Raw genomic sequence first — 72,089 nt, forward strand, 5'->3', positions numbered from 1 at the left:
CTAGGGAGGTCACCTTCCCTATCACATCTATTGGCTCACTGTGTGGATTTTTTGGAGATTTGGGAACCAAATCATTTTATTAGTCAGCATTAGGTAGATAGACATCCCTACCTAACAGAAAGATAGTCATTATGAATGCAAAGATCATTATGAATGCACAGACTACCTCTATAATGTGTACATAATGAGAACAACGTATCTGCATGGGGCTGCATAAATGCTGTGAGATTGCATGGTGACAGAGACCCAGATGCATTAAGCTCCTGACTTGTTTTGTATTTGATCTGAAGTCTAGAGCAGCTTCCTCAGGACTAACACAGTGCAAAAATTGGGGCTGATGAATGTGTTTGTGGGAAACTTTTTTCCACCAGACGACATTTGTCTTTTGATCTCCCTATATTAAAAGCCTACAGCTGAAGCTGTTACACCTGGGAAATCTCTTCCAAAGTTATACAGACTGAATAGGTAACTCACCTGAGTTCTGATTAACCAGCTGCACTGTAAACACAAGAGGTGGCTGTTGTGTGAATACAAAGATTGGATTTGTTGAATATGACAGATATTCTGCTGGAAAGCAGAAAAGGGAGGCCTAGCACTGTGCCTGGTTCTCTTTTCTATGCCTGCTGCTGGCTCTGCAGTTGAAAGCAGTCTCAGTATTGTTGTGTAACTGCAGTGTGCAGCAATTTGCTTTCAGTACTGTGTGCCAGCAAAGAAATGATCATGATAATGGTGATCCTCTTAGTACTTAGGAGCATTACACTGAAACCAGACACCACAGTAAATATTTCCACCTTGTTTGATTACGCTTTAGTTGAGGGAAAGGTGCTGCAGAAACAAAGTGGTTGCACACAGGTACCTTAAACTGAAGCAGGAAGAGATGTTCAAACCTGAAGTGTTAACTGCCCGTGCTGTCATTAGAGTCCTGAGCTGATCTGCACAGATCAGAAATTATGATGAAACTGTGCATGACAGATGAGCATCCCTAACTACTATGAGCACTTGAGGATGAAGGGTTCCTTATAGCACTCTTAAGGCTTCTAGTAATTAATCTACGTCATCTACAACAACATCAAAAAAACACTTTACATAGCTTTGTCAACTAGTCTATGTTAAATTATTTCAAGTCTCTCATTTTTTTTTTTAATTACATAAATGACCACAAAGTGTGCTGGGTGTATTTGATGTGAACTGCACACTTAAGCACAAGCAGCAATTCATACTCTATTTGCCCTGCTAATGATGGGCAGTGTGTAAGCAACTAAGTGCTTGTAACCTTTCAACTCCTTGTCACTTCACTGGCTGAAATCTTGACCACGTGCAGAAAGATTCTGCAAACAGAAGAAATAAAGGTGAAGAACATTTACTGGCTGATACACAACTCGCTGGGACTAATGAGCAACTTGGCTGAAACTAATATGCTTACCAGCCTAATGCTGCATTTTTGCTCATCAGGTAGATAGAGAAGAATCAATCTTTGGTGCTTCACAGCATGGGTTAATGTTGCTCAATTGCTGTCTTCCATTTCTCTGCTGGAAAGAGAGAAAGCTTGACAAATAGCTATCATCTCCACCCATTGTTCCCCGCACCAGCAGCAGAGAAGTAGCCATCTGATGGACCTTCCTGTTTATTTCTGAAGCCTTCCACAGAGTCTGCAAATGCTATGGTTTAACAAGCACATGCTATGGTTTAGAACACAGACAGCATTCAGTACAGCTGGGGATATAAACCCCAGTATTTTCAGCCTCCATTTAAAAACTTGACTGTCAAATATCCATTAGGTTCAGAGGGATGAAGCAAAATGGAGTGAATAATGCCTAACTATTGAATGCAGACAAAGGTTATCTATTAACAAACCTTGAACTTGCAAATATTAAATACTCTTCATTCCATTGTATAGAAATGATTTACCATCCTGGATTTGGTGACTGAATCACGTTTTTGAAGAAAAGGTGAAACGATCCAGTCATTATTTGAGTAAAACAATCTATTCAATATGTGCTTAAAGCATAGTGAAACCACATTCTTGAGAGCTGAGCTACCTAAGAAGACTTCAGGGCATATTTCCTTGCACTAAGAACTTTTTGTTTCTTTTATAAATTCTCCATCAACACAAAAAACATGCTTTTTCTTGAAGAAGAAATAATTACGTAGGCGAAGCAGGAGAAGACTTTTAAAAACAATCTATTACCTTTACTATTAAAAACAGTCTACCGCCTAAGTGACCTTGAATGCATCTACTAAAAGCGCTAATGTGGAAAGACCATAATTATAGAAGAGTTAGAAAATAAAAGAAAAAGATAGTTCTTAGAGAGAAAAGTGAGTTCCTCAAGATTTTTTTAAACGATTTGCTAAAACACATGGAACTGCTGACCCATACAGAATCTACCATCTCTCTGAAATATTTCAGGTGAATTCTTGGTTATTTGTGATTCACTGAGCAAACAGACACGAGTTGACAGCTACTGTGGGGGAAAATGAAAGATGTAAGAAGAATGCAAAGACCTTGTAAGAATAATATCAACCATCCTCATACAGCTTACAAAAGGATTGCTATTGAACTGTGACATTGTCTTCTTTATGAACAAGCTGTCCTTTAAATCATTTCAATATACTAACCATTGATGCGTCTATACCATCATTTAAAAGTGAGCAATCAGTCATTTTTCTGAGCCTTTCTGAAATTAACTATTTTTCTATCAATGATTTGAGTAGGTAAGGAAAACTAGGTTGAGGGGAGGTGGGATTATTTGTTTGGCTTGTATGGCAAAGGATTCTAAAAAGTGAAAGAATAATGGAAATAATATCGTATGTTGTGCTGTTCTATTATCAGCCAAAGCATTTTTACAATTGTATAGAAACAAGAAGATTGCTGAATCAGTCCTTCCTTGGAAGACAAGAGATTAATTGAAAATTACCACACTCACTGGAATTGGTTTTTATAATCTAACTGGCTTTGGCTATTCTTCCTTTCTAAAGGAGAGAAAAATATATCAAGATTCTGAGGGCTCAGGCCAGATACAACTGAGTCAACTTTTGATCTTGGACCTCTCAGTGACATTTGAGTTGCCTTGAACAGGTTTCAAAGCTGAGGAACATGAAAGAGACAGAGTTGGATATAACCCCAAACATTCTGCATTCGTTGGAGAGCATGTGTAATGATGACAGGCTGTCCACTAGTGGCTAATTCTCGGCATAGCCTGAGACACTAAGCATTACCTGAATTTGAATTTGTATGTATAGATAATAACATTTCTAGTAAGGGAAAACTGACACTTGCTCAAGAGATATAGGAACAAATATGACCAGAAATTCCTTTTCATCATTCTGATAGAGCTCTGCACTTCTCTTTATGCTTGCTTATCAGGAGAAAAAAATCCAGCTGAACTTATAAAGAAAAAAATGACAATGCCAGGTTCAAATATGGACTCAGCACCTAACAGGATCCTAACTTTTTTTTTTTCTGGAAACAAGATTTTTTTGAACACTGTGATTCTTTCAAAATCAGTCTGCCTAAATCTACTTGGAATCCAGGCTCTGGACATACTCCTGGGCTTTGCACCACAACAGGTTTGGGTTTTCTGGTTTCCCAATTAAATTTTTGATTATCTAAAAACAAAACCAAACAAAAAAGCAAAACTGAAGGCCTTCAGACTCTTGTCTCATGATTTCTGCATTCATAGCAGTGTAAAGAACAGCACTTAAACTGCTAATAAAGAACTTCTAAAAGTTCATTTCGACTTGGACAGATGCCTTCAGGCAAAATTAGGCGGATTTGTGCATAATTTAGCATACTAAGTTGCTTTATAAAGTATGTATGTTGTAATTTGTGAAAGGAGATTTTCAAAGTGCTGTAAAAAGAAAGAAAAAAATACTTTAATGCTGGATCAGAAAGAAAACAGGCTGTAATAGGAACTTATCAAGGCATCTGCCACTAAAAAAAATATCACAGTCAAATACAGAGGGCAGGCAAGCATCAAGGAGAGAAGACTGGTGTTGTAAAAATCTGTTTATTCTAGCAGCATTATTCTAGCAGCATCTGCAGAAGCTATGGCATGAATGTTACACTGTCTCTGAGGCTTTGACAAAGGCTCAGATGAAGAAAGGAAAATAATTTTTTGGCACGAGAACTAAAAATTGCTTCAAATCTTCAAATTGCAAGCTCATGCCAGAGAAGAAGTACTGACTCAGCCCATAGCTGGACAGTTTAATTACTATTAAGTGAAGTCCCTGAGCAACTACGTCTCTCATGGATAGTTTCTTGTTGAATTCCTGCATAGCTTGCTCTGATATTTGTGATAGTGTGTGGAGTACCTAGAGTCCAACTCTGTAAGTGAATGGCCTTATCTTGTGTCTATCAGCAAGGTTCTTCTGCAATTGTTGCAGATATGCTGACTGCACTAACCTTCTCTACTGTAATTCAAGGCTTGCCTGTACTCACTGAAACGCTTTTGCTTTTTTTTCTGCAATGATTTGCACTATGCAACAGGAAACTACTCTGGCATACACCTATATACAAAGGCTCACACAGTGTGAGTAATTGTAGTGTTTTTGCAATTCTCATAATATAGTTTAAAATAATTTCATTTCTCATTTGAGCTTCTTACCCTTTCCTTAAGCCTAGATTTACAGAGCATTTTAAGCAATGGCTGTATCAGATTCTGTTTCATTTAACCTCCCAGATCTTCTCTCTGTCAATTAGATCAACACTTTCTGTTCAGTGTTTCAGGGAGGGAGTCTCTTTCTCCAGCTCACTGTCACTTGCTCTTAGGAGGTAGATAGTCCATATGGCTCCAATTGAGCCAAATAACCAGAAGGCTTCCTTATTTTAGAGTCATAAACAGCTTGTTGTCTGACATTAGCAAGGACATGTTTTTGATCATTTGTGCTGTTAACAACAGGTAACTCAGCAGAAAAGAGGAGGGCATGAAAGACAGAAAGCAGCATGCACAGCCAGAGGGAAGACCAGATTCTGCCCTCTGTAACAGTAAAATCAAAGAATATTTAGCAGTAGCGTATAAAGAATAAAATTTAATCAAAATATAGCGAACAGAATGCAACTAGAAATAATAACCATGAAGCCCAATCCCTCTCAACTTCCCCCTATGCCTGATTTTTCCTGTTTTTGTCTCCTACATTATAAACTCCTTAGAATAATGACTGTTTTCAGTACGCATGTCTTCTGTAATGGTGAATCAATTAATAACTGGCTAATTGCAATTATGCTGGTTGACAGTTATGGAAACTCAGCAGTGTGTTTTATCAAAGCAATCCTTCAGCTGTTTTATCACCCAATTATTACAACGGGAGAGAGTTGACAATAGCAGAGATGCTAAAGGAGATTGAGTCCCTCTAACAAAGAGCCATAGATAACTAATCAAACTTACTGAGAACAACAATTTCAGTGATATTTTCAACACAGTTTTTGCTTTCTGAACATATATCTTCCCAAACAGGAGCTGTTAGAGAGCAAACTATTTTTAAAGTTCTGACTATAAAAAAAATCAAAATCCACAGAAGCAGACCCATTTTCACCGAAGTACTTTTAGCGTGTGCTCAGGTTTAAACCAGAGAATTCCCTTCGTAAGCTTCACTGAGACTGTTCACATCTTTGAACCTGAACAATCGCTGTTTTTAGTGTGTTTCACGTCAGGAGAATTATTTCACTAGCATTTTCCCTACAAGAAACATCTATGTAAGAGACAAAGGAAAGAGGAGTATCTGGAATTTATGCTATAGGTGGAAATATCTTTGCACTTATGGTACATTTAAGTGGTGGGCAGACAAAAGTTGTGAGATTTGCTTTTATATTGTTCTGCTGGTGAAGGAAGCATATAATTTAATGTAATCCATACTTGACCAATCAAAACCAAGAATAAACCATGTTGTTGACAAGGAAAGAGTTGCTTTCTGAAAGAACTATGATTCAGAAGAACACTTAACCTTGTGCTTAAATTTAAGCACAACCCTAGAGTTAAGCATTTATGCAAATTCTCTGCTGAATCAGGGGCTGTATATGTAATCCATGGACATATTTATGAAGTACAGCGATGCCTGGGCAGAAGAAACAAAGCCTCATTTTCTTGATGTAGGTCTTTTAGAGAGATCCTGCTAGCCTCACACAATAACTTTTTTTTTGCATAGGCATCTCAGGATGTTTTGCATCATGACGCCATTAGGATTTCTACAGAGCTTAAATATCCTGTGTTGTAAGTAGTTAGTAGGGCAATAGCCTTTTCACACATAAGCTTGCAAAACTTCAGTTTCAAAACTGGCACTCAGTGTTTCTCCTACCTGGTACAAAATGCTGAAATTATGCATTTAAAGTTCTACAACATGCTTAACTCAGTCTCTTCCTTAACGTTGTGAGATGCAAAGGATACATAAGATACATGCAAAGGATGCAGAAAATCACAGAGCTTGAAGACATTTACCGTCTGTTCAGATGCTGGATGTCAGGTTAACTCCAATTGTGAATTTGCCTAATTGTTTATAGCTGTCATGGAACTGAATCTATTCTAAAGTCAGTGAACGGAAAAGAAGGGGAAAGGGGAAAGAGAAAACAGAAAAGGTAAGAAGAGGTACTATGATTTTATTTCTGAATTTCACTTACAATTTTTCAAGCTCTTTCTGTCACAGAAAAAAATATTTCCACCATTTTCTGATTCTGGAAATCAGCTCTTGTTATGAAAAAATGCTGAAAGGATAACAAAATCAACAGCCCTAGCAAATTCTTGTGCCACAGGAACTACAAACCATTCTAATTCCGAATTAATCTTTGTCTATTACATGAATATGAATTGCATTTTTTTGCACTCAGACACAATGACAATTTTCTGATCTAAAAATCTGAGGTGTATTTTCCTTGAGGAGTATAGACCAATTACTATTTAAATTATTTCTATGAGTTTGTTTTTGTGTTTAAGAAATAATGCCCTTACATTACCTTCACCTCACACTTTCCAGGCAGTTAAAAAACTCTGATAGAAGAGATTCTGTTTCATCTTATTTTTTTCTGCATGTGAGGAGGATGTTTTCCCTTTTCTATGAGAAATACTGCAGAAGAAAAACTGCCTAACTAAAGAGATGCATCTATTACAGAAGTAAACTTCTGTCACCTCATTCGTAGGAGAATGCCAATTTAAGACTGAAATAAATGTCACACATCAGCTTATAAATCTGAAACATATTTCCGTAACTATCCTCAAAAGCAGGTTTTCCTTCTTTATCATGCAGAAAAGGCATTCACTATACAATTTTTCACAGCATGGGCACCAGGATAATATTACGCTCTTACAGATGAAGGAAAATGGGCTGCAGGGTCCATACGGCCTCATACCATTCTCCCAAGTTTGCTGGAGGCAACAACAATCTGTTATGAACTCTGGGCTAGCCATGACCTATATGGGATGGCTTCCAATGCTGAAAACCCCAGAGGTGGGTTTGCTGTATGGGCTGATGCAGGAACAGTTTAGGAGAAAGATAAAGTCATTCAGGCAAAACAGCTCGCTTTGAAGTCAGGTTTTCATCATGGAATCATAGAATGACTTGAGTTAGAAGGGACCCCCAAGGATCATCAAATTCCAATTTTATGCTCTGTAGATTTTTTTTTCTCTAAACTGAAAATAAACAATCAGGATGTGATCAATCCAATTACAAACCATGCACTGGATGTATTTCCTTCAGCAGACTATCCTTCCTTTCATTGTACTACCACAACTCTTCAAACGAAACGAATGAGCAAGAACACTTGCTGTTGGTTTTGAGAGTCCTACAATATCCAAGGCAAAGACACTCAGAAAGGCTGTCAAAAAATGCTCAGAGTTGGCCAAAGATTTCTTTTATATTACTACTACTGGATCATTGCTCCTAGAAATTTAAACAAAACATAATTACATAAAAAAAGGGATTATCACTGATACACTAGCAAAGTTGGTAGGAAAGTACACTGAGGATTGGATGCTTGCTGATTTCAGCCTCACCTAAAAACTCTTAGAATGGAAAGCACTAGAAAACTAGAGTAGTGGAAAACATTTTTGTTACTGGAATGAGCTGCAGTATTCAGACTCATTTGAAGGGCAGTTTAATTTCAGTTGTTTTTCTACAGGTTCCTTTCAGGTGCTGGAAGAGCTGGCTGAATGTTATTTACTGAATAATTCATTGAGTGTCATTTTTGAAACACAACATGCTTTTCCTATTAGAACTGCAACTAATAGAACTGACCTAATATTTTCACGGATTTGATTAAATTATCTCACAAATTTTCACCAAAGGTTTTGAATAAAATATTCACACTCTAGCAGGTTAAGATTCCATCCCCAGCTGTCTCCACTGTGCAAATACAGAGTGAGGAAGCTAGAACTGTGGATACTGACCACTCCCTTCCCTTAGCATTGGGAAGATTCCAGACCCGAGTTTCCAGAGATCTCAGAGATCTCGCTTTGCAGTACTTGACTTACAAGCAGTTGGAGTTATTTTCAAAATGGGAAGCAGTGAGCTGTCCTCACTGTTTCACCCTCAGAGAGACAGGTTGCTTCTCTGGGCATACTAATATTGAAGTCAGATAAACTTCTTCACTTCTGGGAGTGTTGGTTCTAAATTCATTTTACCCTAATATGGTGAAAAGAACATGTCTCATTTAAGTGGCTGAAGCCTTGGGAGAGAAAACCTGTTTCTGTCACCCTTCTCCTTGCTGGTTGCTTAGTCACAGCATGGTCACGGAGGGGATGCTGCTTAAAGGAGCAAGGGCTCTCCCGCACATCCTGGCTCTGCTGCAGTCAACTGTAGCACTAAATTTTTAAGGCTGCTCAGAATTTCAACAGCAGTGCCTGACAAGCTGTTCAATTACTTGCTCTGAAGTACTGCAGGGGAGCAATGTGCTGCTAAGACAAGCTACTTCCCTCTTCCTATCGACAAGGCTACAAATCCCCATATTTATGATGAAACATTGATCTTCTGGCGGTTTAGAAATTTTCCTGCAACTCCAATGCAAAGTTGAAGAAAGGGAAGAGGCCCTTGCTATAATTAATTTAGTTACGACCTAAGGCTCTGCTGTGAGAGCTTAAAGGAGCTGGGCAGATGTTGGCACAGGTTCATAGAATCATAAAATCATTTGGAAGGGACCTTTAAAGGCCATCTAGTCCAACTACCCTGCAGTAAACAAGGACACCTACATCTCGTTCAGGTTGCTCAAAATCCTGTCCAGCCTGACTGTGAGAGTCTCCAGGGATGGGGCTTCCAACATCTCTGTGGGCAACCTGTGCCAGTGCCTCACCACTTTTATTGTAAAATCTCATCTTTTAGTTTGAAACCATTTCCCCTTGTCCTGTCACCACAGACCCTGCTAAAGACTCTGTCCCCTTCCTACTTATAGCCCCTCCTTAGAAACTGAAAGGTTGCTTTCATGTCTCTGTGGATCCTCCTCCATGTTGAACAGCTCCAACTCTCTCAGCCTGTCCTTGCAGGGAAGGCGTTCCATCCTGGGATCATTTCTGTGGCCCTTCACCTACCCATGCAGGGGAAACAGCAGATGAGAGACTATTGTTCTTTTCCTAGCACGATGCAGCTGAATCTCTGAGTAGTTTTACACTGATTTGCAGCATAAAGACTCTGACCCTGGCTTATTGAAAATTATTCATTTTTTAATATTTTTTATATTTTATTTTTTCATACACTCCATTAAGATTTCTAAAAGCTGTTTTCCAAAAGTAACAATTTATTAACATTCATGGTCATGTTCTCCCATAACTGTAGAGAACCATGTGCAATGATAGAAAACAAATGTTGTAAGAAATCACGGGAAAAGGATTTTCACCATTAAGATTTGTGAGGGAAATTAATGGGAGAAAAATGATGACTAGCAAGAACACTCTTTTCTTGACTAAGAGATGTCAGAGGTGAGAGCTTCTCAAAAGATACAAGTTAAAAATAACTCAGCATCTGATAGGATTAACAAGGAAGGAAATATATTTCTTTATGCACTATTGATCTGCAAGAGGCATCAATGAAGAACTTTCTGCAGAACGCAGAACATAACCAAGAAGAAAATTAGAGTTACCTTTTGTAAGAAAAATATTGGTGTGACATTTAGAAATACCTCTGAAGAATTTTTAAACTACTTTGGAACTTAACATTTCTTTATGTTTTTGCTATTTGTTATGGAATGCACAAACAAACCCCAGTTTTTCTCTTGTGACTCAGACTTGAGAGTTTTTATCGTGGAAAAAAAAAAAGTGTTGCTTGTTATCTACCATTTGCTTCAGTACTCAGAATGATGTTGAGAAAAAGAGTTGCGTGTAATTATAACCACTTCAGTGTGAGTGAAATTCAGAAGGTCAGAATCATTACTGTAAAAGAATTTGACCCACTGTTGCTACAGTGCCTTTTAATTATAGACCATACAAATACAATCAGTCTGAATTAGCTAAAGTTATGTTTTTACAGCCAAAACCTTATATTCTGCATTTTGTCTTCTCCACAGTTACTTCAATCTTCCTTATATGTTTTCTGCCCAGATTTCCCCTTTCCCTTTTGAGCTCAGCCACCAGCACCTGCTTATTCTTAATTCTCTCGTACTGAGAAAAAAAAAAAAAAAAAAAAAAAGAACTGTTAAGAGGAGAAAGCAGTTCATTCACCCTTGCTTTATGGAGACAACCACAACATCTACAGCAATACATAAGTGCAAGACAGAAGAGTTTAAATATGGTAGACAGTCAGATGAATAGGAGGAACAAAATGGCTGCCACTGAGGCAGGCACAGTGATTCAGTACATCACACATTAAAATTAATTCTGTAACAAAGATACAAGCAGGCTCCAAAGTGACCTGAGACACACTTCCTTGCTCTGTTATTCTCTCTTCTTTAATAATCGAAGAGGAGCAAACCTCACCCTCAGAAATCACTCCGGCTAATCTTTCTTTTTTTAAAACAATTTTGCTTATTTCTTATTAAATGATTCTTTGACTTCCTTTTGATTTCAAATAATTCTTGTATTACACACCCTGCAGCAACTTAATCCTGTTATCATTAAATGGATAAGTTTTGTGGGTATCTCACCTTATATCAAGTGATTCAGGGAAGTGGCAATAAACATTTAATTCAGAATGAAAGAGAAATGCATTTCCCTGGTCTGTCCCTTCTTATTTGCCAAATGAAGAGCCAAAAGAAGCTAGTCTAGGTGCTTCTTGCTAAATTTGAGAAAAACATTCCATAACTTTCCATTCTGACAAATCCTGTATCTGGTTCTGAATGGACATTTTTGCCCCCACAGTAAATGTTCCAATTTGAAAGGAAAATGTATTCAGTCTGAGCAGCTGGGGCATTCTGTGTTCCACATATCACAACAAGGGTTTTGAAGAGAAAAACTACACTCTCAAAGATAAAATGGAAGACTTTCCATTTGACTCAACGAAGAACTCATGCAGTTTCAGAACTAAATAATATCATAAATAAGTGAAGTGCTAAGCATATAACAGCCCGTGCATTTAAGGTTAAATACGCAGTGTGAAACTGCATTTGAAACTCTCATCTTTGAAAACAGTATCTCCATATTTCCTGAACTAAAGCTAACTGACCAGACTCATGGGTCTCACCACAACTACCAGCACCCAACAAGCAGCTAATTTTGGTATTGGCCCTGCTCTCATTCTGCCATGTTAAGAGCTGTGGAAAAGGACAGGAAACAAGATAGCACTCACAGTGGGCAAACTCGAACTGATACTTAATAGAGTTTCTGTGCTATTTGTGTTTCTACCATGCCATTTATTTTTCTAAAGCCTCGGGATGTGTTTTCCCATAAGTAAATATTTTTGCCTTGAAATCTTTCTATTTCATCATTGACTTGCCTCTTCTGCCTTTATAGCTGTATTGAGGCTGTATAAATATTTGTGGGAAGTAAGAGCTTACTTTCCTCAAATGTCTCTCAGAAATGTGGTATTTGAGGAGGGATTAGTGAAAAATCTTTTGCATAAATCACTTCTGATTTTTTAAAGGCCTTCACATTGTGCTGCAGTGAGCTACTGAAGTTGTGCAACTCTCTGATAAGAAAAAGACTTCAGCTTAAAAAATAGCCTTGAAGGCATGAAGTCTAGAGGATGCTTGCATTTCCACAAGACAAAATCATCTCAAGCTTTAACAATAAATAAACAGTGCCTTAAAGACACTGGGCTGAAGTTACCCACCACAGAATTAATGGCCTGCTTGGGATGAGGACTTCAAGACTAAGATGACAGTAATAAAACCCATTTGAAACACAAATATTATGCAGAAGACCTCAAAGAACTCAGGAGCTGGATACTTTTATAAATAAACAATGCTACAAAGAGGAGTGGGAGAAGGACTGTGTTCCCAATCTCTAGACAAATGAGAGCATACTGTTTTTGGAGGATAAAAGTGTTTTTAATATTGTGCAGTAGGGTGAAACTGAGGGTTATACGTCTTTTTATTTCGCTTAGAGATCCTGCTTATGCAGATAAATTTGGAATTATTTCCTCTGATGCAGAAATACAAGGGTAATAACTCAAATAGCATACTTGAGTTGGTGGGAGGCAGAACCAGGAGTAGATCTCCTGTGGGATGGGAGCAATCCAGCTCCAGCTGTGCAGAAATTTGCATCTTGTACAAACCTCACTTCTGTTTCCAAAACAAAGACCAATAACTCACAAGCACAATTTTTCCCACCTTTCTTAGATTCATATACAAGGACAGGAAGAATCACTACATGAGGTACATTTCCACCCTTCATTGACTAGTGGGATACTGTGCCATCAGTGTAAATTAGATTGTATATCTACAGATATTCAGAGCAAGACAGCAAACTCTTCTGTTGCCCACTACACCCTGATCAAAGCTGCATTTATTTGATGAGCTTATATTAATGTGAGAATGGAGAAGCAATTAAGAGAGCAAATCTTTACTGAGGAACTGTCTTGGTAGAAGACATAGAAAACACAATAGCAGAGAGTCCCTTGCAACTGACATCTTTCTCCACTGCCCTCAAAATAAACATCTCCATGTATGAATAAGTTAATAAACACCCCCTAAAGGCTGCAGCCATAAAACACTAGTCCTCCTGTGCTTACTCGCTCTTGGGTACTAATTTGTGCAAGTCACAGCACTCCTCTGTTCCCCTGACTGATGACAAAGAAATCAGGAAGCAGGGCAGTGGCTCTTCCAGTTTCATATTCTGTGTCATTTGTGTAACAGTGGCATTTAGAATTTAGAAAATTCCATATATAGTTTTTTTCCAAAAGAGATTTCTTCCCATAAATGTTTCTGTCGGCAGTTTGTTCACTCTCTTATCGGTGAGATGATAAAGGTCTTAAATTGTTTACATGGAAGATTAGGAAAAATTTACTCTGGACTTGAATTCATGAGAATTTGCATGTTTTTCTTTTGTCCAAATCCATTTGCCAAAAGCAACATTTAGATGGTTACAAACAGTTCATAAAAATTACAGAAGCCTTAGGCACAGTTACCGGGCAGTATATTTTTGCTCTGGAGAAACTTCAGACAAAAGACATGACAAACTGCATTTTTTGCTGGCAGGATCCCATCCAGGCAGACTCCAACTAACAAACCAGCATTTTTAAAAACATGACATTGACTCAGCTTTGTTCCACCATAAAGAGATATCTGTGGGCAAACACTATGAACCACTTAGAAGGACTGTCTCTACTTCAGGTCAGAACTCAGTTCGATCCAAATGCTGAACTAAGACTGTGAGGAGATCTATGGCTAGTGCTGCTCACAACTGACAATCATAAAGCAAAGTCTTACCCCTGAACATGTTTGCTGCAAGGCTGGTAAGATCGACAAAGATTCCTTCTTCTGTGATGAGCACTGCATCAGTCCCCATCTCTCATGTTGTAATCTGATGGTGATGCTGTTGTTTTTACACAATGGTAAACTTCCAAACCATTGTGGCTGATCCCACATGCTGCTCTGACAAGTTTCCTCTTAGAATATTAAATTAGCTTGAGCACTGTAGTGCTTTGAAAGTCAGTTATTCAAAATCTGGCAGCAGATAAGGAGAATCAAGTGATTTTCCTAATGCATTTAAAATTAAAGTCATAAAGAAAAATCTCTTTTATGAAGTGCTTGAAGGGTGCTTTTTTTTCCCCAATGCCAGTTCCTTTAAAAATGTACGTGCTGACTGTATAGCAATATATTTTCATAAGGAAGACCTGTCATATGCTATTAGGTAAATTTGTTTTTGTAGCTGAGGAATCGAGGTGGTCATATTATTTGTTTCAAGTAAATTATGCAATGAATCTCTTTTTTTATGACTACTTTATTTCTGACTGGGACCTGTCATTATTTGACTGCTTCTGCAGAAGGCAAATATTTTCCATCATTTTTCACCACTGCCCTCCCCACTCCTTCTTCATCAGCTGTCAAACAAATTAACTGGCATATTGTATTAAGCTATTTACTTCTCTTAAATAATTTTAAGAAATTCATCTCTTCAAAGGAGAGCTGCTCAGAAATTCCCGGAAATACTTTTGCTTTACAAACCAATTATCTTTTGGGTAGAGTTTTCTGCCTGGTTGTAGCGTAGATCACATATATTTTTAATGGAAGTCATGCTCAGGTAGATATTAGGACACAGAGTTAGACTGGAGAAAGGATCTGGACAATTAAGATGGCTTTCACCCCCCACTAATGGCAGCAGTTTTGTAGTTGGGCATTGTGACTAAGCCAGTCACACGGACTTCCTTTGTAGTGGCGCTTCCCACAACAACATGTCTAAGAAAAGATAGTTAACCTCAGATGTTTCTCTGTCCACTGTGAATAAGCTCCATCTCAGCCAAAACAAGTTGCAAGGGATATCATCTCCAGTCTTGAACTTTCAGATTATCTGCGCTCACAGTAACACATGCACGTGTTAAGGGAGATGCAACAAGGAGATGGAATGTCTGTACCAAGCAACTTCTCTCTACAGAACACTTTACGCTGTTGCTGCCCAGTTCCTGACTCCTAGAACAACTTGATAAGGAGGCAATGTCCATCTTGTCTAGGAATCGTGTGTTCACAGGGGTCTAATATGGTTAGATCATGTATTTCAATCTCCTGGTATTAAGAATCCCTTCACTTGTTCTCATCTTTTTTTGAGCCTCATCAGTGAGCCCAAGAACTTGTACTGAATTACACTACATTTGAAAGTGTTTCTGGTTTTGCTCTGATACCTTGAGTTTCAGAGCCCCTCTTTCCCCTTAGTTTCTTCCTTATGAAACTTATATATTGCAGTCAAACACCACTCCCCCTCCTCCTTCCCCTAAATCTTCTTTAGCATAACAAAGTGATTTGGAATTTTAAATGTCCAAATTTATATTTGGTGGTAAAGGTTCAGGGAGCAGATAATAAAATGCAGAGTAAGTATGTATATTAATCTGTTAATATACATCTGTAAGTATGTATATTAACTGTTGTTTACTGAAGACAACAGGATTATTTCATTCCTGGCTGCACTGGTCCTTCAGCTTATGCTTCTCAAATTACTAGCCCTGAAAACTACACAGATGCAGACGGGTTTTACGCATTACAGACACATGTCAAAGGAATAGCCTAGAGCAAGCCTAGTTGCCAAGAACAAACAGCAACCAGAAGGTCTTCCTGGCCTGTAGCAGTTAGCACATGGATTCATTTGCAGTTCTGCATCCTGAGCTACAAGCTATCCTACCAAAAAAATAAATGGATCTTAATTTTACATCATGTCTACACAGTGGTATGGTAGAGATACCTGAGCTTTGAGCACAACACCACGTCTATACAGTGTATCGTCATGCAGAAATGCTTGGGCCAGTTCCATGAGGGAGCACAGTGAACACGCAAGGCACAGAGCTAGGTCTCATCAAAGTCTGTCACTACTTACTACTACTCTCTACTGCTCCTGCTTCCTGAGCTGGTGATTCAGCATTCACTCCACAGCTGTTGCATCACACTATTCTGCATGACATCAGTACTGACGTTCCCTCTTTGTATCGGGGAAAGTACCACAGCTGCATCTTCTAACTGTTCCTGATCAGTGTGCCAACTTTGGAAAGTGAAACAGTGCCTGCTGCACTCTTCACCCTCCCTGAATTATTCCTGCTACAGGAAAAATGAAACTACATGTCAGACAACAATACTACTCTGCCCACCCAGGAAACAGTCTCTCAGCTAGAGGACTTCTCCATGCCCCTTCTCGCTTGCACTTCCACCAACTATATTTGCACAGATAGCTATTTTGTTTACTTCATTTCTTCTTCTTATCTCACAGACCACAGCCATGTGCTCCTCCATGTCCTTAAAGAGCAGTTTGTATTGACACAGCCCTGGATTACTCGCTCCCTTCACCTACTTTTTCCCTGCTTACTCTTTCCTAGGCAGAGATTAGAGTTAGCTTAGAATGGATGATCACGACAGTCCTCTCTAGCACTAAAATCAGGTGTAGAAGAACAAGAAAATTTAAAAGTTTTCTATGCAAGAGATGCTTATTCTTAGGAGGTTATCTCTTTCTGTTTCACACACGTGCTCCAGATGCTTACTGGATACAAGCTTTCTGTCTAAAAAAGGACAAGGGAACATACTGTAATTGGCAGCTACTGGCCATAACTATACTTCTGTCCCATCCTGCTGTTCTGCTGTGTTTCTTTGCTGAGGAATGTCACATCTTTGAATTGTATGTAGACACAGTTCTGCTCCCCCTTTCTGAGCAATGCTATCTCACTGACTGTATGCAGGTAAATATCCTGGCAGCTTTGTAGGTTAGCCAAAGCATCAAGAGACTACCCTGACCATTTTTATTTTTGCTTGCAGAGTCCAAATGATTTTTTAATGTTCTCCCTATAAAAAAGCACTCAGTGAGTCTTTCTTGAGTATTACATTTTGTAGCTTCCTTGCCACAAGTTTAAAGTTATTTTCTATGTGCTTCAGCTGAACATAAAAAGTCTTAAAAAGCCAAGGACAGGAGATGCCACAGGAGTGTGCAATGACCAGGTTTTCCAGGAGAGTGCATGGGCCAGGAATGACCTCAACTACAAACCTGAGTTCCCAGAATAGATTTAGTGGTTATCAATGGGTAAGCAAGGAAAACTATCCCAGTCTTGCTGCATGCAGATCTTCAAGCTCTTGGAGCTCTCAAAACTGCAAGTCTAACAAACTGAATGCCTAAATGCATGTCTGATAGACACTGAGAAAACCACCAAACAGATAATTCGGGTATCTTGGATTTTGTTTTTAGATCAATGCATCCATTCCAACAGAAACGTTGTTGAACAGTACTGCCTCTATATGCCAAATTATAATACTTTTAACCCTTCCAGAATAGCACATCTGAAAATTGGATTAGATCCATGTGCCCAAATGTACCAAGTGCTTTTTTTTTTTTTCACACTCCTCATTCATGCACTGAGTTAATTCTGTTCCTTGGTTCTAATACTAATTGTTTTACATTCAACTTCCCTTTCTACTGAAGATTTCCATTAACTCCTGTCTTGAGTTAATGTACTTGTACTTGTACTGGTTCTTGCTTGAGATAGGTGTTACTAAACAAGTAGTGCCTTTAAAGTGAATGTTGCACAGAAATCTTGTTTTTCAAAAGAGCCAAGAAATTACTGTTTTCCAGGCTTGCACTAGTGCTGCTATTTCTCCAGTCTGTTTGCCAAGAGAGAACACTGCTCTTATTTGCATTTCCTTTGTGAAAAGTGATCACATCAGCCAGGGTATTTTTTAAGCCCATCCTCTCCTAAAATGCAACAGTATTCAGTGCTGCTTATGTTCTTACCTTGATCTCTGATGTTCCCAAGTGCAGGAATATAAATTCTTATACAAGAGGATATCTGACAGAAGAAAGCCCTTTAATCTAGCAGATGAAATTCTAACAAGAATCAGTGGGTGGAGGCTGAAGCAAAAAACTAGACAATATGAAAATTAAAAGCACAGGTTGCTGCCTTTTTAATTTTTTAAGAGGAAAATTAATCATTTTAACATCTCATGGTGCTGGTGGTGGTGATGGTGAATTCAAACCTAGGCAAAAAAGAAGCAAGGGTGGGTATAGAGGACAGGGGTCTCAAACCACTTTATCTTATGCATGCAATCCAAGAGCCTAAATGAAGTGATCAAGCTCTCTAGGTCCTTCTAAAGGCCGTGGATAGATTGATTCAAGACAAGGGAGATTCAAAGCTGAAGTCTTTTGCTGAACAAAAATTAACCTGCTTTTTTGCATACAGCCACTCTCCTTGTCCATCCCCACTGTCACAGCACTGTCTCATAGCTGATGGTGAGCCAAAGCTGGTCCTCCAGTGAAAAAACCACTGTTTTACAAGCATAAAAAAGGAAGGAGAAGAGAGGTGAAATGATATTTCTTGTTATTGGTTTTGTTTTAGAGTATGACACTAAAAGGAAGATTGAATTTTCAACATTATAAATAAATAATGCTTGAAAAATACTTTCCGGAAGAGTGAGGAAAGGTCAAATCATAATCTAAATTTCTTGTAACCCCATGTGAGAGAGTAGATGTAGGAGAGAAACTTAACTGGTGTAAAATAATTTTGATCTCTTGCCTGAAAGGAGCTTTGCTGCTACAGCATAGTTGAAGATAGGCCTAGAATTTTTGTGGTACATTTGTGATTCATCTGGAATTTTTATGTTCCATTTCTGCTCTCTTTGTGTCTTAACATCACACTGCTTATCTCTGGAAGAAATGAGTCTTCCTTAAACAACATCACATTGCTGGGGATTGTGTTAGCCAAACTGTGCCAAGTCTTGGTGGCTTGGGCAGAGTCTTACAAAGCAAACCACAATTCCAAGCTTTGTCTCCATCTGTCACTGGTGAGAAGTTTGACTTCTCTGGTTCTGCCTGGTCTCTGAAGGCCCAGGAACTGCTCCAGCGATGATATTGTACACAACAGACCTGCGCTGTGTCTGGAGTAATTTGTTCTTGGCTGACTGGAGGCCAGTAAGAATACAACCTCCTTCAGAGTTTGGAAAGACGATGTCTTAATAAATAAATAAATAAATAAATAAATAAATAAATAAATCTAAACAAATAAGAAACACATATGAAAAATAAAAATGAGGAGAGAGAGAAGAGGAGGACCACATAGAAAGACAAGTATTCTGATAATAAAGGGAGGATGAGGCTGGCAGGCAAACTTAGTGGCAGTGAAACAACAGATGGGCTATAATTTTAGTGACTTGTCCCACAGATGGTTTAGCAGATGGATTCTGCTGGGTTCATACAACTTAGGTGGAGATCTCAGCTGCTAATCATGACAGGCAGAGCAGCTTCAGCAGAGACAGGACCGCTACTTTGCTTTGCTTCATGCATGCACTGTTTTGATACAAACTGGCAGTGCAAGGACAATGACAAGTGCCACTCTAATAGGCAGCTTTTGCACTCTTTACATGCCACTTACATTCAGATTTGCATTGTCTGTTTCAGGAAAGGTTTGCTACAAATGGATTTGCCTTCTTATTTCTTCCAGTTACCAGCAAATACTACTCTATGGAAAACTAAGATGTCTGCAAATTGTTAAGGGCTCATAAATTGTACTGTAGATTTTGGACAATGATACAAGTCTCAATGTTATTAAGTGAGAAACATTACCAGGAGTTTAGCATTATGGAAAGAATATCAGATATAAACTGAAGAAAAAATGCTATTGATGAGGTTAAGACCCAGATATGCCTGGAAATAGCTGATTTACTTTGTCATCGCACATTCTCCAAGTCAGCAGGAGAAGTTATGTTAGATTTTGTTTTGGTAAAAAACCGAAGTTATTGTAAAAGCACAGGTCAAAGAAGATAACCTGAATCTAGTGATCATGAGTTGATTTTCTTTAAACAGAAGGATAAACAACAATCGTCCCAGGATAACAGTTTGCAATTTCAAGAGGGCAAGCTTTGATAAAGGGAGAGGCCTGACCTCAATGGCATGCACAACTTCAGAATAAATATTAGCAGAAGAAAACATTAACTACATGGTGATAAATGGAAAACACATTGAAATGTAACACAAGATTTTCAGAGAAATTGTATCAAATCTACCTCATGAATATCGTTCTCTTTGCACAAAAAATAAGATAATGTAATTGATTGAAGCTTCTGTGAAGTATTTCATAGGTGCCATGTGAGAGAATCTTACTTAAGCTGAAATAGATGGGGATTAATATATGAGGAATAAGGTAAGACAGTGTAAAACATAGTACAGCTATATATTGCATTGAAAGAAGAAGGACCGGGCTGAAGGGAAGTTTCTAATAAGGATCTTTAGGGACACATTTTAGGACAAATTTCTATTAATGATTGCCTTAAAAAGTAATGAAATGTTAGCTACAAATCTCACAGGCTTTGTAAGTGTAGAGGAAGAGTGAGATAACAAGACAGATGGACTGGATAACCTTGAGAACAAACAGTGGAAATGCAATCAAATTAAATAGTGCAAAAGAACTGACATAGAAATAGCATGGTCATACGCCAAACATTAGCATTTCTGAATGACAGACAAACAGCCAAAGGGATACTGCTGAGAAAAAGGGAAATGTGACCCTAGGATGTATTTTCAGTTGAGAATCCAAAAGAGATGTGCCCCTGGAATACTGCACAATTCATTTCTATTCATAGAACTTGCTGTGGGATAAGAGTGAGATTCTACACTGACCAAAGAAAAGCAAAGCTTTCCATGTGAGAGAGGCTGAAAAGATCTGTTTAGTTCAGCAAGACAAAGGATGTGAAGAGAAATGACTGTTGTCCTTCAGGGTGAGGAACAGTTACCAGAGAAGAAAAAGGGCTGGTTGTACTAAGGCCAACATAGGCAGGAGAAAAGCTGGTGCATGTTAACTGTGAAAGTGAAGAAATTAGAAAGGAGCACCCTTTTATCAGAGTGGGAGTCAGCGTTGAGAATGAGAAACATGGGAGCAACTGCTCAACTGAGCAGTAAGATAGAGAAAGGTACATCTAAGAACTGCCTTGGGTGATGTAGTGGTCTACAATAACAAGCAGGCTTGTTATTGGCTCTGTTTTATAATGCTGTACTCTCCCTCATAAGCCAGTGAATTTTCTTCCTGTGGTGCTTTCACACTGATATGTAGTTAAGTTCCCACACACACTTCCCTTACTGCCCGTCCTCAGAAGCACAGGGAAAAGAAATGATAAAAAAAACCTTGTAGGTTGAGATATGGACACTCACCAGTTACTGTCATGGGCAAAAAGAACTCAGTCTAAGGAAGATTAGTATAATTTATGGCCAACTGCTACGAGTAGCAGTGGGTACCTTTTGGCTTCACTCTGACACGGGACAATGCTGGGCTCTCCTCACAGAGCCCACTCTGCGGCATCTGCTGCCTTGCCACACAGACCCAACACAGCGCACGAAGCTGGGAGGGGACACTATCAGTACAAGTGACCCAAAGGGACCAAAATATTGTGCCACACCATATGATGTCATATACGCAACAATAAAACTGCAGGGAGTTGGCCAAGATCCAGGGGCTGCCACTGCTCAGAGACTGCCGGGGTATCAGTTGGCTGCTAGCATGCAATTGCACTGTGCATCATTTAACTATTTTTACTTCAATGATTTCTTTTCTCCTTAAACCAGTGAGTTCTTGCACTTTCTTCTTCTTGGATTCTTTCCCCTGTTCTGCTGTGGGAGAGTGAGAGAATGGCTGTGTGGCATTTAGCTGCCTGCCAGATGAAACTGCAACCTGCGGTTATTCAAAAAGAACCCAAAACAAAGACGGGAAAGTTCTGAAAGTGACTTTCCAGTTAAAGGACACGTTGATACCATTTTCCCAGAGGGAGAGGAGTGCAGCCACAGAGCTAGTGAGTAAAAGCCAAGCAGAGCACCTTCTCAGGAGTGAAGGAAGTGGCAGTCCAGGGGACATATTCCTTCATCAAAACATAACTTAAAAAAACTCTGCAATCTTGGCCCTATGAAGTGAATCTCATTCTATTCTATAGCTCAGATGCTTCTTTTTGATTCATTCAAGAGCTGATCTGTCACTTACTACCTTCACTCTCTCTCCAAACCACTGCTATTCTGGGGCAGAATTGAAATAGTTCCCATGTACATGCATCTCATCAACCAGACACACTTATTTCAGAGATGCCATGCATCTCCCTGAAAAACAGTGTGGAACAGACATTCATTCCTTGTTCCTAACACAACCTTCAGGTCAGCAGTAAATCAAAACACCATATTATATACTGTACAAGCTACACATTGGCCTAAGGCTACAGGATTTCTAGGCACCCACCGCCCTTGAAAGCAATGACTAAAGAGAAAGATTTTTCATGAAAATGCAAAAAAGGCCCTGCTTTAAGAGATGTACTATGAAATGTTCATGCAAGTGCTTGCAGACTGGCTGCAATAAATCAGAAAAAAAATAAAATATTTAATACTTTCTGAATCACCAAACACAAAAATAAGATCCTTATGTCATGATAGGACATAAAATCTACACAGGTATTCCTTTTTTCTGTTTGCTTAGATCTCATCTCCAATTAACACTGATCCTTCCATAGTTGTTCTTACCTAACAGTAGTTTATATTACATTTTTGTTAACGCTCAATTAAATTGGACTTATTACTAGGCTGTATTTCTATTTCAGGATTGTCTATTTTTAGCTTCTATTTGCTGTTATAGCTAGAAAATAACAGAAGTTTGAGAGTTACTTGATTTTTCCACCAAATGCAACAGCTATCATCGTCACTGTCATACTGATGCTGTATTCATAGTCTATGAAAATGACACACAAGTATCAGAAGGTACATGAATATGTACCTATATTTTATATAAAATAAATATTTTAACACACCTGTATCGTATGAAAGCAGCAGAACAGTTAGATGCCATCAGATATCCTCAGCCACTATGGCCTGCATCTGATTATTTGTACAAAACTAATTTGTATCTGAGCTAAAGCATTCAGAAATTTGTGATCATTTTCAGTTTTTGAAAATGTATATATGGCTACATGGAAATTTTCAAACTTGAGGTCACTTCATGGTTGAAAGCTCTTTTTTATCTTAAAGGTGGGTATTGTCTGTCACTTCATCAGAATCCAGATTTTCACCCAGAAGGTCACATGCTGCATAAAGGTACACTTCAAAATCCTCCTGTCATTTGAGGGTGGCAGAAGGACATTCTCAAAAACAGGATTTATCTAATTCCAAAGTGAAGAGTACTATCATGAATTTAAGAGGTTTTAAAATCCCTTTTCACTCCCCAAACATTTACTGGAGTTGGAGAAATCCTGCTAGGTTGAGGAGGCCATGGTTACACACGGTTACTGGATACATTCTTCTTTAGCAGGCTACTCTAAGGAGATAGAAAAGAGCTATGGCGTGTTTAGGCACTCAGAGGTAAGTATTTAAGGCTGTTGGCCACTTAAGCATGCAGACTGAGTCCTAATGGAGATTTTAGAGTATGCTGTGAGTCAAAATGTCATTGAAGAACTGTATCTATGAAAATCTCGTTAGGTTTTTATCTGCATCTTTAGGTACTCAAAGACCTCTAAAATTCCAGCTCCCTCTGCCCCCCCCAGCCCCCCATTGGAATGCTCCACTGTCCCATAGAAGAATACTACTATAGATGAAAAGGCTGTTTTTTGAGATTTTTTTTTTATTATTATAACTGTGCTTTCCCTGTTCCTCTCTTCTCTATGCACTACACATAAAACAGTAATCAACAGTTGCATAGCAGCCCTTTATCAATTCAGAAGGGACTGAGAAAGCATTAAGGATCATCTGCTTTAACTTGTGTGCTTAAACTTTCTGTCCCTCTTTAGAAAATCTTGCAAACAGAGACAATATTTAATCACTTTTCTATTTTGGGAATGCACTTAATCAGAATATTTTAGCTAATTTCTACCAGGAGAAAAATGGTAACTGAATCACCTACATTACTGACTTATTTAATGAACATGAACCACTGTCTATTACTCCCACCCTGAGAAAGCAGAAAGGTTTTATGACTCCACAGATTCCTGAAAAAGTAGCCCTGCTGAGTTTTAAATCCTTGTTGTGTATTGTGGCTGTCAAAGATGCTGCTTTGTCAACTACTGAAGCTTCCTGGTCTCCTGAAGAGCACACAGGGAGGATAGGTTTTAAAAGTACCTGAAATAAGCAGTACCCACAGGCAATTAAAACATTCCCCCACACCTTTCTTAAGTTTTTCATCATCCCTCCCAGGAATTGCAAAAAACATCTTCATCTTCACTCTTTTAAGAGAGTAAAACATCACCTGTGGCTGTAGATGCTCTCCAAGTGCTTCTCTGGTTACCAGGAAGAAATAGTTTTTGGTGGATTTCCCTGACTTGTGATAACACATCCTTGGCTTGAGTTTGTTATAAAAAATGCAAACAGTTTTGCTAATTCTGTACAGGACATTTCAAGGAAAATAGGGAAAAAACAGTTTTAAATGCCTCTGAAACAATGTAGAATTTAAAGTAAACTGCAGAAAACAGTAGAATAGCACAGTTATCCTGCGGCTTATTGGTGCGTTTGTGCTCATGAAGGATGTACAACCAGCGATGCCTTGCAGGCATTTGGCACACAGCCCGCCTGGGGCAGACGACTGACAAAAAAGCCAGGCTGCAAAAGTCAGTCCCTGCAGCCCTTGTACAGTGCTGTACTTAGTCACCCACTCATTTTGCCAGTGTTTGAGGCACATCTGAGAAAAGGAATCACATCCTGTTCTCTTTCCTCTTTTTTTTTTTTTAACCTGAGACCTTTTCAGAAGGAGACGAAAAAGACTCTGAAAGGGACACCCAGATATCAAGTCTTTCAGCAAAAAAGCCCCTTCACATTGTATAGCATATTCTCCAGCCATGGCTCCTCATGACTCTCTCAAGTGTCAAAAGTCATCTTCTTTTTTCCTCCTAGTTTCAACAAGGACACTTCAGCTTGTTTTCTTAGAGCTCAGTTCCTCACTCTGCAATTAGCAATGAGAGCACTTTCTTTCTGTTAATCTCATACATTTTCCTCAAGCAGATGTCAACTTCAAGGCTGAACCTGCTTCACTTTTATACAATGGGGTATTGAATGCCTTACAATGTTGCATTGTAGAGATGATTTTCCATTAAAAAGATGTTCTATAGTACAGTTCAACACTTAAAAGTTCGGATATCCCTGAATTAACAATTATTTTTGATATCTTAATTTGCCTAGTTTTATGACAATACTTACTAGCATAATGGTATAACATTTGGCTCCCCTTAAATCTCTGTTTCACTAGATGGATAGTTCTTAATTATTTCATTGTTTCCTTTCATTTCAGGTATGGCCTGATTTACTGCACACCAGTTCTTATTTACTGCACACTCCAAATCTTCATCTTGGGACAGAATTACTAATTCTGCAGTGTTTGACATCCCTATTCAATTGGATGGGTGCACACAATGAATATTCATTAACCCACCTTTAGAGCACACTTGTGATGGGAGGCAGTTTCACTGCTCACAATCACCTCAATCACATGATTGGCAACACAGGATTTTTGTTTGCCAATTAGGGAGTGCTGCCAAGCACATAAACTCGGACTTGATTTTTCCAAGCAATTCTTACAGGTTGCTTTCTTTTCTCCTCAACCATGTAATAGCTTGGTAGACCAAACTACAAGCTTTTCTTAGAAGATGCATTTAAAAATAAATGTGTTATAATGAATGAATTATGATTTTTCTCAGGTCCACAATAACAACAATAATAATCTTTTTTAAAAAATGAGCAACTCAGCAACTATATGTCTGGTACCGTTCCATTACACAGGAGCTGGAGGGTAGCAAAACTCCATAGGAGAAAATACTAACAGAGGTGGTGGGAGAAGGACTACAGTGACTTTTTACAAAGGCATCTTTGAGGTGGAAAAGTGTCAGCCTAAACTGACAGCTTTGCTTTTCAAGGACTGTCTTTAAATTAGTTGCCAATATCATTCAAGACCCTTTTTCTTTCTTTTCTCTATGGCCAGTTTCCCTCATTGTTTGGCTCTCCTTTCACAAAATTTTGTTAATTTGCCATGCTTCTCCAGGCCAACTGGTGCCCTCCCTTAGTTTTTGGTAGTTTACACCTAGCAGATGGAGGAGAATCCCAATGGATTAACTGGAAAATTACAGTTAATCTGTCAAAGGCATCATAAATCTCCCAGTGGTGTTTTCTATTTCTCCTTTTTAGTCCCTCATCTCCTGTATGTGCACCTGCCAGATTATCCATCCTTTAACACATACTGTAAATTCTTCAGGTGAAATAAATCAGTAGTCCATCTGACTCCCAGATTACCATGCAATCTAAGAAAAAAAATCCCATTTTCCATTTACCACTGTTATGCCTTCAGCCATTAGTCTTGAGGCAGGGGACTCCTTCATATGGCACTGGAGTTAGAAGGCATGCTGAATCCCAAATGCATATGGATGTGTTTCCCAGTGGTAAGAAAACTGCTGGACCCTGACTGCTTTGCTGAGTTTTGTCTGTGCAAGTTTGTCTGTGCAATCTCCTTCACTTTGGCTTTTTACATGCATTAAGAGAAAACTACCTGTATCCCCAACTCCAGAAACAGCTGCTAGGCAAACAATACAGCAGAAGTTTTCAATAGACACTTATTCAGGGTGACTGAACGGATGGATGAAAGGAGACAATTTTGAGGATAATGACAGAAGAACAATGAAGCTCAGAAATTTGAGCAGAGGAGGTTAAGGGCAAAAGACCTGGCAAAATGCAGATTTCATATACGAAGAATTGGTAGGTATGGTATCTCAGGAAAGAAAGAAAACATAAGTGAGCAAGCTGCTGTATTAAAAGGCTCAAAGGTAAATTCCTCAGCACACAGGAAAGAGAAATGTTAATGAACAACTATTATGACCGCAATGAAAATCATAAATGACTTGGAAATTATAGAGGAAGGATATGGAAAGCAGGGATGGTACACATCTGAGGCTGGTACGAAGGAATGACAAGCTCACAGATAAAACTGGTACCATGCAAAATAAGTTTCCAGTATCCTTAAGCATGCAGCTCAGCAGGATATTAGTTGTCTAACTGCAACTAGCATATCTAGAGGGCAAAGATCTGTTACTTGGTGGTAAGTAAGACTCAAAGGAGCAGGCCTGCTCAGGTCTATTTCCGGATAGCATTTCAGCAGGCCTGAAACTTCAGCCTCTCAGCAAGACTTCTGCCACAGCAAATATATGGTCAAAATAGTTACACTCCTTCCAGATTCAAGGCTCTAGAATGGCAGTACTACTAAATGCAAAGTTATAAGTAAATGATACGTATTGCTCAGCTTTACAGTATTTTGGGCTATGGTCAGAAAACAGGATATTGAATCAGACTCACAACAGAAAAGGAATAGGACACACTTGGGTGAAGTGCGCATACCCAAGTGCAGGACAGAGAGAAATTAAGCCTTCAGAGGTTTCTTCTATCCTACCTATTTATGCTGTTTGTCCTTTCTCTTTTTCTTCTCCCCATGTGGCAAAACAATACAAGCAATATTTTCTTCTGCTTTATGTTAGCTGGGCTACGTGTTTCACTATTAATAATATGAAGTTTACCTTACATGATCTGAAATTTATTGTTGTGGGCTTTTTTACTGTTGTTCAGTTTTGAATTTTGACCTCTTGGTTCTCCCAAAGCTACTTTTCCCCAGTACATCACATCATAACCATGTCTTTCTCAAAGCTGTCAGCAGCACTACCCACAGCTAAGCTGAGTTAGAAAAATGAATCCACTGTGCAAGCTACCAGAAGCAGATTTGCTGATCTTGTAGTTTCCAGTTGAAAACAGTCACAACACAGGCTACAAATGTTTCAGAAACTTGCCCAAACTACATACAAGTTATCCAGATAAAGCAGTCTCTTCTTTCCCTGTTGGACACCTGCAAAACTCTCACAAGACAGTGCCTCACAAGAAAGTACATCACAATTTCTTTATCCTACCTAAGTATTACAATCAATCAACTTTTTTTTCAGTTCACCTGGGAGTATTGCTACAGAAATCGAATTTGAGATGTAAATTATGTAGTAATGGCTTCCATAGCTTTATTCCTATCAACATATGTTGGATGCTTTCCATGCAGCCATTTATCATGATGTCCATTCAGAAGGTCTATTGCCTGCTTCAGATAAAAAAGCCTTCTAATTTTTTCCCTTGTGTTTGAGCACTGGATGAGGCTAACTTGACTAATGTAACTTTTGTTAACATTTTCTGATTAGAGCTATAACTGCTGTGTTGAGCAATATGCTCTAGTCTTTCACACTTATTTCTATATAGAGGTTTTGGCTTGCTTTCCCTTCATTCTGTCAAATGTCCAGCTGTGTAGTGATGGCTGACTAGATCGCATGTGTCTAATAGGGATTGTCTCTGCTCCAATTTCACTAATGTTACAGCTAGGAATCTTGACTTTACGGATAGAAACTTTCGTGCCATTTTAAAGCTAGTTTTGGTTCCTGCTATGGTGCAGCAGAGCACTCTCTTATCTCTCTAAAAATGATGTTATGTACACCGTTTGCCATTTTGATCTCTTCAAGATGACTAACAAAAATGGAAAAAAAAAACCAGGCTGGAGTCTTTTTGCTTTTTTCCTTCTTCACTCATGATAGATAAAGTACTGAAAACTGTTTTCATTTTTACAGATTTTTCTAGCAACTTAGGCTATATGTACTCTACACCGTACACTAACTGGGATGTACATGAAATAATTTCAGAATAACTTTATAAGGAGAAAGCAGCTACAAGGAAGCTATTTTAATCAGACTTATTTGAGTTCTATTTGTCAATATTCTTTCCTTCATAGTCTAGATAGTATTTTGGACAAAGGCTCTGTATGTTGAAGGCTAAAGACATTTGACCTTTTCAGACAAAAGACTTCATGTTAATTGTTTTGAGGGTCTTCTTTCAACTTAATTCAGAAACACTGCGGAACATACACATTTCCTTTAGTGATAAAAGAACAGCCAAATTAAGAGGAATTACTCATAAAACATTATCATTATTAATCATCATCAAAATATGAGTAAAAGAATCAGACTGTCTGCTTAGTTGTGTAAAATTGAGGCTACAAAATTGCAGATAAGGTGCACTGAAACCATCACGACAATTATGCATTCATGACTTTTGGAAAACATTGGTGTAGTATCACAGAATCACAGAATTGTAGAGGTTGGAAGGGACCTCCAGAGATCATCGAGTCCAACCCCCCTGCCAGTAGTACTCAAGTAACTTTACATAATTAATGAAAAGTAATAATATGTTCATTCTTCTAAAATAAAAATGCAAGCTATTAATCAAGATTTCTCAAAACAACTGATTTCTCAAACAACTTTCTGTTCAGTTCTGATCCTGGAAATGCAATATACCAAACCAACCCTTCTCCCACCCACATCACAAGATTTCAGCCTATTAGGACTGGACAGGACCTCAGAAGGAATACCAGGTAGGAGCAGCTGTGCCAGAAGATCTACAAGCCTTTCTTTCTCAACAATACTGAACTTCATTATTAACAGCAGCATTAAGATGATGCTCTCCAGTGATCTCAATTTAAGGGTCAATAATAGTGGTCCTATTAGATGCTAAGGCAATATATCAACACCACACCAGTTTTGTGTCTGCACTATTTTCGAGGACCACATTCACTTTTTCCCCTCTTGTTAAGCTGTTTTATCTAAACAACTGACAGCCCAGTTTAGTGCCACCACTCCAAGACAATACCTTATCTCCTCCAGTTTTTCTGGATGCCCGTAAGAAAGAGATAGAAGCTGGTATTAATTCCAAAATAATGGGATTTCATGAATATAGGCTCCCTACAATAGAGCACAAAGATCAGCCTAAAAACTGCTATATCTAACCATTCACCAATGAATAAAATGTTTTAAACTGCCTACACGACATAGGCCCTTGCATCCTCTTCACAAACTGGAGACATTCCAGTACTTTTGAAACGCGATCACCACTTAACTGATGCATACAAATATACTCCCACAGATATAAACTACAAAACCACATACTCCTTCAGGTTTAGCCAGAGCACAGTTATTCCCATACTTCCCAAAATGTTGATCAAAAAGAGAAAAAAAATATATGCTACAGCTGTGATATTGGTTCGCACTAAGTGAACACTTCTTGCATTTGAACCCAGTAATCTGGAGTGAGAGTAGTTGAATGCATCAGGAAAAAAACAAAAAACAAAAAACAAAAAACAAACAAAATGAAACAAAACAAAAAATCTAAAGCATATTAGTTTCTGCAAATATTAACTGCACATAAGCTCAGTGAAATTAATTCCCATCTCTGTGTGTTTCAGATGCCCTCTGTCCCCCTACAAATTGGCTTGCAGACTACTGTCTCTGCAGAGATGAATAACTACTTGTAGCAAATGACTTTACTTGTGGCACCATGAAGCTATTTTTGAGTTAGTCTCCATTTTTTAATGGCAATGAGTAGATGTTGTTGACTTTAGGCACTGAACTAAATAATTTAACCATAATAGCACCACTAAACTTAGAATAATTATGTCATGTTAAAAATGCAGGGTAATAGTCTGCTGTCAGTATATCGTAATTCAGGCTGTAATGACTCCTCTGCCCTGCACATAGGAAAAGCAAAATAAAAATAAACCAGAATTAATTTATAAACTCTTTGTAGCACCAAGGGCGCATCACTAACAGCTCTGACTCTATTTCTTCCCAAAATGAGTTCTAAATGAGGACCTGCTATAGGACTAGAGACATTGCTACTGCAGCAAAGCAACAGTGGAGAGCAACTGGTTTCACCAACACGGATTTCAGGTGAACACAGGCATCCACAGATATCCCATGACAAGGAATAACTAGTTTAGTAGCTTTCTCTCCAAGGTTCAATCCCTTTGCCTGATTCTTAGAATTTGAGGAACTCAGTCTCACCATTCTCTGACTGAGAGCCCACTGACACGCAAAACATTAACTGGGTGAGAGAGTGAAGCTATGCATCCTGAACACCTTCTTCTCCTCTCACCCCTCAATATCTGTAGTCCAAATATTTACGAAAACAAGCACCTTCCTGATGCCCATAGGTTAAGCTCTACAAAAGATCTACGTCTACAAAATTCTGTATAAGCACTGAATAGGTACTACAGTGATTCTGACAGCCTTTCCACTGGGCAACATGTGTATCTTCATCTACTCTAAAGAGCATGGTATTTGAGGAACCTGGAAAATTTACAGATCTGGAAGAAGGCAATCCCAACAAACTTGTGAGTGGCTTTGTTAGGAGACTCTTAGCACCTAGTAGATTCAGGCTTCTGTGAAGGAAACACTAGTGAAAACAACGAAAGATGGAGATCAAGAATCAATAGAAAGTTTTAGAGATGTGTAGACACACTGCTGAAGTGTTAGACTCATGAATGAAGAAGGATACATTTTTCATTGCTTCAAGGCAGCATGTTCCTTGAAATCAATGATCTGCATAAGACTCTGAGTGATTTAGCTAAGAATTTGAGTACCCTGCCAGTGATCTTTTTCTACAGCAGTAAGAATAAATGTTCCATGGCCTCTGGATCCAGATGAGATGATTGTGAGGAAGTAGAAGGAATACAGATGGGCTCCAGTGAGAGACTCTTTCCTCTTCCCTCCTGCCTGTCTCTAAGACATGTCCTTATTACAAAACATTTGAGCCCACTTCTATACAGCAGAGGACTGTTCTGAGTTCATGGGTATCTATCCTGGAAAGTAACTTGGGAATCACAGGGAATTTTGAAGGGAGCAAAAAAATGGATTACAAATAGAGAAATACACATTTGCTTTTCAGCATTTCTGAGTGGAAGCTTTCTCTCTGCTTCAGATACACCCCAACAAGCAAGATACTTGCCACATACTTGTTCAGTACTGAATAGAATTGAAGTCCTGACTTTCGTCCCTTGCATTGCTAACAGATTGAAAAGATCCCCAACTCTCACAGCTACATGGCTGGCTGTTCTTAGTGTAAGTAATATTGTTTCATGATGTTATATATCAGCACACAGGCTAACCTCGATAAAATGGCTTGATGGATTCCAATAGGTTTGCTCTGTAATTCTTTTGTGGTGTGGCTTGTTAGGACTTTTTAATATAGCAACAGTACATGAGTTGCCACAACTGGCCAAAATGTATCTGGCAACACAGCAGTGCCTAACACTGAAACATATTATCAATGCAGACAGCATGTTTCCTGGGATTAAACCGTATACTTTCCCTCCCCCTTAAATGAAGCATAATCCAGAAGGCATAATTGACTAGATGTGGAGTAAACTTGAAGCTAAGCAGGTCATAAATCAATAAATAACTCAGCCTGCAGCCTCATGGTTTATTGATTCACAAGCTGTTTATCCCCCACCTCCCACCATACACTCTACATCAAATGCAATTACTGCTTAATTATCCTTTTTGTGCATGTACAAAGACTTAAATACTTCATCAGACCGAGCAGACACCAGTTGTGAAGCTACAATAATAGCTGGAGAACTTTGCTGCTTTTTATTCACTTTTAAAGCGTATTAAATTCATTTGAGCCTTATTCAACCCTCGTCCAACGTACTTGCACACAGCTATTGTCATTGCTCTGACTATTTAGGACATGATAACTGACCTGGGCATAACAGACTGTGCTCAATATTAGGCATTTTCTCACCAGGGGAATGAAACTGCTCTGAGCAAACTGCAGGCTGAAACAAAACTGGTCATGCCTCTGAAGTCAGCCTGGGTACAGTTTTCAGAAAGGGCTCTCAGTAAAGGAAATGCACTGTGTGCTACATATGAGTACTTAGTTTAGAGCCATTTAGGCAAGTAAAAAGGACCTTCTTTGATATGTGCTTTGGATTTATGGTCTCAAACCTCAAGAACTTTTGGGATCTGAGGAGCTGAATATCTCCATATAATGAGAGAAGATGCATTCATAAAAACATGCTGACTGGTTCTACCAATTGTGAATACAAGCTGTTTTTATGGCCTACTATGGGAGATTGATTTATGAACAAAGTTGGTCAGAACAAAGCCTGTTTTAGCTGCAAAATTTGTGGTGTTATTCTCTTTTGTTCTAATTAATACATTGTGAAGATTAATTTTATGACTAACATGGCACCATATAATTGACAAGCAGTAAAACATTTTTTCTTCTTTTCCCCTGGAAAAGATAAAGAAGTCATTACTCAAAGGAAATGCTTTCACGTGACAGCAATTACAGAAACTTGCACTTCACTGGGTCAGAAATGCAGGCACTGTGAACATGCTTGTAGTTTCCAGGTCAGGCTGTTTTCTGGAGAGGTGGTTTCAGTTGAATTTGACACGTGAGCATAACTTAAAATTTCAGCTTGCAAGTGTTCACCTTAGACTCAAAACCAAAACATGCTGTGCAGTATGAGCTACCTGCTTTCATGTTGCTGAGTTTTCAGTAGGACGGCACCTTTCAGAGTCAAAGGAATTACATATTTAAAACATTTGACTAATTTAACAGCCTCAGATTCTGTCTGAGATCTGTGTTGCTACATTATTTACCCAAGTCCATTATAAAAAAAAAAAACAAAAACAACACAAAAAAACCCCAACAATAACAACAAAAGCAACACTAAGCAAGAGCTGGGAAGCAAGCACTCTTCCTGTATGTTTACTGTCAAAGGGTGATGTTTTCACGTGCTCCAGGAAAAGATCTCCAAAGAGAACTCATTTTCAAAATATTTTAAAACTTCCCAAACTTTTGAGAGAAAGCATTTCAAATAGCATACAACATCTAAGAAAAAAAGAGGGTTATGAAAGATTATTTCTGTTCAAAATCAAGGGGAAGGAACAAGGTTCCCTTGGCACTTGGAGATTTTCCAGTTGTCCCGGTCCCTAAATTTAACAGTGCAAAGATTAACAAGTTTATAAAAGAGAGATTCGAAAATTGCTGCAGGTTAAGCCAGAAGTGCTTTGGAGGGTGCCTTAATTTACACACTTAAACTGTTTTCTTCCTTACAGTGCTTTTCATATAACTTTACAAAGGGCAGGAGGTGTAACATACCTAGCCAGGCAATGATCAAGTTATTCATAAGAAGACATTAAAATATTTCTCTTGCTTCCAGATATTCCTTAAAATCTCATTTCAAAGATCCCCATATTTACAATCAAACAGGAAAATTTTGAGGAAAAAGATCTGTTTTGTCAGTAAGAAGCTTTTTAAGGCAAAAAATAATAATTATTATTATAAAGTATGTGATAATACATACTTCCCTATTGGCTCTTGCTTCCAGCAAACTGAGCTGGTTGGAAAAAATCCAGCCCTCACCATTATTGCCGGAAATGAAGAGGACTGCCCTTAGAATTGGCTTTACGTTCTTTCATTAAAATAAATCTCTTTTTTCCCTCCTCAGATTCGGTAATTATCTCCCCTGTTTTTTGATCAATTGGTGAAGAAAAAACTGACCTGCTCTCTATCCAAAAAGCCCATTTGCAATATAGCAGGAGCAGCAATAAAATCCCCTGCTCTAAGGCACCTTTGATTTAAGCATATACGTATTTATTCCCTCTGAAGAGCTCTTAACGCCTCTATCCTCAATCACTGCAGTAATTACAATGATTTAGATGCCAGAATAAAATTAACGCGGGTTGTGAAGAGCTACCATATGCCACATGCATACACTGACCAATGAAAACACACACAGCTATAACCAAACTCAGCTTTGAGGAGAGAAGTATTTCACGCTACAGCTATTTAAAGGATTTATTTGAAACATAGCCTGGAGCTTTAGATCCCATCTTGTAGTCCATCATAGGTGGAACACAAGCAGGGATGGCAATGCACCAGCACCTCTGAAAATGAAGCTACTTCTGTAAGTGCCTATACAGTAACCACCACGTCAGATAATGTCATAACCTCTGCAAGACGGTTTGTCAAACACTGTATATTGTTGTGACTCCATTAACTATAGCAATTTTTACCATGCAAGGATCAACTCCAGTGTGTCTGAAGTGATCCATGAATAATCTCAACAACTGTGTAAAGTAAATGCTTCCTGCCATATGACAGTGGGAAGCAGGGAGAAAGGGCCAGTTACTCAGCACACAGAGTAGTTTGCTATCAAATTCTCACTGATTTTAGCAGGAATTAAGCATCTAAGTATCTAATTTAAGCCTAATATTCTTAATATAACTAGAGGTCATTAGTTGAAAAGCAGTAGCCTGGAGCAAAGCACGAATTAATGCATCCACTATGACTGTAGAAAGTATGCTGAAATTTATTATTTAAATGTACCTTAGATCTTGACTTCTTAGATTTGGACTAGTTTTTAAAAATTCATCTGACAGTTGTTACACTGATGGTTTGATAGTTGAAGCCATTGCAAAGCAAAGAGGCACAGTAGAACACATGACAAGTCCCAGCGTAATCGTGCCTTTGTATGCAGTCACAGTCCCCTGTCACACATTTGTGTAGATTTATGTATAGGAGTATATGATAAAACCAGTATTTTTCATTACTTTCAGATTGAAAACATTAGGGCTTTAGATGCTCTTTAAGAACAAAATGCAGAGGCAAAAAGACAGGTGATAACTAAACACTTCTCTAGGCTGGGGAGGAATTATTCACTGTTTTCCTAGCAATGACATAATTTCTATGCAGTGGTATTACTTCCATGGCCCACTGACTTATATAATTCATTGTGGATGCATCAAGTCCACATTAACTATTTTCAGATGTGTCAGCACAGATCTCAGGAACGACATGATACAGAAAGCTCATCCTAGCTATTATAGCTCCTTTCTCATAGCTAAAAACCCTCTCACAAGAAGAGTTTTAAAAGCTGAGAGAAATAATGTGGGTGTGAAGGATAATGGTGTTTCATCAATGGATAAGAAACAATGACTGGCACTGCAATTCCCTGAGATTACCCAAACACCAAAACTTCCATGTATAAATACAACACATTTAAAAATACAATCCTGACCTACAGCATTAGCAGGTATAGAAATGGCTCCTGGTACCCAAATAGTTCCACAGACCTCTTCAAGTTATTAATGGAGTGACTTCATGACTTGTCAGAATATGTTCCATATAAGGGTCTTCACATTGTTGCTGAAGGTGTTTCTCTGATACCATAGTTCACAATGGCACGAGGCTGAAGAAGCTCCTCTAAGAAAAGACATATGCTGGGAGGTGTCTGTTACAGTTTCTTCACCTGAACACTACAGCACTTACTGGAGCATCAGAAATGGAAATGAGAAAGCCTAATTACTGCTATTAATGTACATCCTCTTCTCTCACCTCTCCTGTGCACTACAGAAAGCCCCAAGGGCAGCCAGCCCACACTTACTCCACCCAGGGCTTACAGGAGACAGTAGCGGTTTCATTCAAATTTTTAGTAAGACATCTGCCACTCTTGGTTGATTTATCATGAAAATTATCCTAAAATTATTTTTCTTTATGTTTATGGTTGAATTGTAGAGAGACACTGCCACACATTGGTATAAAACATCGTGTTACTCAGCGTACCACGCCTGGCTCTCCCAGATAAAGAACTGCTACGGAAGAGGTGGGAATTGCAACTTCAACAAAAGGAAAAAATACCCAAAAACTAGAGATTAACTTCCCATGATGCTAAAAGGCAGCTCGTCTTGCAAGAACTCAGTGGCAGATTTGTGACTGAACTGAGACAAACCTTTGCAGAAAATGCATTGGAACATGTGATAAGGCCTATCTTTAATTGCTTGGAACTGTGAAAAACTTAGCTTATTATTTATTCTTACAGCTTTAGCAAGGAGTGTCGGGATTCAAGGTTCAGCCTAGAAAAAAAAAATCTCAAGTCAACAGTTGGGTGAGGAACACTGAAATTCTAAGGCAGGTGTTTCTGTACGTTCATCTCATCATGATCTGAACTCTCATTTGATACTTTGCCATCCACAGGAAAGATGTCTTGCTCCAAGCTTCCACACCATGCTTTGGGAGACATATTTGCAGCCATTAGAGAATCTATGCTTTCACAGTTAAAGGCAACAGCGTAAAGTTACTGAGAGAAGGAACTGATTGAAAACAAGAAACCCAACAACTATTGTTTCATCCCTTCAAACCACAACACAAGTCTCTGCACTCTTGCAAACTCATCAACAAAAATTGTACTATATTCTATATTGCAGAAAAGATAACAAAATCTCAAATACTCTTAAGCCCAAGAACCACATTAGACCAAATACTGAGAGCTCTTACAGTTTCAACTGCATAAACATGAACTTTCAGTTAGTATTTGAATGGCATCCTGTAATGATAATGAGGATTAACAGATCTGCAGATAAAACCATATGATAGATGCTCTAACTTCTAGTTTGTCATCTTGACAATAGATGGCAATGAGAGCAGCTGTTGTAGTATAATGCATTGCCTGCCATATCTTATTTAATTATAAACCATGCACAAATGGCTACGCTTTTACTGATACAAACATTCCCATTTATGAAATTTGTATGACAGCCTATGGCAGTGGGCTGAGCCCAAGAAGCAGCAGGTGCTATACCTGCTGTGACTTCTTTTGATGGATTTGAGATCTAAGAGAATGAAAGAACAGTTTGCAGAAGATTCTGCATTGCCTGCTTTTCTGGGCAACAGAAGCAACTCAGGCATGAGGGCAGAACACTCATGATAAGGTGTAAAATGTTTATAACAGAGGCAGCATAATCAATTGCCCAAGGGTGGGTGCATACAGCTGGTCACCCTTCGTTTTTTCAGAACACAGAATAAAAGTGTAAAAGTTGTTTTATGGAAAGGGAAATTAAAAAAAGGAGAAAACACAAGCTCAAGGACACAACAACAAAAGAAATCAGGTCAAGCATCACCTTGTGAAGTAAAGCTGACGATCACACAGCATGATTTCAAGAGAACTGCCACTCGCCTTCCTGAATCACAGGTATGGAAGATGGCATGCTTATAGGCTCTGTGTGAGGCCAGGCAGATGCTGAGCATGGCTGCCCAGGTGACAAGCACAGCATTGCACAAGTGTGTGACCCAGCAGGGCAGCTGCTGCACATCATGAAGAACTGCTGCAAAAGCAGAAAATCAATAACTTGAATACATCATGTGAAATCCATATTGAGGTCAGTGAACTTTATTAAAAAATTGGTTATGCTCACTACTTTCTCAATTAATTTCTATGCACTTTAAACCTTGTTTTATATTTCTTTTTTCTTAAGGGGTAGTACCACATGCAACCAGATCACAGCCCTTTAGGCAGACCTGCAATATCAACTTATTTCATAAATTCTTTGTGCCTCAAGTATTGATTGTTATACTCCATTCAAAGCATTGACTATGTATATTCATCGTCATCTGTACTCTGATATAGTCAAACACTTAAATATTACTGCTAGAACCATGGTATGTTCCTCCAAGCTCGAACATGAACATTTGCCAGTAGTTAGAGCCTGTTTCTGCATAAAGAGTCAGAGCACTAGAAGAAGAAATGCTCAGTGGGATTGTTCAGAAAACCTTTATCTCCCCAGTGTAGGAGATGGAAGCAAAGGGCACGTAAGGAATGAAATAAGAACCAGTTTCTAAATGAACACCCAATAATTCCACAATACTCAACAACATTTTTTTGAGACAGAGAGAGGCCTACACATGAGTCTGATTCACAGGGTCAAACATTTTCTATCCAGTTGAACATTATTATTATTACTCCCAACATCTAGAAAATTTGCTTCCAAAACCTGTAGCTGAAAAAGATCAGCAACCACAAGCCTGAGGTCAGTCTGAGAATCATGGCACTTTTGTTTTGAAAATTTACTCCACTGGAACAGACTACGAAGAGGAAAGAATTATTAAAACTATTGAAATTTTCATTTCAGGACTAGGTCCCCTTCTGGGTAGACGTTTCACTAAGTCACAGGACTTCAATCAGAAGCAGTTTGGTCAGGTCCTCAGGATCTAGTTCAGTCTTTCCTACATCAGCCTCTCCGGTGGAAGGAAAATACCATTCTGCCTTTCCACATTATTCACTGCAAACTTCAGAGCCCCAAAAGCTTTTAAAAATTACATCAAGCTTACAAACACCATGTGAAGCTTATTAGAGCCACCTTCCAGCTGTGCTATGCTGATCCACAGAGAGGGCAAGGAAGAACAGCAGACCAAAACAAAACAGCATCTAGGCTTTTAATTTTCTCTCCATGATGAATTGAGATGGCCTCCTATAGAGAAGTTGCTATTGATAAAAGCTGTTCTAGCCTTATGGGGTCAACAAGGCCAGCAGAGATGATGCCATTATTCTTTCCTGGAAGGGAAAATCTCCTCTTTGGAGGCTGTCCTCTTTGGGATGGATTAGAAGAAAAATTCTGAGAGGGCTGTATTTAATCTCTCCAAAATGTCTGTGCTAATATAAAAGCCAGAAGAGAAAAAAGGTGTTGGACTGATAGGAAAAGATGCAGTTCAAAGCCTTCATTTTACAGAAGCATCAGTAGAAGGTTACAATTTTTCCCCTCTGAGGCAACTCCTGTTGGCTGGATTGTCAAGCTGTTTTTTCCCTCCTCAGCCATTCAGGTGACAAAACTGCATGCCATTTACTACCTCTTGGCTACAAAGGCCATTTGGAGGAGTCATTTTTCTCCTGTATGATTTTAGGAAAAATCTCAAAAAGTTACTAACTGACTACTAGTTTTAGGTATACAGTCCAAAGCATAATAACAAAGCCCAGCTTGAAGAACAGAAGCCCTTATCAACTTCTTGACATCATATGCCTTTCAGGTAGCCAAAACCAAGCTGCCAGAAAGAAAGAAAAAAAAAAAAAAAAAAAAAAGATCTGACTTAATTGAACTGTAGATCCCCCTGTAATGAATAGATTCAACAGCTAGAGAGTAGCCCTTGTGGATGTTATTTGGAGCCAGCTGATTCTGGAAGAATTCCACACATGTAGTATTAAGTATCAGTATGCTGGTACAGATTATCATAAAGACGAGACAAGGGACAAACACGTCAACGATGGAGATTGCTTTGGCTTTTTTGCTAGCTGTATCATTTTGAGTTATTGAAAGAATTTAAATAAAAATTGCAGATATGAATCACAATCAAGCTAAATTTCCTATAAAGAAGAACAGCTTTATGCACCGTGATTATATATGGGTAAGATAATTAAGAAACAGAAAACGAGTAATCTGTAAAACTATACAACTAGAGAAATATAGAGATTGAACAGCATTTCACCTGCTTTAGCAAACGATCACTTGATGTCTGGTACATATCACACAATTAAAGCAAAATAAAAGTGCTATGGAGAGTTTGTGGGTGATGTTCAAACACTACTGCATGTATTACATGATAAGTCATCATAATTTATTCCACTGACAGCACCCTAGGATCATTTGCAGACTCACAACAGTCTGGCATTTCCAAGTTCTGATAAGCATCCCCTCCAAAACCCATCTTACTCCTGCCTCCATCATTCACACTTCCATTAACTCCATGAATACAAGAAATGAAGAGGCCAAGATGCTCAAATCCATGCTTTTGAACCACTGATGTTATTAACAACAAACACACTGCCAAAATATCATGTGGTGCCATTTCCCTGATACAAAGTCCCAATTCCATGTAGCAACTTCACTGACAACACTTGAAACTAGCAAAGGAAAAAAAAAAAAAAGAAAAAAAAAAAAAAGAGAGAAGAGGCATATGAGTTGAGCTGTGAAACTCCTTGCAAAAGGGGGCTGTAGAAGCTAAAATAGTATGTGGCTTCAAGAAACAATCAATCAGATAAACCCAAGGAAGGAAAGACCATAAGAGCCATTACATGTAAAGAAACTGTCCCCTCCAGGATATGCCTACAGCACCAACAAGAAGGCAAGGGAAGTACTCCGGGGGCATGTGAATTTACACACCGCTGCCCTTTAACTCCATCAGTTTCTGCTACTGGCTGCTAGTTAGCAGCTTCCGATCTGATTGACTATTCTTTCAACTTTAATGAACAAACCATTATTGTCCTGTTTCTACCTTAAATCACTCATCAGTCTCATTCTGCTTCTATGTATGTTTTGCCCTAGTAACCTACATTTATATAATGCTGGTGCCATAGATGACCTTGGAAATATCTGGGCTACAGTGCTGGCTGCTGCAAGGGAGCAGTCAGGCAAAAGTCCTTTTGATATGGAAGATCCCCAAAGCACATTGTCATGGGGCAGCTGGAATCTGGTGGCAGCCAAAGGCCAGTCTACTTCTGGATAGCAGATGCTCCACACATGCAGTTGCAGCATAAGTACTCCACGGATAAGGCTGTGGGTCATGGATCTCCTATAACCAGAGTTTTAAAATCATAGAATTGTTTGAGTTGGAAGGAGCCATTAGAAGGTCCAACTCCCCTGCAGTGAATGGGGATACCTATGGCTAAATCAGGTGCTCAGAATCCTTTCTAGCCTGACCTTGAATGTTTCCAGGGCTGGGGCATCCACTACGTATCTGAATAACCTATTGGAGTGCTTTTCTGATGCTAGGATGAGGTCTGCCCCCATAGCACTCATGGCAGACTGCAGTTTTTATTCGTACAAATTCAGGGACCTACCAGATTTTAAAAATCCTCCTTCAAAATCACTAGTAGTATACAACATTGCTTTATTCAAGTTCCATCAAGACCAATGGACACAGTCCCAGTTAATGGGAAGCTGTGCAATAATGTAGTCAAAACAGATTTATTAGGCTTGAAAGTACATTACCCAGACAATAGGAAGAAGAGCATGAGTGTGAGGCCTTACAGTTACCTGGTAAATCCATGTCCTTCTCTGTGCCACAGTGCATCAAACTTAGTAATAAAACGATGGAACTACTACTAGCAGTTTCTACCAGAGAGCTTCCAGGAACAAATAAAGCCAGATACTCCCCTCTCCTATGCATTTACAAGGATTACATTCAGGTGATTACTTCAAATGAGATGTAAATAGAATTGATGATGTAGCAGGGCCTCGAGATAAGTATATATACAGGACTTTACTGCACTTCTCTAAGAGGAAGTCTAAAAGAATTTAAAGGAAAGGACCCTTTGGAGACATAGCTATAGGTAATGCTTCACAAAATTTTCCTTCTCAAGAAAACATAGAACACCACCAGAAGGGAATATGAAGTCCCTTATTCCTCAATAAAATTCTAAACGAATCTGTGACAGACTGAGTTCCTAAATCTACATTTGAGACCTGGTAAGACCTTCTTTCTTTGAATATTCTCCACTTTACCACAGAAGCTGGAAAATAAGACAAACATTGGAAAATATGGCGTTTGAATTGTGATAATTGTTGAAAGAAATACCTCTGTTATAAAGAAATGGAAAGTACAACTCTTAAAATCATTTGCTTAACCTCAGCACTGGTTGGGTGGCAGCAGTGTTAGTGGAAACTTACCACACTTTTATTAGTAAATTGAGAAGCATTTGGATAGCAATCACCATAATAGGCACTTTCACAAAGCCCTAGAAATTGTAATAAGCTTTTAGACAGCAGCTGGCTTCACATCCTAATCTATAGAGACTTTGTTTAACTTACCCACACAAAAGCCAGAATTCTCAGTCACTAAACTTTTCATGTGGAGTTTGACTAGAGATAACCAGGCCTTCCAAATCAGTCATTCAGAGAGATGTCTTTGCATTCCTTCCATGTTCCCCTCAAGTAGTAACTCTGCCTCAAGAATTTTACTTAGCTCTGTCCCTGGGAAAATGCATGCATCTTTGTTGTTGTCGTTTATTTAAAAGTACCATGTTGTAGATGGAAAACTTGCTATCTCACCCCGAAGAACAGCATACTTGTCTTCCCATTTATTTTTATACTTTATATTTTTTAATATATTTATTTAAATTTAATGCTGGATCGATAAGGCAGTGGCAGCTTATTTAAGCTACTTCATTCCTTTTGATACACTACAATTTTCTTCTACAATCAATAGCTAAGAGGATGTAAACAATATTCTTTTCTTATTTAACTATTCATTGTCTAATTTCAGGCAAGAGTTGAGTGGATTTTGCTGGCTAGGGTAGTTGGCTTTTGGTGGTGGTGGTTTTGTTGTTTCACAAACAAAACCTGAAATAAATGAACACCAATAGCATGTTCCTGGATTTTCCCCGGAAAAATGATCAGTGTCATTTCCGGGCTGACACCAGCAGGTGGAGCCCCGTCAGCTTTCTATGCAGCAGAAATATTTCTTCTGAGCAGCTTTTGAAGCAGATCAGGCACTTATGTCATGCACGTATTTTTCATCTGGACAAAAAGCACCTGGCTTTTCCTGCACAATCTTCAACCATATCTCACCATTATCACTGCAACTGTATTTAGGCATGGCAGAAAGATATTTCTGCAGGAAATAGGCTAGGTATTTCACAGCAACAAATCTGTCAAAAGCCTCAGCAAGAGCTCTCCTTAGAATTTGGTGCTGGGCTGGATGGAATACCTGGCCTTCTAATATGCGTATCGTCCCAGATCATCCAGCTAGGCTGAGAAGATTCAAAAGTGACAGAGAGGTGAGGTTTTCTGCACACTGCTGCTCCATACCACCGCATGCCAGCACCCTGCTCTATACCAATGCACACAAGATCTATGGGAAACTTGATCTCTCTCTTATGACACTACAAGGCCAGGAGATTTCTAACCCTGGTGAAAGAAATCAGGGGTGGATTCTTAGTGCCCACAATTCTGTAGGAATCATAACCTACATCTGAAACCTGCACACAGTAAAACCCCTGGCCTTTTGGGCTCTGTACAGGAACACAAGCAAAGGTTAAGGATGGGGGACCTGAGCTTTGTGGTGGTAACATCTCTGCCAGCTTTAAGAGCCTATAGGGCTTCTTCTACTTTGGGGACCAAAATAGAAAGATGATTGCTTCAAGTCTTCATCCTCCTCAAGGGAGGATGAGATCTGGTGCTCACGGTGAGGCAGTCTGCCATAGGGTGATGCTGTGTTCAAGGGAACCAGAGTTAAAGTCTTCGGTACTACCCACAGTTTGGGAGGGAACAGAAAAATGAGATTTAAGGCATGAGCTCTATTCCCTCATGGTAATGTGGTCTGAGCCCTTTGAAAAGAGGGGGAAGGTGTTTCTTCAAATAACCCCTCAAGTGGAAAAACATTACCCTTTGCTTATCCTGGATCTAAATCAAGGCCCACAAAAGGCACTGTCCAAGCTTCCAGTTCCTACAACCCACAGTAGGATCACAGATGTCTAGTTGTGTGGATGCAGCAGTAAAACCAAGACATTTTTCCTGAAGCTGATCACAAAACTCCTGTTCATTGCAGTGAAATCTATCAAGTCCTACAAGGATTTTGTAGCACTAGATAAAAATCCCACAGATTAAACATCAAAGCTGTGAGCCATCCAGCCCCTGTAGCAGGGAGCTTATTATCTCAATGGCATGCTGGATCCCAATGCCTAGAAAATGTGCTTACTTTTATATTGGTTAGCCACATAGAATTTAATACTTTGGACAATACGTCAGTAGTAAATCAAATACTCTCCCCTGTGTCACAGGGCATGTTACTGTCTGACAAGAAGCAAGACAAATACACCTTTCCATTCCTACCAGCAACCCACTAGCTTTTATGAGTGTATGATTAAGAAGTGAATAAGAAGCAGCTGATTTTTCTAGTTAATGTCAAAATACAGCAGGCCAAACTTCACTGTTGGGAACTTATGATTTCAAGCTCCAATCTTAGAGAATATAAGGTATGAATAATAAGAATAGGGAAAATTGAGTGAAAATAGCAACTCAAATATCTGTCTCTGGATCATCTGTGTAATCAGGAAAGGTAGGGAGGATCTGCTACAGGTTACTCCTTGGAAAAACATGGGAAGATATCAGGTTCCCAGAAATAACTGCATTTCAAGCAGCATTTGAGTGACCATCTGTGCTGCATGTACTTCACAGTATGTTTATTGTGTTTGTTTAAAGCATATGAGGAGAACTGGAGATACAATGCGCTGTATAATATTAGTAGCTACTATTTTCCTAGCTTGAATAAACCAGCATGGTTTAATTAATTTCATCCAATTCTTCAACCCAAGTTTTGTAGTAAGCAATTTCAGCTGCTAAAGATCTAACTTCATTCAAATATCTTCTACACTTTCTGACTGTATTTCATTGTACATAAGTCAGGGCTGCGCTGAGAAGGTAGAAGTCATCCAGCTGCCAAGTTTCCATCTGAATGCCAAATACACACTCTCAGGTTGCTCACAGCTTAACAGGTACTCTGAATTACTAGCAACACCCCACCTCACTACATTAGCAGTTGAGGATTGTTTCTGTGCTAGAGATTTATACAATGCTTTCTCCTCCAAGATCCAGCTTCCCTGGGAGACCAGCTGATCAGTTCAGCTGCTTTCACTTCATTAAATGAACTGGAAAAGAAGCTGAAGTGCTCAAAAAGGGATGTGCTGTGCTGCTTACCTCAGTCTATGCCTGAGCATTCCGACATTTTCAGGATTAGGTGTATCAGAGAGGATAATTTCAATAATTTCCTTATACTGTGTGAATTATAAAACCAAAAATAAGGACTGAAACAGCACATAAATTGTAGGTTATCTGCATCTATCATGTGCTGACCTCCAATGTGTAAACAACAGGGAATGCTGCTGCACCATTTTTTGTCTGAATGCTAATTTACCATTTCACATGGATGAGACCACACCTGGAAGCAATCCAAAACAATGGCAGAAAAGGACCAGAAAGATGGAACATTTAATCATTAGCTAATCATTTCACTATCCTGCATCTTTTTGAAAGGGATGCTACTTCACTTAAAATGTCACAGCTCTGGGTTTCCAACATACCTGCTACACATCTGATGCGTGAGGTAAACTTTCCTGGTAAGCACTTAGTATGCTTGGGATGTAAGTTAAGGTTTCAACATGCACATCCACTCATAAACACAATCCAGTACAGTGCCTATGACGTATGATTTCAGTATGTAGATTTGGATAGTTGTATAAAACATTCTTGATGTGGCTTACTTTGGTACACTACCAACAAAGACACGTCAGTTCCAAATCTACATTGTCCCTAGTAGTAATGCTACAATGTGATGGGAAGTACAGCAATAGTAGTGGGGTAGCACAATCCTAGGCTGCAACAAATGAGAACAAGCTCAAGTGCAGCAGCTGTGGACACAGAAACAAAGGAAGGAAAACTTCTTACTTCTAGAAGGACCCAGGTATGCAGGGATCTCCAGAGAAATATTCTCACCTCCTCTGCCAACCCTTAAATGAGGTGTGGGAAGGGATGAACCCTGGAACCGCCTCTTCTGGTCACTCAGCTGTACTGCATGCACCTGAGCTCCCCTGGCTTGGCTCTGCCTTCCCACCAGATGCTCAATCACAGGCCATGACTCAGCATTTCTGCTACACTAGTGAAAGCACAATGCCTGTTCTGTAGCTACAACTTTTGCTTTTTCCAGTTTCCATTGTCCTGCATTTCCTACCACTACATACTTGGATTGATCAATAATATGTATAAAAGCACAGTGTTAATAATTTTTTTCTGTAAGAGACAAATTGTTGTGTTATCTTTAGGCATGTAAAATTCACTGTCACACTGTTATTTGATCTCATATAAGACAGAGACCTGTTATATACTCAATTTGATATCATGGCTGACATCATTTGATAACATTCTGGTTCATTACAAAGGTCAACCTTTCAAATCCTCTGCTTCTCCAGATCTGCTCCCAGTAGTATTCTCATTAAGTAGACACAAAGCCTTCTCTCCTAGTTCTCATTAATGATAATAAAAATGAAGGGCATTCCCATTAGAGGTAACTCCAGAGACAGCACTGGACATGATCCTGAAACAACATGATCAAACTCTCACCAGCATCTCCAGTTCAGGCAGCTAGGTGGGGTGATGGGAGAGAATAATTATTCTTTGGGATACCAGGGTACAATCCAAAAGAAACTATTGCTAGATGACAAGTCTGTATTATACATATTGTAAGAAGGTCTCAGATAAAAATAATACATATAAAATGACAGAACTGTTTATCTACCTCATTAAGCACCAACTCATCCTGCTATCCAGCCTTTTCCACTTGATGATACTACTATATAAGGTGGAAAGACCAAAGCACAGCACTTCTGAAGAGGCTTATTTTGCCTGTATTTTTTATTGCTAGTACATAGCAGTTTGAAATAGCATCTGTTCACTTCTTATTTGCATTTGAGGAACACAACAGGTAGCATTATTAGTAATTTTTGAAAAGTAGTATCATAAGAAACAGGAAAATTGATAGACCAAAAAAGTCCATATAGAAAAACAGCTTAATCAAAGCATATAAAATAGCTCTGTTTCAGACAACTAGAAGAAAATATTTTACACTATATATTTCATCACAGAATCCAGTATTGATATCTAACAAATGGAGAAGAGAAATCTTAAAGCACAGACAATTATTAAGGAAGAAGTCATTTCAGCATAATAGATGGACAGAGATTTATTAACCTCTAGTCACAAGTTAGACACTAAATGAAGCAGCAAAGAGTATTAATTACCAGCTGAGAGGAATGGAATTAATGTAATTCACTCTTGAAAGCATATATGAGAAATAATAATAAGCAACTGCTTTTCCAACTATCTGCATTTTGGAAAAAATCTAAAAAAAGTATGAATGCACATATTTGCATGCATAAAATATTTTATCTCAATGAGGTTGCTGAAGAAAACCCAGTATTATTCTCTAATTTTGCTTCCTTTTTGTTTTAGGGGCTTTGATTTCTGGAGGGTTTACTTTGAACAATTTCAATTGTTCTTCACTGTGCAGATTCAGGAGAGCCAGATTTTTAAAGCAAAGGTTAAGTGTATGATGGCTGTGTGGCAAGATTATTGATGGTTTTGTGCTGTCTTGCTGCAACAGCTACAAAGTATAATAATATTGAGCACCTTATGCATCTCAAAGAGTATGAGAGAGATTGATGCTATTCTGCCTGCTTTCAGATAAGGAAACTGAGGCAGAGGAATAGGAAAAGACATCTATAAGTTTTCCTCTCTGCTTATACTGTGGTGGCTACAGAAACCTGGCAGGTCCTGACTCACAAGCATACTGGGCCTTGGTTGCTTCCCAGATCCCAAAAGGGATCTATTTGCAGCTGGCACAAAAGCAGGCACTGGCAAAGACTGGCCTTGAGGAGAGTCAGGGAAAATTGTCATGCCTTGCACACACGCACAATGCCTATTTGAACTTGATGGCTTTTGTGCTGACAGGAGCAGCTGTGCTACTCCCCTGATTTGATAATGAGATTTGTAAGTTTGTAGCATGCCTTTTCAGAACCAAGAAGATTTGGTCTGAGTTTGTTGTTTCACTTGGGACAGACTTCCCCCTCTATTTCCCAAATCTACCTCTGCATCTTTGTTCTCTCCCTTCCTGAAGACTTGCAGGACATTCAGATCTAATTAGTACTAACAGAAGTGCTCCTCTCCAAGGATACAGTAATGGGATGGACAGAAAAAAATAAAAGAATGACACATACAGATCTGGCATGTAAACAAGTCGCCCCTCCTTCACTCCATTCCTGTTCTCTTCCCTGACCCAATTTGCATCCAGGTAAGGCAGTAGATGGAGAAGAAGGATAATTGCTCTGCTTGGATGTTACAGTCTACTAGATGAAGCTACTCTCTTAAATAATTAGTGTATCCTTTTCATCTGGCTTCTGAATGTATTTTTCTTCAGGTTCTGGAGGCTACTGCACAGCTACAAAACTAAAGTCTGTGTATTCTTGATTTCTTGTTTTGAAATTGCAAAATATTTAATTTCCACCAGCTTCCACTTTCACCCTTTCATTCAGAAACATTGACAAGCTTCCTCTACTATTGTTTGAAGACACTGAGCAGCTACTCTTGCCAGCTGCAAAGAGTAATGCTCACACAGGGTAAGGTACTTTTACCCTACCCAGCGTGACAGCAAACAAAATTCTCATACCTCAGCACAGAGACAAGAGAAGAGTATATAATCCAGCACAGGATATTTACTGGGCTTGTCTTAAAAAGTCATGAAGCTGTGCAACTTATAGTTTCCTAGAAGCAAAGAATTCACAGCCCAGCCATGTGCCTGGTCTCCCTGCCTGGCAGGCCAGACAATCTGGGATGGGAGCTGTCTGCATCTTGGCTATTTTGAAAAGATGTCAAGCTTCTTCCTGGACTTCAGAAAACCATGAAGTTAGCAAACATTAGAATTAATGTAGCCTGGGGCCATGAGCAGGGAAGAATGAAAGGCTCACCTGTTTTTTTAGTCAAAGAATTGAGATATAGTACTCTTATCCTTCCTTGTATGAATTTCTTGCCTGCTTCTTTGTAAGAGGAGGACATTATGCTAACAGATTCATACAAAGCAAAATAAGATCTAATACACTTGGAGAGTAAAAGCATCTAGTCAGAAATTAGTGTCGGCTGTCTGGGAATCAAACACTAAGATCTGTACTACAGATTTAAGACAGGAGCCAATAGTCTTCCTTAGTTTAATTTCTATTAAAGACTTAGATTTTCTTATTTTATTTCTCACCCTAAAGAGACTGAGATTTCCCCCTCTGTGGCTAAAAATTAACACAAAGAAGTTGTTATCACTTTGCTGCAGTGAAAAGCCTTGCTGCAAATCTAGTCTGCACCTGCCAGCCTGGGGATACAATGCCAGCTGAAAAGCTTCTTCTGATACACTTTGTGTAGGCTTGTCTCTGCCCTTTGAAACAATGGAAACAAATTATGTTTTGCACAAACAGAGACAACCATCTATTAACATTTTGCTATTCTTTGATCTCCAGAGTGCTCCAATATATCTGACAAACTTGTATTTGGCAACAAAGCCTCTCAAGATACAGAGCCTATTGAACACTATTCATTACAGACAAGCAAGCTGAACAACTTTCCAAGCTATTACTTGTAATGATGATGATTCAGACAAAACAAAAAGAAATCACTTTTACAAATTCCCTTTCAATTGCTGTCAATATCTATCATAGCAACACTGTGTTAAATAGCCCTTAAAGAGGACTTTTGCAACTTGAATTGGAAACACAAAGGAAAACACAGCAGTAGGCAATTGAAATGTTTTGCTGCTAATCTGAGAGAAAAGGCAAAATAAAAGAATTAGTCATTTGTAACACGGGGAGGGGATTCATCTAGAGAGGAGCCTGTGGCCAGGGGCATCACATGCCTGTTCCCCCTTTGGTTTTGTCCCACCCTTACCGCCTCTCTGGACTCACATTACAAAGATATCCCACCAGGAATGGTACTGGGACACTGGAGCAGCAGATGACTTTTGAAATATCTTCCAGTCTTATTTTCAACACACACACACACACACACACACACACACACACACAGATAGCTCTGTTGTGGATTTGACCCTTTTGTTGGGAACTGTAGTGAAGATAGCAGCAGTTATTTTCACCCGAAAGAACATTCAGCTTAAGAGGAAGAAAAAAAAGTGATTAGACAGGCACATCAGAAAAATGAGTACATGAATGTGGAAGAACAGGGCTAAACTTGGGAAAAACGTGAAATAGGTCTGGAGGGTGTCGTCATGTAAATTGGTAGGAAAAAAATGTTACCCTACTTAGAATAATTTTGCACAGCACTGAGCACAAGGTGTACTGGAGTCATCCTAACTGAAATGTTCCAGCACTGTTAATAAAATTGTTATAAATAGAGGCTCTAAAAATAGAAGACTTGAGTACTCCCAGCTGGATTACATGCTAATTTTCACATTTTGGCTGCAGTACTGGCCAAGGATTCATGCAGTACTACAGGCCACTGTCTTCTTCTCATATCTTGTCAGAAACTGCTTACGTTCAGAAGCATCCAGAAAAGTTTCCTTGCAGTCTTTACAAAAATGTAGAGGTTTTTGGTGGAGTTTCAGTGATGCTTTCCAGGAAGTGCCTGATATGTGTGAAAAGAGGAGTGAAAAGCAAGGGAAATAAAATTCCTGGTCAGGATGGAGGATTAACGAAGCATAAAACCTTTTAAAATGACTAGCTCTCAAAAAGCAGGTGAGAAACACGCTCTAAAAAATGTATGCCTATAAGGTGAACTTTCTTCCTTACTCCTTGTTACTTATAGGTGACACACTCTTAAGTGTAAATAAGCCTACCTGTTATTCTTGTATGCCCTCTGGCATCAGTGTAGGTTCAAAATATTTAATACTAACATAGTATTGATTTAATGGTTTCTTGTTCCTTTCTACTACTCAACTCATTTAATTAGATCTAAGTGGGCGACAATGCAGTTTTAATACCAATTTTTCTCGTTGAGTAAAAAAGGAAAAGTTTAAGTTTGTGGTCCTTTTTATTCAAGACAGTTTTTACAAACTGCTCATAAATCTCTTTGGATTCATCTCCAATAGAAATGACTTCATTTTCTTGTTTTCAAGTACTTTTTTCGTTTCGATGCTTTTCAAGGGAGAGATGGGCTGAAAATAGGAGAAGGAAAGTAAATGGCACGAGAAAGCTCAGGTGTAAACTTCTCACTACCTTGCTCTCACGTATCTGTAACCTGTGTTATTATTGTAAGAAAGGGCACTTTTGTTTCTGCTTTGTCTCCTTAACATACTAGATTGACACTAAATTACAGTTGCTTGTTTTGCCATTCTGTTCAGATGGTTTAGGAGTACGTGTGTTGCTACTCTCCAATCTGGTTTGTGTAAACTGCCTCCACACAGTTTTGAATTAAATCAATTTTAGCTATGGGCAATCATTGACTTACATATCTATAGATAGATGAAAACTCCTTTGTAAAGTTGACAATCACTCTGCAAGCTTTTAATATGAGCCCTTCCCTGAAGCCAATTTAGATTGAGCTGATTCTGCCGATAGGCTGTGGCATGAACATGACCTTCCAGCTCTGAGGGGTGAAATCTCAGCTCTGCTGAAATTGGTGTCAGATGAAAGCATGAGCTCATCCACTCAGCTCAGCTCCTTCCCTCCCTCCCCTTACACCCAGACTTTCATACTGCCTCTACTTCCACTACTTCTCAGTAAATACTAGCCTTTATACTTCCATAAAGAATGGTGAAGCTTTCTGTGTTTGGAAAAGTGGATCTTCTCCCATGTTAAAACAGAATATTGATCATGAGCAACTTACCATCATCACTTGACCTCTCTGGCCAGGGCAAATTCACCTACAAACATTTTTGTACAGAAAGTAACATTTTCCAGCTGAGCTATTTTACCTAAATTCTGAGAAAATTAAATATGGGAGAAATATAGGTGTCAAAAGAGCCTCATTCAACATGAGAAGAAGAGTAGATTAAATTACTGAGAAGCTGGACTGAAAAACCTCTTGCCTTCTTCCTGTGATGGGATCCTTCAGCCAGAATCTGTTCTTCAGAATAAACATTCATCCAGGTCTTGACCAAAGGGGAAAGGGGCCTCTGACTGTGACTGGAGACCCAGCATATAACTGCAAAGATCAGCACATCATCATGACTTCAGGCCATACATGGGGTTCTCCGTATTTTGTAAAACTCCCTTAAAGTCCCCCTCTTAGGCAGATCTCATGGACCAAGCTTCAGAGGCACGTGGGCTCAAGGAAAGAATCAGCTCCATATTCATTTTTAGATTTTGTCCACTGTAACAATAATTAGGGACTCTACCCTACCAAAATTGCTTGAGTCTGCCATAGCTGGTAGAAGGAAGAGCATCTGCAACAGAAGAAACTTAAATAGAATAGAATGGTTCAGCTGGAAGAAACCTTCAAATTTCATGGAGTTCAACTTCCTGATCTCTTCAGTGCTAACTGAAAGTTAAAAAAAAAAAAAAAAAGTAAAAAAAAAAAAAAGTAACTGCATTTCACTCCTGCATCCAGATTGATAAAAATATTGAGCAGAACTAGCCCTAAGGAACAGCACTAGTGACCATCCACCAGCCATATGTAGCACCATTCACTACAAGTAACCAAAAATGTAATATTACTTTCTGAGCAAATCTGGCAAAGATGAAATCTGTTGTTCTGGGAGATCTTCCAAAAGCCATTGTTTTTCAGAAAGATATGTAAGAAACAGGTATTTGAAAGAGAAATACGTAGCTCAGCTTGGTTAGCATCACGGTGTACATAAAGCATAAAAAGCAAAAGAGACAAAAACCATTATTTAAATGCTTTTAAAAAATCACATGCATAATCCTGCATGTGATTTTTCCGCCTCTTGTATTCTCAGGATAATTTCATACTCAGACAGCAGCTAACCTATTTTGATGGGGGCAGTTAGAATGCTGGTTACTCTATGAATGCTCATACATTAAACTGTTATAAAAAGGGAAATGAAAAAGAAAGAAATCAAAATTTCATCAACTAATTGAATAGATTTATTCAAGGAGAAGGAAAGAACCTTGATCTGAGAAAGATTTAAGCATGCACAACTTACATTCTTAACCCTGCTGGGCACTCTACTTAAGAAAGCAGTTCAGAGAACTCCTCTATTGATTATTAAACAATACAATGAAATTCAATGGCCTTGTCAGCAAAACATTTTCAGTCATCTCAGATGTCACTGATATAACTACTGAACTAAGCGATGCTTGCAAAAGAAACAGATCAAAAAATTCTGTTTATCAAGGAAATGCAAGTATTGCCCATTTCCCTCCGTTTATCCTTGCTAAACTGGCAGCATAGTTTCACTAAAGCTCCAAAGCATTGTTCTAAGTATCACTATCTTTTCAGAAAGAGAGAAAAAAAGATTTAAATTACCATGTAGTTTCACTTAAGGCCAGGTAAAATAACTAAGCTTTCTCGCAAAGAATTGGATTCCCTCCTGCTTTACACCCCAGTTTTACATGGCTGTAAATTACACCAAAGAAAACCAAAGCATCACAATGACTGATGTTAATGGAATTGGAGAAAACACTTCTTGACCATGATAAAATGCCCTGACCTTAGGGATCTGGCACAGAAAAGAAGGATCCAGGATAGTCCAATATTATTTATGAAAGGCAGTACTGTCTTTCTAAAATTCACTGCCTTATACTAATATCTTATTACTTTAAATACTCTGGGAGAAAATGCAGATATTAATCAAGCAGCCACACTGTACTGAGCAGAGCATGAAATTCCCTGTTTTCCCTCTGAAATCTGCATTTTCAGCTTTTGGAAATAATTTCTGTTGATTCATCTAGCTCACGAACTGTGTTTAAGAAGTTGGTTAATTAATATTTAGAATGCCAAAGACACACAGGATATGGGAATGATGACTTTGACCATTTCACCAAAAATATCCTTTCCTAGGTAGTTTATCTGGCCATGATATCACTGTCCTTATGGATCCATGGTACCATGCATGTGGAATCCCTCCCATTACCACATGTTCCACTGTTCTCATGATTATAGATACACACCTTTTTGACAGTCCATTTTCTCAGTAACTTTTAAATTATTTCCAAATATTAACTAAGCATCCACAGAATAGGCAGGAAAAGACCACACGTACCGATTTAGAGAGACAGAATATTAACAGTACTGCCCAACAACAGAGTAAGTCTGTTGCAGAGTCATCCACAGGTCTCTTGTACCTCTTCTTAACCAAGGTACAATTTCTTTCTATAAATATAATGATTACCATACACAGAGGCTAGAGAATTTGACAGCTCTGTAATACTCTGTTTTAGACAGAAGAAAATTAATTTGCAGAAGTACTAGATGAAAGAAGGAGCTTCCTGAATCTGGAAATCTGAACCACAGTATTACCTGAAAGCCTCAGGGACCAGTAAAAAAGCCCACAGGCAAATATGGAAAGTACACATTTCCAGGGATAGCGATGGAAAGGCAAATGTCAGTCTTTCTCTCACTATTAGAATTTCACTGCCTGCTGTATCTACTTTTGAATTTGAAATCCAGAAAAAAGTAACCACACATTGCTGCAGCTGTCTTTGTAACAAAATAATAAAAGTATATTTGTATGATACTTTTGGACATCAGCAGATGAAAAGAAGTCAAAAGCTTGGAAATTGGTTATCTCAGAGATGAATTTTACCTTTTTTTTTTTTCTTAAATCAACCTTTGAATTCACAAGCAAAATCCAAGAAAACAACAACCACCTGCATAATTATGTAAGAGATCCTTCCCATTTGTTCTAGGGAATATTTATCTGAGCACAAGGGCCTGCACAATCAGTTGAGGTGGGATCAAAGAAAACATTTGTCATTCCACACGTGCCTGGCTCTTTTGCATCTCCTTCCTTTCCATGTTAGCAGAATTCTGATTATTTCCTGTTTTCAAATACAATCACTTTTTCTCAACTTGAACAGGTACTTTTATTTCACCTTTAGCAGTATCTTCCATTATATCCAAGGGGAAAAGTGAGAAAGAATCCAGGCATTTTATCTCTGAATTTAAATGCCTTATATGTCACCTGTGGTTTCTAATACATCAGAAAAGAAAATGTTATAATGAGAAGATCTCTTTATAGGCAAATGAACAAAACAGTCCTACACAACTCAGTTTGGAAACATCTATCCATCTCTAGTACAGAATCCATTACACAAGACCATGGGATTTGTAAATCATCTACTAAGCAGAGATACAGAATTGGATGAAACTCAGACTCCAGAAAAGTCAGAAATAAAGGTCTCACTGAATTCAGCAAAGCAAAGGATTGCATTTTCAGACATACTGCAAAGATTAATTGATTCTCATTTGAGAAGTGCCAAGTAGCTCTGGAATGATTGTAGCTTCTGTTTTAATCCAAGTAACTCTTTTCCCATAGAGATTTTCACTCATTGGAAACTGTTTCTTCAATGCAGTAAGTGGCCATCTGCACTTGAGAGAAGTGAGGGCTGTAAAGTTTGGAGATAACCCAGGCAGACAGCCTAATGGCACAGTTAGATGATTCATACCTGAAAATCCCTGGAAAACAAAACAAAACAAAACAAAACTAAACAAACAGACATTTCGGAAGAGATGTGACTGTGTTTGTTTGCTCTTTGCAGGGCCTTAAGGAACTTGCAAAGGTCAGCCTATCCCTCTCTGGGCAGGCTGAACTATACCTAAATCATCTCTGAATGATGCGTGCCACTGGAGGTCTGTAGGGAAAGAATACCCTGTCTCCCAAGGTTATCTACTTCAATTTCTTCCTTTCCTCACATGGTTACCCTTTGCTTTTTGTCATGAGCCTATCAGCCCTAGATAAGAGCAAAAATGCATCCAGGCTGTTATTTTGTCTCTGATTCCAGCAATGGCTAGCAGCAGCAGCCAAAGATTCAGTAGATTTTCATTGAGCTGATGTAACTTGACAGAGTGAGGATGTCCATGTGCTCTCATGATCTAGTTTAATTAAGTTATTTTGGAATGGGGCAGCTGTCCCCTCCCAGCTTCTTGTGCACCCCCAGCCTTTTCATTAGCAGGGTAGCATGAGAAGCTGAAAAATCCCTGACTTAGTGTATGCACTACTTAACAACTAAAACATCAGTATGTTATCAAATCTATTTTCCTCCTAAATCCAAAACCATATCAGTCACTCTGAAGAAAATTAACTCTATCCCAGCCAAAAACAGGACAATTACCACTGCAAAACTTTTTACATGAAAATAGTCTGACATCACTTTCTGCACATTATTTGTACATTGGATGTTACATCTTCATATAGTCTGCTACAAATCAAGCAGATTGGCTCCACTGGCTCTCCTTGCTTTGACACAGAAGAAGAATGAAATTCTCATATACTCAATGGTATACAGGCAAAAGCCATGCAAGTTCTCTCCTTTCTCTTGAAATCACACCTCACAATTCCGCATACAAAATATAAGTTTAATATGCTGCAGAAGTCCAAACCAGTATGTGAAGTTCCATCATAGCAAAGTGCAACCTGCCCCTGCTGGTACAGGATTTCTTCAGTCAAGTTGAAAAAACCTTTTGGCTTCTCCTTTCCCACTTTCTGCTAAACAGTTCAGTTTCTGCTGTGAATCCTTTATCATCACACAGGGGTCTCAAGCCAGCAGATTCACTACAGTGCATGTAGAAGAGCAATTAGACACAAGCCAATACTTGGCTCTGAGAGCAGCTGCACTGGCAGAAGATTCCCAGTAACACCACTAACAAGGACAGAGTAAAACAACTACAGCAGTGAGAGAATGAGTGAAGACGAACAGATTAAGAGAGTGTTAGAGTCAAGTATCACTTTAATCAATAGCCATTCAGAGGAACTGACAGACAGACCAGAAAGAAGAAAATGAGAGAGCGGAGTCAGTTGAAGGACCAAACTGTGGAGCTGAATGTCTCTGTCCCTATGCCACGACTGACTGATTTCCAAGGTAGCAAGGGAGCAGTTGGCTAAGAGCTGCTCAGTCAGAAGAACAAAACTGAAGTACATTGTGCCTGTGCACAGAACAAAGCCTCCTTCCTTGTACTTCCTCAGTGCACTGGCAAAATAAACCATCTGAGAGAGCGAAAGAAATAGTAAATATAAGCTGATAAGATGTTTGTTGCTCCCTTGTATTTGCTGCTGTAAGGCTCTCTGCTCCCTGTTTTGAGGGAAATATACTGCAGAACTGAGGGGAAATACAAACTTCTGCTTGTAGAAACTACTGGGTTTTGTGGGTTTTCTGATTCACTCTTTTTGATGTTATGCTCAGGAGAAGTGCTTGGCCCTCATATAGCACATCATGAAAGAGACCTTATCTTTAATTGATGAACTTCAGTATTTCTATCTGAAAGCTGAAATGCATCATCTTCAGTAAAAAAAAAAAAAAAATAAAAAAAAAAAAAAAGCAAGTGCTGCATATTTTAATGCCAAAGCCGACATTCCACAAATACATGCCAAACAGGGCAGACAGGTGAAACTTGTCACAATTGGCCAACTCTCTGCTAGCTCAGCTCCTGAGAAGCCTCTTTCAGAAGAGTCCACTCACAATAGATGCAAGCCCCCAGCAAGACCTCATTCCTGTGTGCCATCTGAATCAGACCATTCCTAGGAGCCCTACTGAAGCTTTTGGCACTTCTGACATACAATGACGAAAAACACTAAGTTTGTGAAACCATTCGATTGACCTCAGTGGCAATTTATTTGCTCAGCACCAGCCTCTGTGTCTGGACCTACAAAAGGCATAAAGTGAAACACTAGTGACAAATGATAATGGGACGAATTACAAAATAATCTGTAGCATTATCTTTGCTTATTCTAATTTAACGGGACATCTCCAAAGAACCAGTCTAAGATATTCTACACAGATTGACTCAATGGTCAAGATGTGGAAAGGTGTTCTTTTGTATTTGCTTTTCCTTCAGCAGTTCCCACATCCCACTGAGCATTTAAACCTTAACTTCTGCCAGGGAAAAGACATTAAGTGTGGATATTCACAGGTCACTGCCCTCCTGCTGCATCCAAGTGAGAGTTCTCACTCTGCTTAGGTCACATAGATTTCTGCATCCCTTGCCTCCTTTCCGTGCTTCAGCAAACAAAGAAGCAGTTAACACTGCTGACATCTGAAGTGTCATCATTGGCATTTGAGTTAATATGTGAAGCTGAAAGGGGCTATTTATTTGCACAGCTAGTGCTTCAGGCTTTTGGTATATTCAAGCATGTATAATTGCATTGGCTACCTTCAGGTCATATTTTCAAGGATTTCTTTACACTTACAGCAGCTGGAAAGACCTCATTTCAAACAAACAAACAAACCAACAACAAAGCATTTAGAAAACGAAGAAATTGATTCTGCCAGTATACATGTTCTTCATGAATATACTTTTACAAGCCGTAAAAAGACAGATTTCACTAAGCTCAAGTAGCAGTACCAGAAGCAAAGACTCTTGACATAGCCTAAAAACTATTAGTATGGATGAGTCTGGCAACACATGTAGCTGAAGAGTCACTGCAAAGTTCAGTCTGGATTCACAGTGCACAAATTGCCTTATGCAATTTCCTGTAATCGTCTGTTGCTATTGAGCCTGGTTGTTTCACTCTTACTGGCACCTCTTGGTCTTCAAATCATTAGTTTGATGTCATTTGGGCAAGCAGATATTTACATTACTTGCACCATTTTTTTCCCTTATGAGATACAATCTTTTAGCTGTAATTTATTAGCATTTGCCGCCATCTGTTTCAGAATGTGAAGATTCTGGTCTCAAATCGGAGAACTCATTTCATTCATACCAGATCAAGACTCTCAAGCACAGAGTCCAGGCATGACAATGGTTAATCATATTAAATTCAAAGCACTGCTAGCATTTCAGAAAATGAAACTGAACTATTTAACCTAAAAGGACTTTGTGATAAATTATATCCGGAGAGTTTCTTTTAATAAACATTACCTTGCAAAAAGAGAAAAAAATTGAAGGTGATAATACAACTGCTATGGCAAGTTTATGTTTTGTCTGTCAGTCTGTTTCCATATCAACACACTACATATTTCCTGTCAATGCATAGATTCTTACTTCAAACAAAGTCAATTATAAAAAAAATAATATGAATTGAGGTATAAAAAATATACTGTTTTTTCTTTATTATATTCATCACATTTTGAAATACACACCATATAAAAACATGGCAAATAGATCTAGAATAAAAGCATCTCTCATTGGGAATGACTTTCTCCTTGTTCTCTGTGTCTTTTCTAAGTGTTGGAACTTTCCTCTTTCCCAAGCTGGCATGTTTCAAAACGCTGGCCTGTGGGAGGACTGACTTTGCAAGGCTGTGCTTGAAATGGGTACCATGGGAGGATTTCTTCTCTCTGATTTCACCCCTGTGAAGAATTTCATCTAAACCTTTATCTCAACTTCTCAGCACAGCTCACAGTGAGACAGCCGTCCCTGCTGAGTCTCCTCACCTGAGACAAAGAACCTCTCTTCCTACTCCAACCTGTTGCCAGGGCTGACAGCTGTAAAGAACCTTCCTCTGTCTGAAGCATCTTCACTGCACCGTCTTGGTCTTTGTATACCTTTTCTTTTTCCTTCATTTTTAATTTTTTAAAAACTGATTTTATAATTGGGAGTTGCAAATTAAAACAAGTGTTTAAGAGTAAAAAAATTCCCATTTATTATTCTATTGTAGCTCTGAAGTCTTTTTCCACTCAGGAAACTTATTGGAGGCAATAGATGAGATCAGAATCTGGCAGAGCAGTATATTCTCAGCAAATATCTCTTTCATTTCTTTCCTTCTGACAAGTTCAGGAGGCAACAAAAACACAATGTTCTCTCTACTGGACATACAGCCTTCCTTTAGGAAGATATGTTTTCCAAATAGACTTCCACTGCCTCTTCCGGCACAGAGGACCTATGGATTCATACCAGCCTTTCATCCAGAAACTGAGCCTTTCTTACTTGCTGGTTTCCAAAATGAAACCTGCCCTTAGAGGTGTGGTAGTCAGACACTTATAAAAAGCAAACATGATAATAAATGTTTCAGACAGAGAAAAGCACAAGGGCAATCCATCGTCTTATTCTCCAGTGATAAAAGTATCTGGCTGCAGAATCACAGATTACAATGGTCAGTTTGCCCCCAGTATTTGCATATTAGCACCATAAAGGATAGCCAGATAAGTATTTGTAGGTTTATTTGCAGCATTAATACCTATGCCTGACAGCATTATTCATACTGTTTATGTGACCATAAAATAGCTTTATAGTGATACAATTAGTAATGCTGAGCTTAGATGGTATAAATGGTAGTAGTGATTGTACCACAATAAACTTAACTTTACAGTGACATAAACAAGCAATATTTGTGTCATCATGTTTTATGGCATTGCGTAATCTCAGGCCTAAGAGTGTAACACAAGGGTCCTGAATGCTTTAATTTTGCAACTAAAATACAATGAAAAAGAACATCCTAATTCATACTTACAACACTCAGCCCTATACTAACTTTCATTCACCTTAAGCTGCAGGGGCATCTTTTCTTCTCTGGCTATAAAATAATTGCAAGCATTCCATTTCAGTACTGTGTTCCTACTGCATTGGTGGATGAGGAGCAGTTCTCCCTCTATTAGAGCCATCAGGTGAGAGGTGAGAGCTGGCATGAGCCAAGAGAGATTCTCTGCTTGGACTTCTTTAATCATCTCTTTCCTTTCCGCACCTTTTATCCCAAAGGGAAGATAACAAATAGAAGACTGATCAGCTGCAACAAAAGTTTCAATTCATTTAGCAGTTTTGGCTCATTCACTTCATAGCAGACATGAAGGACTTTGAAAGACTGTTTGCCTGCCATTCCCATAGCAGCACTTGCTGGCGGAAGACAAGAAGAAAAATCCCTGATATTACACTGTGTTCTTCGAAAAAATGATTCTGTGACTACCAGTTACTGGAGTAGAGAAGTCCCAACTTTTATGTCTTACGCACACTGGTTAATTATGCAGTATAAATGTCCCCTTCTGGGCTTTTTATATGAATTACATTACTAGTTCTAATACATCCTGGTCACAGGATACATGCAACCACTTTTTGTCCTATTCCTTTCCCCTTTGGCTATGGTTAGGTGCACAGGAAAATACATTCTTAGGACTTCCAGCAACTTTCCTACTTCTCCATGGTACCACTGCTCCTAGACCCCTCATTTCGGCCCAGATACAAGTGCCATTAAATCAAAGGGGGAAAATCCAGTTGGTTCAGGTAACAATGAATCAAGCCTCATACAGCCAGTGATCTTTACACAAGAGAACACACTTAACTAAACAGGCAGCATCCTATACCAGCCAAAAACTCATATAGTCTGAAAGTTTAAGTTATATACATTTTTAACTGCCATTCAAGTCCAGCCAACCATACACATTTTTGTCTCTCAAGTGATTCCACTGTAGTAAGCTGATGACAAATACACAAGTGCAAATTGTAAGGAGCCCTGAAGAAATTTACTTATCCATCTGTAAGCCTGGAGATGTAATTTATTTAAACAACATTGATGTTCTGCATATCCAGCATACTGCAAAACGTTTAAGTGCATACAGTAAGTTCTTCCACTTCCTCCTGTGTCAGCACAATGTAGACAAGGACATATACCTACCATTAGGAAGGTGGGAGCAAATTCCATATCACATGTAAACAAAATAAAGTTCTGTTGTTCTGCTCTCCTCAGAAACAGGGAAAAGTGCTGACAATTCAGAAATGGTGCCACAGGGTCACTCCAAATTCAGCTACAAACATCCTGATACCCTTAGGTGGTGCCCAAATCCATTTTACTCCATCTTGCAGTTACCTCTATGGTCATTTTGTATGACAACATGAACTACTAATGGCAGTGTCAGTGTTTTGGACAGAGTCAAGATTTTTGATTTTAAGAAGAAATCAGAAATGAGTGCTAGAATCACTATCTCAGTGGACATGCCAAAGCACCAAAAGAACTGCCTAAACTTTATTCAATTTATCCATCTCATCTACGGCATATCTTTCATATACCCGTAGCAAGCTGAGCACATTTATGTTCCCTTTCCTGCATTGGCCCCTTGTTCCCCAGTAAGTTTAATTAACAAAATTAGGGGATCAAACAGTGGAGTTCTCTGTGGTAAACATTAGGAAATAGACAAAAAGGGTAGCAGATGAATAGCAGAGCAGCTAGAGGGAGAGAAGCTGACTGAGACAATGTAGCATCTTTACTGGTCCAGTTTCTACTTTCCATTCTGCTGGACGCGGCAGTCAGCATCCAGACCCAGCTCTCAGCCTCTCCTCCCAGAGAGCTGCCCTAGGCCTTTCATCATCTTGGTGGACTCCACTGGTGTCTCCCTAGTATGTCCAGGTCTCTTGTGTAGTGGGAGCCCAGAATTGGATCCCGTGCTCCAGGTGTGGCCTCACCAACACTGAGCACAGTGGAAACATCATCTCACCTGACCTGCTGGCAATGCTTTGCCTGTAGCAGCCAAGAATATTATCAGCCCTCTTAGTGACAAGGAGGTCATAGATCACCATGAACCGAACAGAGTCCTTCCTTGTTTTCACACAGACTAATGCAGGCAAACTATTCTACCTCCTGTGTACAACAGCTTCTCAGCCTCCTCTTCAATTTTTTCTCTTCATGCTTCTTTTAGGAAAAAAAGAACCAGAAAGGTCACATAAGGTTGCCTGACATTATCACCTATGTGTCTTTGCACACAATTCACAAAACCTGAGGCAAGCTGTTTCTGCATCTTATTACTAGAAGAATTCATAAAGCCTGGAGAAAATGTAACTTTTAAAGATACATTATCTTTAGCTTAAGGAGAAACAGCAACAGCACAATGAAAGACTGAGCTAATCCCATCTAAGTAGAAAAAAAAAAAACAAAATCAAAGATCCTATCAACATTAGCCATTGGACACACTCATCACGTCATGTAAGCAAACTTTAAATAACCTCTTAGATAAACCCTTTCTATATGTATCTGTGAGGTATCTTGGAGTTCTTGTTTTGTGGAAAGCAGATTCACTCTGCAATATCCAGTACAATCAATGGCATCTCTTCCTGCATACATGATGATCTGCATGAAAAGGCAGCCAACTACAGTCACTGTCAATGTTCTCTGACAATACAGAACTCTGAAAACTCTTATGGCAGGAGTACTTGGTCACTAGCTCACTGCTTTCAGGGTGGCCTCTAATTTTATTCTTTTTTTATGAGAGCAATTAAAAGCTTTTAGCATTTTCTGGCTTCCTGGAGGGTAATGAATTATCTGTGCTTCCAAACTAATCAAGGATAATAGTCTTTCCAGAACACTTAAGCAGACTATTTTGGGGGTAACTAGGGAAATCCAGACGGTTACTGCCATACTAACATGCACTTCAACCAATAATGGCTAGCTAGGTTTGCAGAGCTTCTCAATATTTTCTCATTACATTCATAAACTTCTGTTGCTGAAATAATAGTGAGAATTAATTGCCTCTAATTGAGTTTGGTGGTTCTAAATTAAATTAGTATCCACAGCATAATATAAACAATGTCAACAGCATTGACTCCATTACAGAAAGTGAATAAACTCTAAACACAAGTGCTCAAAATCACATCCTTTAGGGATCTCTACTCCGATAATTCTGACCATTAAAGAAGAATGAGCTTTTGTAAGAAAATCACTCAGGAGCCTCACCTTCTCCCATGCATATCATGAGCTAAACCCAGTCAAGCCCAAATTCTGAAGAGTCAAGGAGGTTGAAAGAGTCAGTCTGCATAATTCATGTTGCAGAAGATGCCTAAAAATATGTATGACCCTAAGAGCTTATGTCCTTTTTGCCTCCTCTAGGTAAAGTTTTTATGATACATTAAATACATGATAAAGATGTGCAATGACATCTGTAAAACAGTAAAGTCCTGATAAATCAGTTAATTTCATGCCCCATTATCACTGCTACTAATAAGCACGTCCCTTATTAGAGTGAAACTTATAACCTGGAATGACCACTGGCCCTAATGGATCACACAGCAACTCTATGGATTGCTCATTTTGAATCTATTCTGAGATGGGAGTTGTACCTGTCAAAAGTGATAGAAACCACAATTGCTTTTCTTATTTAGAGTAATACTGATCATATCTAAGAAACAGTTCAACCTGAAGTAAGAGTTCATCTTAAGAAACAAATGAACTCTGACTTCTTGCAACATTCTGGGAATCTGCTTTAAGGGGCTTAGGGGACCATGAGAAATTGTGACTTTTTGAGAATCACCCTTTAAAAGCCCAGAATCAAACAACTCCTCTACATCCCAAGTCAAGCAAGTGAGTCAGAAGATCGGCTTGGATGATCAGGGAAGTCTTCCTGGAACAAGGGTAGAAACAGAACATAGATATGTGCCCTCTGGAAACACAGTCTAGCTTCACGGGGAGAGGACAGAGCTCAGTTTGCATCTTTAGGAAGAAAACAAGGAAATCCAAAGAACTTTGCCAGTGTGTTGGCAAACAAAAAGAAAAACAACAAAACAATCAATCAATCAATCAAACAAACAAAAAGATTGCTTTAAGTATGTCAAGTGTAAGAGGAGGTCAAAAAAAAACACTGGACCGACACTTGAAGATAGCAATCAAGGACGAGAAAAAATGCAGCGGAATTTAATGACTTTTTTTTTTTCCTGGTTTTGTAATACATAAGATAGCTCTTGGACTCAGTCCACTGAGTCAGAGGACCATGATAATGGGAGCAGTTATTTTCCATTTGTGTTTAAGAATGTTTTAAGGGACTATTGGTATCAGCTGAATGCTTGTAAGTCTATGGGACCTGATGGGATTCATACTAGAATAATGAAGGAATTAGTGAATATTATTGCTAGATCCCTCTCAATAGTTTACCAAATGTCATGGAAGTCTGAGGAGGCCCCTTCTGACTGGAAGCTAGCCAATAACTACAAAAAGGGCATGAGAGAAGAAACAAAATTACAGTCCTGTTAGTCTAACCTTAGACACTGAAATAGTTGTGGAAAAGATTGTCCTGAGGGATATTGAAAGTCATTTAAAGAACAAAGCTATTAGGAGGCATAGCCAACATGGGTTCAGCTAGGGAAAGTTGTGCCTTAGCAATTTGATTTCTTTCCATGATAAGGTCACCTGCCTTGTAGATGAAGGGAAGGCAGAGGACACAATCTTTCTGGATTTACTAATCTTTCTGGCCTTTGATGCTTCTTGGCATCCCTGTTGACAAACTGTCCATAGGTGAGACAAGCTCATGCTACACTAGATAGTGAAGTGGCAGAATGGTAGGGCACAGAGAGTAAGCCTCTGTAGTGAATGGGTCTACATCTATCTGGCAGATGATAGTGAGATGATCTCACTAGTGATATTCCCCAGGGTGCAAGTCCAGGGCCAGGTCTGCTCAACAGTTTTGTCAATGATCTGGATGAAGGAGTTGAGTGCATCCTTAGCAAGTCTACTAAACTGGAAGGTGCTGTTGAATCCCTCAAGGGGCAAGAGGTCTTGCAGAGCGATCTAGATAGATTGGAGCAGTGGGCATTTATCAATGGCGTGAAGTTCAATGAAGGAAATACGCTGAGTTTTACTCCTGGGACAGAGCAATGTCAGACACAGGCACAGTTGGGAAAGGAGTGGCTGGAGAGCAGCTCAGCAGGAAGGTTCCTGGGGGTGCTGGTGACAGCAGGCTCACTGTGAGCCAGCAGTGTGCCCTGGCAGCCAAATGGGTAAACCTCCCTTGGAGGTGCAATAAACATAGCATGGCCAGCTGGCCAGAAGAGCTGATTATCCCGCCGTATCTCTAGCAATGGTGTGATCTCACCCTGAGTGCTGTGTGCAGTTCTGGGCTCCACAATACAAAAAGGATGGTAAGGTCTCAAAAGCATCCAAAGGAGAGCAACAAAACTGGTAGCAGGGTTGGAAGGCATGTGCTGAGGAGAGACTGAGGACACTTGGGCTGTCCAGTCTGGAGAACAGGAGGCCAAGAGGTGACCTCTCTGCATCTCCCTGGGGAGGGGAATAGAGAGAGAGTTACCTGGCTCTACTCCTAGAAAGTGGATGGGAACAGCACTTTCCCTGAGGGGTAGAGTGGACATCAGGAAAAATGTCTTTGCTGTGAGTGCAATCAGACACTGGAACAGGCTTCTTAGAGAGGTGGTTGATTCTCCCTGCATGTCACTGTTCAAGAGGCTTTTGGACAATGCCCTCAGTAATATCCTTTAACTTTTGTTCAGACCTGTGATCATTGAAGGTCCCTTTCAACTGAACTATCTGAACTATTCTATATTTTCAATTAGATGTGTCCATTACTTTCCATGGCTTTATCTGTTCTTAGTTGCAAGAACATTACGGAACTGCTGTGGGTAATTATTTACATAACCTTTCAGTAGCAAAATCCACAACAAATTTCTCAGAAGGTGTAGGTGTTTGTCTTTCAGGTAAAAAAAAAATAGAGAAAGTGGGCTCAAAAATTAGTAGATACATTTGAGAAATATAAGGAATATTTTTTTTCTTTTTTTTTTTAAGGGATTAAAATTTGTTTTTCTAAACTTCCATCCTCAGCTGAAGCAAAATTATCTGGAGAACTGGTAGTAAACAGCTTGTCAGGATCAGTGCCATTACCTATGGGAAGATGTCAAATATTTACCCTTATTCCAGAGAAATTCCACTAAATCTGGTAAATGTTATTTCTGCCCTGAGGAAATCCTCCAGGCATTCTGGGGAACTAAATATTGAAAAATCCAACCCAGTCTTATGCAAAAATTTATTTGCTGGTACTGAGCAAATGGAAGCTGAATACTACAAGGGCTTATTCCTGACCAAATGCAGGGCATTTCAAATCACTGAGCACAGCACCCAAAGAGCTTTAACAATGCAAAGAGGTTTAAAAAAGGAAAAAAGACTCAATTTTACTTCTGAATTTTCAGGCAATGAAACCACAGGAAATAAAGGACTGGGCAGGCTGTCTAGATGTCACATAAACCACTCTTTTTCCCAAGGCTGCCTCAATCTATATTAAAGGACACCTTTCTCTCACTATTTTTAAACCTTTAAATTGCAGAAGTCAGAAAGCATCACACACTGAACAGGCAATCTGTTTCAGAGCTGAAAATGTTTTCCTAATGCCCACTCTCTTCTTGTGTTGTAACTTGAGCTACCTACTGCTTGTACTCTGCAGAACGAACATTGATTAGGATTAAATTTGCTTGCTTTCCTAAGCAATTTTTAACCTAAAGGCCAATATCAACTTCCATTTTTCTCTCTGGTCTAGATCAGACAACACCAATATTTCCAAGCTCCCCTTTTGGGCCATATTTTCTAGGTCACCGTTCCCATTTTTGCTCTCATAGCAACCAGTCCAAATCTTTCTCCAACTGTGATGACTGTAAGCATACAAAGCTCTAGTCAAGTTTCTCCATGTTGTCAGCATCATTATTCCAATCCCACCTCCCTAGATGACATTTGCTATTTCCCCCATCTCATCCAAAAGCAAGACACCATTGATTTGTGTTCATCTTGTGACTCACTGAAGTACCATATCCTTCCCAGAAGGTAGGAATACATCTCCTGTATTTCATTGTTGGTTATTATTACAGTGGAAGATATATACACAAAATACAGGCAAATAACAACCTAATATTGTTATCCACATGCGTTATCCACATGTGAAAACATAATAAGATCGGTTCTCTAATATCAAATAACATAAACATATCCCACTAATTAAAATGTTATTGAAGACTGCATGAAATTTCACAACTGGATATGAGGCATTTTATAAGCAGTGACATAAACAGTGGCTTCACAGATATATGTTGTCTATGTTCCAGGTATTGTAATAACTATTTTAAAGAGACTGGTAGGAATAAATTCACAGAGCAAGTACATAGATCAGACTGCCAAATGGATGGAACATCCATTCATTTCCTCCGATACAATAGAGCCTCATGAAGGGCAATGTAGGATAACACATTTTGATTTCAGAACTTGATGCTTTGTGTCCCAAAGGGCCACAAACTGCCTGCACCAGCAAAGTCACTAACTCTTCCTTAAAATAAACAAATTCCCAAATAAGCAAAATGACCACATAAAATCCCCCAAGTGGTTTTTGACCATTTCACTTTCTTTAGCTTCAGTTTAGCACTTTTCCTCCTTGGTTTGTTAATTCTGATCTGGGCTTGCACATTCTTACTTTCTAGAAGTCAAGGTTATGTTAGAACTTGAAATGAAATTAGATACAACTGCTGTGAATTCTCCCATGCCTGAAATACTTCCTAGAACTTCAACAGTTTGGAAGTGCTCTGAGTGTGGAAAGACATTTACCCTTGATTTCCCTGCAGTGACTTACAATGTTTTTATATGTGTGCAAAATATTGACATCATAAAATATTTATGTGTTAAGTGGACAAAGATGTTTCACATTGAGCTGCTTGGAAATGTCCTGGAGATTATCTTTAAATATTAATGCTTCCCAATGCAGCCCTTAGAAGAATGTGTTCACAGTGACAAGACATTTCAGCTTGTTATAATTTTGCTGTAATTATGCTCTTCCATTTTTCTTTTTTCCCCAAGATATTTTATGCAGATAGACAATGGCATTTTGTTGGGGAGGTGTATAAGTACTGCTGTTTCTGTTCCTTCTTTTAGAAACAGAGACAATTCAAAGCTACTTATCATATAAATCCTGAGCATGACAGTAACAATTCAGATAGATATTGTCAGATAAGATACAATAGAGAACACACTAATCAAGGTGAGAAGCACTGGAGAAAGCAATCCCACTGCCCTGATGCATCCAAGGATGAAATTTTCAAAATGTCTTCGAGTGATTGAGTAATGCAAGTTCTTTTTTCATAATGAGTTTGGCATTTATATATTTGTATCTTTCTCAGAATCAATGTGACTTCAGATTCATCATCTTTCAAGAACTACTAAAAACTTCACCATACATTTATACAGACCCCTACATTATGGAAACCGAATTTGAAGGACTGGTAAACCTCTGCAGACACTGAGCCCATTTGAAGATATTCAAGACAGATTGCTCCAATCTTTTAAGGAATGCACTAGATAAAATATATTGAGTATTACATGCCAGAAGTAGTTGTTCAGAATCTTCATTTTTCCTGAATAGCCAGTCAAATCAGCAAGGTAGGGTTTGGGTCTGATGACACAAATACCCTTTTTTTTCTTTTTTTTTTTCTTTTTTTCTTTTTTTCTTTTTTCTGTATTTAGCTATGCTGCTTATCTGTGCAAACAGCACACAGAGTATATATATGAAGCACTTCTCTAATTTTTTTTTTGAGTTGTGTATTATTGTAAAGCTGCATTGAAATGACTGCCCTCTTGCTCTTTGGTACAAAAGAAAGAAATCATTTCCTTTGATGCACACCTACATCAGTGGAATGCCTGACAGATCTTCATTTCATCCCAAACCTCAGTGAAAGATGGCTCCTCCAGTGCTAACCTCCTTATCAAGCATTAGACAGTTGTCACACCTGAAGTGGGGTTATCTATGGGATGCAACAGAAGAATGCTATCACAGAACAGTGGGCTGTCAAGCTTGTCAAGCTTTTTGTACTGAGTTAAAAATAAATAGCAAGATAAAATGTCTTACATACTAAAATGACCTCCTACATTTTATCCCCATGAGAATGTAACTTGTATTCAGCGTAGTAGCTATTTTAAAAGATCAGATACAGACTGATTTAACCCTCAGAATCATGTGGCTTTATTTTTTTTAATTGGACCAGACATACTTCACATATTTTGATGGCATTTGATAAATATGAGATGGTAATGTTGGACTTGAAGTTTACACTATCCATAACCCCTGAACAGCAGTCAGGTGTGTCACAAGGCTTCAGGACAACAGAGAGTGGCTTTATGATTTTGTCAACAAATAGCAGCCTGGTCTTGAAGACCCAAGGACAAAACAAACAAATATAAGGTAAAACTTCTATACTTATTATTCATTAAGATGTGCACCTGTCAGACCCAAACTCCACAAGTGGATATTGGATCCGACAGCAAAAAGAGGTGGGTCCACTGGCTCAAATGCAAGCAGCATTCTTCCAGATTAGTTATTTCCAGAAGCTACCTCTACAAAAGCAGATATTTAACACAGATCTCTGATATCTCCTGATCTATATATATCATAGAAAGACCATTCCCTGAAAATTCTATGTGAGTAATCACAGAAAAACATTAGCACTAGGCACTCAAGCCCCTACAAAACAGTGCATCCAACATACAAATAATCTTGGTGTTTCATCCAAAATTCTGGATTATTTGTATTTCCAATGAAGATAATATTGGCAGCAACTCCCAAAAGTTCACATAATACATTACCTGAGCTATATTATTAATAACATCTTAATAAAAACATTATACCAGGCTACCAGCTAGCAGAGCATTCCAGCCACATCCCTGAGTTTCACAAAACTTTTCAGTACATGAATTCAACTGTAACACCACTTTTATGTTGTAAACTTGATAATGTCTCCTGAAGCCCTTCACTGAACAATTTCTAGCTAAGAAACATTACCATTACTGTTGCAGTTGAATTCTTTTTTAATATATTCTTTTTTCCCTTCTTGAATTGTGCCAAAGTTGTTGTGATCACCACTGATTTTCTGTACTATCTATGCTGAATATTTCATCAAAAGAATAATGAATTTGATTTTCAAATTAAAACAAATACAAGCCTTTCAAAAGAATAAGTAAAAAGAAAAAAATAAATGGTCTAAACACATTAAGAGTCGCCAGGTGATGGCTTTTAAAGGACCTTTCTATACTAAACTCATTCAGAAGTCCCTAAATCACAAGGCATAACAGAAAAAGAACGTTGATTCCACAGGTCAAAATCAGATCGCTGATTTTAAGTCAGCCAGCCATTTTATAAATGATAGAAAATGTAACGGCACATTTCTCAGTGATTCATAACAATAGAATTTTTTTTACTAAAAGTGTTACTGATTTAATCACCCTTCATTTACAGGATGGGCACATGCCAAAATTGAATCCTTCTGTTATAAGGGAGAATCAAACCCTACTGCAAGAGTGTTAATCAGTATTTAAGCCCATAATGATGAAAAAATGATTATTGTATTTTGACAAAAGACCTTGTAATATGACAAAATAATTATGACCAAGGAAAACTTCATCATACTGTTGTTTCTATAAAATTTAAAGCTTTCTGCAAGTCTTAAAACCTGTTATAAGCCTTAGAATAAAGTCTGTACTTTTCGAATTCTTTTCTGATTAATGGTCTGAACTGGAAGCTCAAAGAATATTGAACACTGAAGGAGAATTTCTCAAGGGAAAACTGAAAGTATAGACAGTCAGTAAAATGACTGGAGGAACAGAACTGTCCAGCTTGTTTTAAGCTCCAGAATGAGCTTAAAACAATACTTCAAGCTGTGGACAGACTCCTGGGCAAATTCCTAATTTGCCATTGATCACTCTTCATATTCTAATATTGTCTATTAGAAATCACATATGTATGAGTTGGTAAGTGATTCTAAGGACTAGTGGCTACAAATGATACTGAGGCTTTAGACTGAGCAAGTTGTTTGGATTCTGCATACCTCATCCCGTGTACCTGTTTCCAGCTACTAAAATCAATTTGTATTCCAGAAGGACTATATCCAGGAAGGACAGTCAACACTGTAGAGAGCTTGGAGACTATGCAAATGTAACACTGATTCAGTCTAGTTCTACTGGCAGTCAACAGCAACATCCAGCAATAAAATGTGATAACCAGTCATTTCTACAGCTATCTCCATATATGCAGCAGTGACAGCAATGAAAGTACTGCAGTAAGAAGGTGTGAGATAAAGCAGGGATGACAGGGTGAGGAAGTATGAGGGGCTGATAAGGAAC

Source organism: Tetrao urogallus, assembly GCF_951394365.1.
Source record: "Tetrao urogallus genome assembly, chromosome: 4".
Classification (NCBI taxonomy): Eukaryota; Metazoa; Chordata; class Aves; order Galliformes; family Phasianidae; genus Tetrao; species Tetrao urogallus.